General features: G+C 43.8%; 2 protein-coding genes across 7 annotated transcripts in view; both read left to right on the forward strand.

The window, feature by feature from the left end:
• The first annotated feature begins 8,785 nt into the window (after positions 1-8,785).
• Positions 8,786-43,026, forward strand: LOC118371477 (aquaporin-4-like). Of its 2 annotated transcripts, none has more exons than XM_035756922.2 (5): positions 8,786-8,933; positions 26,672-27,152; positions 27,653-27,817; positions 36,881-36,961; positions 38,824-43,026. In XM_035756922.2, exons 1-5 carry the CDS (start codon positions 8,899-8,901, stop codon positions 39,094-39,096), a joined length of 1,035 nt encoding a protein of 344 aa, XP_035612815.1. In that variant the 5' UTR covers positions 8,786-8,898; the 3' UTR covers positions 39,097-43,026. The 2 variants fall into 2 exon arrangements, with proteins under 2 accessions (XP_035612815.1, XP_035612816.1); XM_035756923.2 differs by lacking the exon at positions 8,786-8,933 and adding an exon at positions 25,521-25,581.
• Positions 43,027-59,542: 16,516 nt separating this feature from the next.
• The window catches only part of LOC118371485 (uncharacterized), a 19,846-nt gene continuing 7,299 nt past the window's right edge, over positions 59,543-72,089 (forward strand). For 4 of the 5 annotated variants that reach the window (XM_035756943.2, XM_035756944.2, XM_035756945.2 and 1 more), the window contains exons 1-4: positions 59,543-61,163; positions 63,029-63,222; positions 63,438-63,582; positions 63,766-64,071. In XM_035756943.2, the coding sequence (XP_035612836.1) occupies positions 59,607-61,163; positions 63,029-63,222; positions 63,438-63,582; positions 63,766-64,071 (2,202 nt within the window). In that variant the 5' untranslated portion in view covers positions 59,543-59,606. Of the gene's footprint in view, positions 61,164-63,028; positions 63,223-63,437; positions 63,583-63,765; positions 64,072-64,435; positions 65,930-72,089 lie in introns of those variants that run through there. The other variant, XM_052480275.1, reaches the window with a different exon arrangement.

Genomic DNA, 72,089 nt, shown 5'->3' on the forward strand with positions numbered 1-72,089 from the left:
TTGTGCTTCTAGTTCCGACAATGCAGTGATACCAACAAGTAATCTAACTAACCATTCCAAAACTACTGTCTTATACACAGTGTAAGGGGATAAATAATATGTACATAAGGATATATGAATGAGTGATGGTACAGAGCAGCATACAGTAGATGGTATCGAGTACAGTATATACATATGAGATGAGTATGTAGACAAAGTAAACAAAGTGGCATAGTTAAAGTGGCTAGTGATACATGTATTACATAAGGATGCAGTCGATGATACAGTATATACGTATGCATATGAGATGAATAATGTAGGGTAAGTAACATTATATAAGGTAGCATTGTTTAAAGTGGCTAGTGATATATTTACATCATTTCCCATCAATTCCCATTATTAAAGTGGCTGGAGTTGGGTCAGTGTCAATGACAGTGTGTTGGCAGCAGCCACTCAATGTTAGTGGTGGCTGTTTAACAGTCTGATGGCCTTGAGATAGAAGCTGTTTTTCAGTCTCTCGGTCCCAGCTTTGATGCACCTGTACTGACCTCGCCTTCTGGATGATAGCGGGGTGAACAGGCAGTGGTTCGGGTGGTTGATGTCCTTGATGATCTTTATGGCCTTCCTGTAACATCGGGTGGTGTAGGTGTCCTGGAGGGCAGGTAGTTTGCCCCCGGTGATGCGTTGTGCAGACCTCACTACCCTCTGGAGAGCCTTACGGTTGACGGCGGAGCAGTTGCCGTACCAGGCGGTGATACAGCCCGCCAGGATGCTCTCGATTGTGCATCTGTAGAAGTTTGTGAGTGCTTTTGGTGACAAGCCAAATTTCTTCAGCCTCCTAAGGTTGAAGAGGCGCTGCTGCGCCTTCTTCACGACGCTGTCAGTGTGAGTGGACCAATTCAGTTTGTCTGTGATGTGTATGCCGAGGAACTTAAAACTTGCTACCCTCTCCACTACTGTTCCATCGATGTGGATAGGGGGGTGTTCCCTCTGCTGTTTCCTGAAGTCCACAATCATCTCCTTATTTTTGTTGACGATGAGTGTGAGGTTATTTTCCTGACACCACACTCTGAGGGCCCTCACCTCCTCCCTGTAGGCCGTCACGTCATTGTTGGTAATCAAGCCTACCACTGTTGTGTCGTCCGCAAACTTGATGATTGAGTTGGAGGCGTGCGTGGCCACGCAGTCGTGGGTGAACAGGGAGTACAGGAGAGGGCTCAGAACGCACCCTTGTGGGGCCCCCGTGTTGAGGATCAGCGGGGAGGAGATGTTGTTGCCTACCCTCACCACCTGGTGAGGTGGGGTTTCAGGTGTCTCCGGAAGGTGGTGATTGACTCCGCTGTCCTGGCGTCGTGGGGGAGTTTGTTCCACCATTGGGGGGCCAGAGCAGCGAACAGTTTTGACTGGGCTGAGCGGGAACTGTACTTCCTCAGTGGTAGGGAGGCGAGCAGGCCAGAGGTGGATGAACGCAGTGCTCTTGTTTGGGTGTAGGGCCTGATCAGAGCCTGGAGGTACTGAGGTGCCGTTCCCCTCACAGCTCCGTAGGCAAGCACCATGGTCTTGTAGCGGATGCGAGCTTCAACTGGAAGCCAGTGGAGAGAGCGGAGGAGCGGGGTGACGTGAGAGAACTTGGGAAGGTTGAACACCAGACGGGCTGCGGCGTTCTGGATGAGTTGTAGGGGTTTAATGGCACAGGCAGGGAGCCCAGCCAACAGCGATTTGCAGTAATCCAGACGGGAGATGACAAGTGCTTGGATTAGGACCTACGCCGCTTCCTGTGTGAGGCAGGGTCGTACTCTGCGGATGTTGTAGAGCATGAACCTACAGGAACGGGCCACCGCCTTGATGTTAGTTGAGAACGACAGGGTGTTGTCCAGGATCACGCCAAGGTTCTTAGCGCTCTGGGAGGAGGACACAATGGAGTTGTCAACCGTGATGGCGAGATCATGGAACGGGCAGTCCTTCCCCGGGAGGAAGAGCAGCTCCGTCTTGCCGAGGTTCAGCTTGAGGTGGTGATCCGTCATCCACACTGATATGTCTGCCAGACATGCAGAGATGCGATTCGCCACCTGGTCATCAGCAGGGGGAAAGGAGAAGATTAATTGTGTGTCGTCTGCATAGCAATGATAGGAGAGACCATGTGAGGTTATGACAGAGCCAAGTGACTTGGTGTATAGTGAGAATAGGAGAGGGCCTAGAACAGAGCCCTGGGGGACACCAGTGGTGAGGAGACAGATTCTCGCCACGCCACCTGGTAGGAGCGACCTGTCAGGTAGGACGCAATCCAAAAGCACTGTTTGTTGCCAGACACCTTGCCCTGATTAAAAGCAGTGGTTCGCGCTTTCAGTTTCACGCGAATGCTGGCATCAATCCACGGTTTCTGGTTAGGGAATGTTTTTATCGTTGCTATGGGAACGACATCTTCGACGCACGTTCTAATGAACTCGCACACCGAATCAGCGTATTCGTCAATATTTTTAACTGACGCAATACGAAACATGTCCCAGTCCACGTGATGGAAGCAGTCTTGGAGTGTGGAGTCAGCTTGGTCTGACCAGCGTTGGACAGACCTCAGCGTGGGAGCCTCTTGTTTTAGTTTCTGCCTGTAGGCAGGGATCAGCAAAATGGAGTCGTGGTCAGCTTTTCCGAAAGGGGGCGGGGCAGGGCCTTATATGCGTCGCGGAAGTTAGAGTAACAATGATCCATGGTTTTGCCACCCCTGGTTGCGCAATCGATATGCTGATAAAATTTAGGGAGTCTTGTTTTCAGATTAGCTTTGTTAAAATCCCCAGCTACAATGAATGCAGCCTCCGGATAAATGGTTTCCAGTTTGCAAAGAGTTAAATAAAGTTTGTTCAGAGCCATCAATGTGTCTGCTTGGGGGGGATATATACGGCTGTGATTATAATCGAAGAGAATTCTCTTGGAAGATAATGCGGTCTACATTTGATTGTGAGAAATTCTAAATCAGGTGAACAGAAGGATTTGAGTTCCTGTATGTTTCCTTCATCACACCATGTCTCGTTAGTCATGAGGCATACGCCCCCGCCACTCTTCTTACCAGAAAGATGTTTGTTTCTGTCGGCGCGATGCGTGGAGAAACCCGTTGGCTGCACCGCATCGGATAGCGTCTTCCCAGTGAGCCATGTTTCCGTGAAGCAGAGAACGTTGCAGTCTCTGATGTCCCTCTGGAATGCCACCCTTGCTCGGACTTCGTCAACCTTGTTGTCAAGAGACTGGACATTGGCAAGAAGAATGCTGGGGAGTGGTGCGCGATGTGCCCTTGTTCGGAGTCTGACCAGAAGACCCCCTCGTTTACCTCTTTTTCGGAGTCGTTTTCTTGGGTCGCTGCATGCGATCCATTCCGTTGTCCTGTTTGTAAGGCAAAACACAGGATCCGCGTCGCGGAAAACATATTATTGGTCGTACTGATGGTGAGTTGACGTTGATCTTATATTCAGTAGTTCTTCTCGACTGTATGTAATGAAACCTAAGATGACCTGGGGTACTAATGTAAGAAATAACACGTAAAAAAACAAAAAACTGCATAGTTTCCCAGGAATGCGAAGCGAGGCGGCCATCTCTGTCGGCGCCGGACATGAGTTTGTTCGGTGAACGTACATTCTAAAGAACTCTGCTGCCCTCTATAGGTATAGCTCTTAGTCAAACTCTTTCATGTAAAGTAGAGGTCCCCAACTGGCGACCCGTGGGCCAAATGGTTTTATTTAGCTCCCCAAGTTTTCTGAGCTAAAAAAATAATTTTTATTGTTGTACATAAAAGACTGTAAAAACACCAGGAAATCATCCCCAATTGATTTTAATTTTGGAACTCTGTTCCAAAGTATTCCTGTGTATAATAGAGACGTGATCATATACACTGAACAAAAATATAAACGCAACAAGTAAAAATAAAAGATCCCAGAAATGGTCATTCAAAAATGCGCAGTTTTTCACACAACACAATGACACAGATGTCTCAACTTTTGAGGGAGTCAGCAATTGATATGCTGGCTCCAGGAATGTTCACCAGAGCTGTTGCCAGAGAATTTAATGTTAATTTCTCTACCATAAGCCACCTCCAATGTTGTTTTAGAGAATTTGGCAGTACTTCCAACCAAACAACTGCAGACCTCATGTCACCACGCCAGCCCAGGACCTCCACATCCGGCTTCTTCACTTGTGGGATCATCTGAGACCAGCCACCCAGACAGCTGATGAAACTAAGGACTATTTCTGTCTGTAATAAAGCCCTTTTTTTGGGAAAAACTGATTCTGATCGGGTTGGACCTTGATCCCCAGTCGGTGGGCCTATTGCCCTCCCAGGCCCACCCATGACTGCTCCCCTGCCCAGTCATGTGAAGTCCATAGATTAGGTCCTAATGAATTTATTTAAATGGACTGATATCCCTATACTGTAACGCAGTAAAATAAATTAAATTTTTGCATGTTGTGTTCATATTTTTGTTAAGTATATACACAAGGAAGCTAGGTTTGAAATTATTATGTTTCAGTCAAATATTATATCTCTTTGGGAGGCTTGTGGTCAGTTTTCAATTATTTTCAATTATCTTCCGGCCCCTCGGCCATCCGCTTAAGAAAATATCTGCCTGTGGATGAATCGAGTTGATGATCCCTGATGTAAATGTCTGTCGCTAGTGTCCTTTTATACTGATAAATACAGAATGCCATAGAGAGCCATATGTCCCTTGAAATTCAACCACAACACCATGGAAATACTATTCAAATAAATGTAAAACTCTTCACATTAAATAACGTGGACATCTCTGCACATATCAGTAAAGTGGGGATGACCCAACAATGTCCCCCATTTATGTGCATTAAAGAGTGTTTTTTTGTTGTTGTGTGTGTGCAAAATCTTACACTCCATTGTGTTTGCTTGGAACCAATGTACCTCCAACTCCCCTCCTCCAACCCTCACCCTTCTCTCAGCCAACCCAACTGTTTAAACACTTACCCCTAATGTGTGTACATGTCTGTGTGCATGCATTTCTTTGTGCCTGTTTCTGTGTGTGTGTGTGTACGTTTTTGCATGTGTATGTGTGTTTTGGCCCAGAGTCAGCCCCAGATTAGCTTCTCTGTAGGGGTGCAGGGAGAGAGACCGTGTGTGGTTTGATAATGAGTTAACGCTCAGACACTTCCTACACCATCAGGACAGATAAATAAAACTCAGCATGGTGGATTCCTGCAATCACTGAGTATTTGAAGACCATAATCGATGTAATGATGAAAGGCCAATGATGATGTCTGAACAGGCATAGACTACCTAACTGCAGGATCAAAGGCAGTGAACTCATAGGACTCTTTCTCTCTATGACTCTCCATGGTTATATGTGTCATGTATTGTCATATTATGTCTTGTTCCTGTTCTTTCTCTTCACTCCGTCTCCCTCTGCTGGTCGTATTAGGTTACCTTCTCTTCCTCTCCTTCCCCCAGCTGTTCCTCATCTTCTCTAACTACCTCGTTCACCCTTTTCCCACCTGTTCCCTTTTTCCCTCTGATTAGGTCTCTATTTCTCTCTCTGTTCCTGCTTCTGTCTTTGTCAGATTCTCGTTTGAGTTTCTCATGCCAGAACCAAACTATCGACTTGTTTGCTTCACCCTTGTCCTGTCGGAATCTACCTGTTCATCTGATGCTACGTGTGATCAGGTACCTCTGTCCTCTACGACCCGCGCCTACCCAGAGAGACCAGCAGTCTGTCGCCGCTCACCCTGCTATTCTCCTCTGCTGCTAAGAAGGGGACTCTAACCCAGCTATTCTCCTCTGCTGCTAAGAAGGGGACTCTTCTGTAATTATCAGAAGGACTTTATGATTCATTTGTCGCCCTCTCTGCGGGTTGTCTATTTTGCCATTATATACATCTGAAGAGGATCTATGTCTTCCCTGTGTTTTGACATTAAAGGACTCTGTATTTGTTAAACCGCTTTTGGGTCCTCACTCACGTGCATAACAATATGACTCTTTTTCGGGTCAAGGTGGACTCCAACAACCTCAGAGCATTTCGTATTATTCGGTACGCAATCCGAGACACTCAATTTAGTATGTTACGCTTCGCATGGAAAGTATTAATTTGTAGATGGCCATCACCCATTACATATGATATGTTACGAATTACAATTCGTATTACATGTTACGAATTTGCAAAACCTACAATATGTTATGAATTTACAAAACTTGCAATATGTTACAAATTTGCCAAACGTATGATACAGTATGTTACGGATTGTAGCTAGGTGGCTAATGTTATCTAGCTGGCTAACGTTAGCTAGGCAAGGGGTTAGGTTTATCGGTTAGGGTTGAGTTTAGGAGTTATTTTAAAGCGTTAACGTTAGGGGAATTGTAGCAAAAGGGGTTAAGGTTAGGGTTAGGGGAAGGTTTAGCTAAAATGCTAAGTAGTTGCAAAGTAGCTAAAAACTAGTTAGTAGTTGAAAATACTAAAGTTGTCTGTGATGAAATTCAAACTCATAACATTTGGGTTGCTAGACGTTCGCATTATATGCCTATCCATCCACCCTACTTTAGTTTTTTGTCTTAAAACCTCTCTAGGCTAGACCGGATGCTACCGTCCCACCTGACCAACATCCAGTGAAAGTGCAGGGTGCCAAATACAAACTACAGAATTGTAAATATTTACCATTCTTGAAAATACACATGCAATATGTAAAATTAAACCTTGACTTCTTGTTAATCCAGCCATGGTGTCAGATTTCGAAAAGGCTTTATGGCGAAAGCAAACCATGCGATTATCTGAGGAAAGTATCCCATCAAACAAACATAGACAATCATATTTCATCCTGCCAGGCGCGACACAAAACTCAGAAATAACTATATAATTCATGCCTTTGAAGAACTTCTTCTGTAGGCACTCCAATATGTCCCATAAACATCACAAATGGTCCTTTTGTTCGATTAATTCCATCGTTATATATCCAAAATATCCATTTATTTGGCGCGTTTGATCCAGAAAAATGCTGGTTCCAACTCATGCAACATGACTACAAAATATCTAATAAATTACCTGTAATCTATGTCCTAACATTTCAAACAACTTTCCTAATGCAACTTTAGGTATTTTTTTGCGTAAATAATCAATACAATTTAAGACGGGATAAACTGCGTTCAATACCGGACAAAAACAATGTGGAGCGTGCTTTCATGCGCCTCTAACAAACAGTACACTAGACTCAAGCCTCGTTCTGAACAGCCCTACTTCTTCATTACACGAAGGAAAAACATCAACCAATTTCTAAAGACTGTTGACATCCAGTGGAAGCGATAGGAACTGCAAGCAAGTGCCTTAGAAATCTAGATCCCCATTGAAAACCCAACTGAAATGAGAGTGACCTCAAAAAAGAAAGATCCTGGATGGTTTGTCCTCGGGGTTTCGCCTGCCAAAAAAGCTCTGTTATACTCACAGACATCATTCAAAGAGTTTTAGAAACATCAGAATGTTTTCTATCTAAATCTACTAATAATATGCATATCCTGCTTCTGGGCCTGAGTAGCAGGCAGTTTACTTTGGGCACGATTTTCATCTGGATGTGAAAATACCGCCCCCTAGCCTCGAGAGGTTAAGTAACCATCTGTGTTGTGTAACCCTACAAAACGTATTCTATCATACTTAACCGAAAGGTTGCTGGATCGAATCCCCGAGCTGACAAGGTAAAAATCTGTCATTCCGCCACTGAGGTTAGTATGATAGGTTACATTTTGCAGGGTTATGTAAGACAGGTGGTTATTTAGGACAAGAAATTAAAGTAGGGTGGTTGGCCGGGTTGGATGAGAAGACGAAATGCGGAAGACACATTTCAGTTGAAGACATTCAGTTGTACAACTGACTTAGATATCCCCCTTTCTCTTTCCCTAATTTGAGTGTCTCGGATTTACATTTACTATGTTACGTCTAGTCTGAGACAAGGCTTTCAGTTCAGATAAAGGCTGAAAGGTTTTGATTTTCTTGATTTCTTGAACAAGAAAAAGGTGTGATGAATTATCCCTTTAACTCTTTTTCTTATGTCTTCTCTCTCCCTCTTTTCCCTCTCTTGCTATGTGAGGTGTACACTAGGGCAACTGCTATTGCCAAGCTTCTCTGCAGTATGAAACAGTGGGGCTCTGTAAGGGGTTGAGGTTGGGAGAGAAGGGGAGGGAAAGAGGGAGGAGGTAAGGGGTTTGATGGGACTAGAGAGGGGTGTGAGAGAATCCTTTTCAGTTCTCTTCTCTCTCTTCTCTCCCCTCTATTCAGAACTATTGATTTGGCTGACTGGACCAGCCAGTGTTTCATTCATTCAACAAGCTATGTACACTGTGGACCCCACTTTGAAGTGAAAATACTCCTAAAACACAAACTCTCACACATATTGAACTCCTCAAACACACAAAGATGGCTCTGAAACTAGAATGAATGGATAAGTAGAGAATACGATAAACTCTTCTGTCATAAAGGACAGCATCAATGTGTATTAGAGAAGACAAAAGCAGACTAAACCTGGAAAATCTCTTCCCTCTCCCCACTACAGTATTGTTCTCTATTGGTCTCTCTCCCTCCTTCTATCTCACCCTCCCGATTTCTCCCTCACACCCTCCCTTCTCCACCTCTCTCTCTTTATTGTTCTCTATTTCTCCCTCTTTACACCCCTTGTATCTCTCTCCCTCCATCACTCTCCCTTCTCACCCTCATTCTGTCCTGTCAAAGTTGGTTCTGCTCAAACTTTCTTTGTTTGTGTCCATGGCTCCTCTAGAGGGGTGCAGCTGCACGGTGACGGGAGAAGGGGGAGGGGAGAGATGAGGGAGGGAGGTGAGAAAGATGAGAGGAGCCAAAGGGATGGGGAGAACACACAACATAGACCAACCTATAAAGTCACACACACACACACTACCGGGGGTCGGCTGCATCGCAAGGTATGACAACTGAGAGCGGGACAGCAGAGCGCCTGAGGTGAGTAGGGCGGAACGGTGCGTCATGGGAATGCTAGTGTTTGGGAACGGGTTTTTACAGGTTAACATGTTATTATTATATGATGTTTCCATGCATCGCCTTGGGTTGATTATCTTGATACTTTTTTGGTATGGTGCATTTCAGATTTTAAAAAATAGATATAATTATTTAAGTGGGCTTGTCTGGTGTGTTTGATGATTGGTCTGTCTGAGATAAAGGCCAGTGTTTGTGAAGCTTTGATTGCAACTTTGTATCACGAGTCAGAGGAATTTGACAGTGTGTTCCTTTGAATGTTTTTATTTGTATTTATTTTTACACCCGTTAGAATAGGCTACATTCCAATGAAAATATTATTTGCTTTTGGTGTAAATATAATTTTGTTATACATTTGAAGGACAATGTATGGTTGCTCAATGTTAGTCAATTATGAACAATTCTGATCTCTTGGTACAATACGGATTTCTTGAGAAGAAGCCTATGTGTCCCTCAATCGAAATAGTCTTGCAATTAAAAATAAACATTAATTATATTAATTTGATTGAAGGATTTATGGTTAATTATTTTAAAAATCTATATATGAGTACATATTGAATATGGACAAATATGCCACTTGTTGCACTCTTTATCACATATAGCCTAATGCACCTATCACTTCGAGTTATGCTTTACCTGCTGTCATCCTGCTGCCATAGCAATGGCAACCCTAATTAGCCTACCCTATAATTGTCATCTTTATTTGTTGATTCATTAGGCTTATTGTGGTGGTTTTAGGTTGTTACCTTGCGTCACAAATGGCAACCCATTGGCTGTGTTTATACAGGCAACCCAATTCTAACATTGGTTCCACTAATTGCTCTTTTGACCAATCACATCAAATCTTTTCACGTCAGCTTTTTTACAGAGCTAATCTGATTGGTCAAATGTCCTAAAGGAATGGGACTCCCTAAATCTTTCTCAAATTATTACCAATTCCACAAATTATGACTCCAAACACACAGGAAATGTTATCCTCAAAAATAATCCTCATAGGTATCAGTCTGGTGTTTTCTGTAATGACCTTAGTGATCACTGTTTTACAGCCTGTGTTCGTAATGGCTGCTCAGTGAAATGACCTGTCCTGATTTAAAACTTTCATGAGCAATCCTTCCTTCATGACCTGGCCTCTATAAATTGGTATAGAATCAGCTTGACCCCTCTGTCGAAGATGCTTGGACCTTCTTTTTTATACTTTCAGTAATATTGTTAACAAACACGCCCCATAAAGAAAATTAGAATTAGAAACAGGTTCAGCCACAGGTTCGACCGTGATCTTACAGAGTTACTCCACCTCAAATATTGCATTCGGTGAAAGGCTCGGCACACGCATACTCAGGCTGGCTGGCTCTCATTCAGGCAAATGAGAAATAAGTGCCATCAGGATATACGGAAGGCCAAAGTTAGTTACTTTAAGGAGCAGTTCTCTCTCCGTGGGTCTAACCCCAAAAAGTTCTGGGAAATGGTTAAAGACCTGGAGAATAAACCCTCCTCCTCACAGCTGCACATGTCCTTTAAAGTTGATGATGTGATTGTTACTGACAAGAAGCACATGGCTGAGCTCTTTAATCACCACTTCATAGAGTCAGGATTCCTATTTGACTCAGCCATGCCTGCTTGCCGTCCAATATTTCCTCATCTCCCACCCCTTCTAATGTGACTATCCCCAATACTTCTCCCTCTTTTTCCCTTGCCCCGCTACAAAGTTTCTCCCTGCAGGCAGTCACTGATTCCGAGGTGCTAAAGGAGCTCCTTAAACTTGACCCCCAAAAAGCATCTGGATCAGATGGCTTAGACCCTTCCTTCATCAAAGTTGCTGCCTCTATCATCACCAAGCCTATCTCAGACCTTTTCTAACCTGTATCTCCTCTCTGGGGAGGTTCCCATTGCTTGGAAGGTCCTTTCTTTAAAGGGGGAGATCAAACTGATCCTAACTGTTATAGGCCTATTTCTAACTTGCCCTGTTCATCAAAAGTGTTGGAAAAACTTGTCAATGATAAACTGACTGGCTTTCATGATGTCTATAGTATTCTCTCTGGTATGCAATCTGGTTTCCGCTCAGGTTATGGCTGTGTCACTGCAACCTTAAAGGTCTTCAATGATGTCATCATTGCCCTTGAATCTAAGCAATGTGTGCTGTTATTTTTTTTGGCTTGGCCAAAGCTTTTGATACGGTAGACCATTCCATTCTTGTGGGCCAGCTAAGGAGTAACAGTGTCTCTAAGGGGTCTTTGGCCTGGTTTGCTAACCACCTCTCTCAAGGAGTGCAGTGTATAAAGTCAAAACATCTGCTGTCTCAGCCACTGACTGTCACCAAGGGTGTACCCCGAGGCTCGATCCTAGGCCCTATGCTCTTCTCAATTTACATCAACAACATAGCTCAGGCAGTAGGAAGCTCTCTCATCCATTTATATGCAGATGATACAGTCTTATACTCAGGTGGCCTCTCCCAGATTTTGTGTTAAACCCTCTACAACAAAGATTTCTCTGCCCTTAACCTTGTTCTGAACACCTCCAAAACAAAGGTCATGCGGTTTGGTAAGAAGAATGCCCCTCTCCCCACAGGTTTGATTACTACCTCTGAGGGTTTAGAGCTTGAAGTAGTCACCTCATACAAGTACTTGGGAGTATGGTTAGACTGCTAGACTGTACTGTGCACTGTCCTTTTCTCAGCACATATCAAAGCTGCAGGCTAAAGTTAAACCTAGACTTGGTTTCCTCTATCGTAATCGCTCCTCTTTCACCCCAGCTGCCAAACTAATACTGAGTCAGATGACCATCCTACCCATGCTAGATTACGGAGATGTAATTGATAGATCAGCAGGTCAGGGTGCTCTCGAGCGGCTAGATGTTCTTTGCCATTTGGCCATCAGATTAGCCACCAATGCTCCTTATAGGACACATCACTGCACTCTATACTGGTCATCTGGTCATCTCTGTATACCCTGGATGTCATAGGTGAATGCACCAATTTGTAAGTCGCTCTGGATAAGAGCGTCTGCTAAATGACTTAAATGTAATGTTAAATGTACCCTGGTCCTCTCTGTATGCCTCTTAGGCCTCATTCCCCCCTATCTGAAAAATGTACTGCAGCCCTCATCCGCCACATACAACACCGTTCTGCCAGTCATATTCTGTTAAAGGTCCCCAAAGCACACACATCCCTGGGTCGCTCGTCTTTTCAGTTCGCTGCAGCTAGCGACTGGAACGAGCTGCAACAAACATTCAAACTGGACAGTTTTATCTCAATGTCTTAATTCAAAGACTCAATCATGGACACTCTTACTGACAGTTGTGTATGTTTGTTGTATTGCTGTCTCTACCTTCTTGCCCTTTGTGCTGTTGTCTGTGCCCAATAATGTTCGTACCCTGTTTTGTGCTGCTACCATGTTGTGCTGCTGCCATTTTGTGTTGCTACCATGTTGTTGTCATGTTGTGTTGCTACCATTCTGTGTTGCAGCCATGCTATGTTGTTGTCTTAGGTCTCTCTGTATGTAGTGTTGTGCTGTGTTTTGTCCTATATTTTTATTTAATGTATTTAGATTTTTAAACCCCCATACGCACTTTTGCCTTTTGGTAGGCTGGCATTGTAAATAAGAATTTGTTCATATCTGATTTGCCTAGTTAAATAAATGTTGTTTTTTATAAGAACAATTAGTGTTTAAAAAAATATATAAGAATTGAGCTGCTCGTGTAAAGACAGTCAAAATAGTTTACAAACATTCTAGTCCCGTTTAGCTCAGTTAAAAGAGCATGCCACTTGCAACACCAGGGCTGTGGGTTCAATTACTACAGGGAACCAGTATGAAAATATAGGCACTCACTACTGTACGTTACTCTGGATTAGAGCATCTGCTAAATGACCCAAATGTAATAGTATTTAGAAACAATTGGTGTATTGTATGGTTGTCACTGTTGTTTCATTAGGCCAGTTGTTTCTTTAGTTATAGACCACCCTCTGCCCCAGTTGTTCCCTGGACACCATATGTGAATTGATTGCCGCCCATCTATCTTCAGAGCTCGTGCAGCTAGGTGACCTAAACTGGGACATGCTTAACACCCCGGCCATCCTACAATCTAAGTTTGATGCCCTCAATCTCACACAAATTATCAATGAACCCACCAGGTACAACCCCAAATCTGTAATCACGGGCACCCTCATAGATATCATCCTTACCAACTTGCCCTCCAAATACACCTCTGCTGTTTTCAACAAAGATCTCAGCGATCACTGCCTCATTGCCTGCATCCATAACGGGTCTGCGGTCAAACGACCACCCCTCATCACTGTCATCACGCTCCCTAAAACACTTCAGCAAGCAGGTGCTTCTAATCGACCTGGCCAGGGTATCCTGTAAGGATATTGACCTCATCCCGTCAGTAGAGGATGCCTGTTCATTCTTTAAAAGTGCCTACCTCACCATCTTAAATAAGCATGCCCCACTCAAAAAATGTAGAACCAGGAACTGCTCTTGACCAGCCCAAAAACATCCTGTGGCGTTCTGCATTAGCATCGAATAGCCCCCGTGATATGCAACTTTTCAGGGAAGTTAGGAACGCTAAGGCTAGCTTTTTCAATCAGAAATTTGCATCCTGTAGCACAAACTCAAAAAAGTTCTGGGAAAGTCCATGGAGAATGAGAGCACCTCCTCACAGCTGCCCACTGCACTGAGGCTAGGAAACACTGTCACCACCGATAAATCCAAGATATTTGAGAATTTCAATAAGCTTTTTTCTACAGCTGGCCATGCTTTCCACCTGGCTACCCCTACCCCGATCAACAGCCCTCCACCCCCACAGCAACTTGCCCAAAACTCACCCAAGCCTTCCCATTTCTCCTTCACCCAAATCTAGATAGCTGATGTTCTGGAAGAGCTGCAAAATCTGGACCCCTACAAATCAGCCGGGATAGACAATCTGGACGCTCTCTTTCTAAAATAATCTGCTGAAATTGTTGCAACCCCTATTACTAACCTGTTCAGCCTCTCTTTCGTATCCTCTGAGATTCCCAAATATTGGAAAGCTGCCACAGTCATCCCCCTCTTCAAAGGAGGAGACACTCTAGACCCAAACTGCTACAGACCTATATTTATCCTACCCTACCTTTCTAAGGCCTTCGAAAACCAGGTTAACAAACAGATTACCGACCATTTCGAATCCCACCATACCTTCTCCGCTATGCAATCTGGTTTCAGAGCTGGTCATGGGTGCACCTCAGCCACGCTCAAGGTCCTAAACAATATCATAACCGCCATCGATAAGAGAAATTACTCTGCAGCCGTATTCTTCGACCTGGCCAAAGCTTTTGACTGTCAATCACCACATTCTTATCGACAGACTCAACAGCCTTGGTTTCTCAAAATATTGCCTCGCCTGGTTCACCAACTACTTCTCTGATAGAATTCAGTGTGTCAAATCGGAGGGCTTGTTGTCCAGACCTCTGGCAGTCTCTATGGGGGTGCCACAGGGTTCAATTCTCGGGCCGACTCTCTTCTCTGTATTCATCAATGATGTCGCTCTTGCTGCTGGTGATTCTCTGATCCACCTCTACGCAGACGACGCCATTCTGTATACCTCTTGCCTTCCTTGGACACTTTGTTAACTAACCTCCAGACGAGCTTCAGTGCCATACAACTCTCCTTCCGTGGCCTCCAACTGCTCTTGAATGCGAGTAAACTAAATGAATGCTCTTCAACCGATCGCTGCCCGCACCTGCCTGCCCGTCCAGCATCACTATTGTGGACAACTATAAATACCTAGGTGTCTGGTTAGACTGTAAGCTCTCCTTCCAAACTCACATTAAGCATCTCCAATCCAAAATGATATCTAGAATCGGCTTCCTATTTCACAACAAAGCATCCTTCACACATGCTGCCAAACATACCCTCGTAAAACTGACCATCCTACCGATTCTCAAATTCAGTAATGTCATTTACAACAGTGCCATCCATTTTGTCACCAAAGCCCCATATACTACCCACCACTGCGACCTGTACGCTCTCGTTGGCTGGCCCTCGCTTCACACTTGTCGTCAAACCCACTGGCTCCAGGTCATCTACAGTCTCTGCTAAGGAAAGCCCTGCCTTATCTCAGCTCACTTGTCACCATAGCAGCACCCACCCGTAGCACGCGCTCCAGCAGATATATCTCACTGGTCACCCTCAAAGCCAATTCTTCCTTTGGCCGCCTTTCCTTCCAGTTCTCTGCTGCCAATGACTGGAACGAACTGCAAAAATCACTGAAGCAGGAGACTCATATCTCCCTCACTAGATTTAAGCACCAGCTGTCAGAGGAGTTCACAGATCACTGCACCTATACATAGCTCATTTGTAAATAGCCCATCCAACTACCTCACACCCATACTGTATTTATTTATCTTGCTCCTTTGCACCCCAGTATCTCTACTTGCACATTCATCTTCTGCACATCTACCATTCCAATGTTTAATTGCTATATTGTAATTACTTCGCCACCATGGCCTTTTTATTGCCTTTACCTCCCTTATCCTACCTCATTTGCACATACTGTGTTGTGACGGCCCTGAATTTTTCTGAACCGTCTCAGTGCAGCTCCTTCCAATAGGGCGCTTTCCCTTTAATTCCCAATTAAATAGCCAGCATCAGCTGCGCGAAAGTGGGGTTGTGATGGAGACGTGCATGAGGATGTGTTCAACCCTCAGTTCCGAAGCTTCTCTATTCCGTTTGTTTTGTTGCCGTTAAACGTGTGTTTTGTAGCCTAAGAGAGTTTACCCAGGATCGGATCCACTCTTTTCGTCCCTGGACTACACCTCTCCGTTCTTCGTGGCCTTTCTCTGCTGGAGATCTATTGGCGGATTGGATTGTCTGACTGACCGACTGACTACCACCTTTTTGTATACGGTATTTCATTTGTTTGGATGTGATGTATACTGTGATTTATGTAGTTAGTTGTAGTTGAGGACTTAATTAAGAGTTGATCCGCTTTAAAGTTCTGTGGTAAAGTAATTGTTATATTGATTGTATGTTTAATACTGGGTTTACGCTACACGGAATGAACGGACAAACATTGCGTGACAAAAGTCACTTGAGTTCACTGAACTCCTTTACCGGGCTGGACTCTTTTTAGGCCCGAGGTACAGGACATTTCTGGAGGAACCAGAACTCATTGTGATATTATTATGTGTGTGTGTAATCATTGTTGTTGCTAATACAACCCACGCAACAGAATATAGTTGTTTTTGAAGTTCTTTCCAATATTTTAAGGGTTTATGAAAAGTTTATTTCCATCCTGACTTTTACATAAGTCCTTTGTATTGGTGTAGACTTGACGGACCAGATGGGACTCATTCCCACCCAAACTAAAAGGAGAAACCAATGTTTTCTCTGGTAGGCACAACCTACCTGGCACCCCTATAAATAATAACCTCAAGTCAAAACCGTTACATAAAAAATGGCACCCCAGATGGGACAGCTCAACATTGAGAACTAACCAAAGCAAATATTTTGTGTGGAATTAAAACAATGGATTCACCCCAAGATAATGTGCTCATCCATGTCATACCTGTCAATGGGAATACACAGGGCCATTCTGACCATCAAGCTGACAATACAAATCATAATGTGAATGGAGATAATGGAGTTGATTTGGGCCAGAGCCCTGGGAATCTGAATGCTCGGCCTGAGCCACAGGCCACAGGAGGTCTAACCAGTTACTCACTTATTGACATGGATCTGTGTGGAAGTACTGAGCTAGCCCTCCCTCTGACACCCAACCTTCCTCCATTGTCTGGTTTATCTCCAGAGGTTGTAGTCTTACAACTTCAAGGTGACATCCTTGATATTCGTCGGACTCAACAACATCTCCAAACTCTTATCCACCATAATTTCAAATGTCTGAGGGAAGAGCAACAACAGAGTGCCATGGAATTCAAAAACTCACTGAGCACTCTAACCCATACGCTGACCGTGAGAGTGGAAGATGGGAAATTACTGGTGCCATGGACAGGCAGTTTGACTACCAACGAAACCAAATCACTGCCACTCTCCAATGGTGCCTGCAACATCACCACACTGAGGTCCTCAAGGACGTTAATTCTGTTTTCTCTCCCATGGTTAACACTGTAGGCCACTTGCAGACAGAACTCTCTAATTGTGTTAAAATGTTGGATGACGTGTCTGTGGACATGGCCTCCATTAGGCACAACTCCTTACACAGAGTTTCTCTGGTGTCCACTTCTGTTCAGACCACTGAGGGCCAAGCTGGCACCTCTGAACAGCCAAGACCAGGCCATGCTACAGCCACCCCTTGCAGGATGCAATCCACCATGCATCCTGGGGTTAATTTTCATGGTCCGATAACTCCCTCCCCCTCTACTTCCTCAATCCCTCCTAGCTCGTTTGTTCATAGTGATTTGAGTAGACGTCATGTGGGGGCGATGCCCATTAGATTGCAATTTCCCACCTTTGGGAAAAAAGATGACAGTCCTGATCCGATAATGTATCTAGAAAGATGTCGTGACTTTCTTGCCCTCAATCCCCTGGCTGACGAAGAACTCCTTGCCACATTGAGGAATGTGTTGCATGGAACAGCTCGAGACTGGTGGGATGTGGCACGTCTCACCACTACCTCCTGGGCTGACTTTGAGGCCAAGTTTTCCTCTGCATTTCTGTCTGAGGACTACACCGATGAGCTGGCACACAGAGTCAGAAATCGAGTACAAAGAGAGAAAGAGAGTATCCGTGACTTTGCATACGGTTAACACTCCCTGTGCAGAAGGTGGAAACCTGGCATTGAGGAGGAAGAGGTCATTAAATTGATCTTGAAGAACATCAACCCACTACTAGCCAGTCAACTCCGAGAACGAGTCACCACTGTCGATGGACTGGTTCGCTTGGGACAGCAGTTTGAGAAGGACAGAGAATGCCAACAGCAATATGAACAGAGAAAGAAACAGACACCCAAACAGTTACCCAAGACAGACCATCAACAACAGCCAGAGTCTCCAGCCAAGACCCCTCTCATGTTCTGTTGGAGATGTAGCCAAAAGGGACATTCTTCAGCTACATGTCCAAGACCGTATCAAGTAAACCCTTCCAGACAGCACAAATCACAACAGGCCAACACACCTAACTCTCTTCGCAGGAATGACCATCCTTCTCTGGGTGCTTTAACCAGAGCTGAAACCCCAAGAGTCACTGCCTACGCCCCCCCATCGACATCCCCTTCCTTTCAGTTAATACCGCACCAATCAGAAGCTAAAAAGTTACATGATTGGGGTTCAAATGTGGCACTCTTCTCTGCCGTTGCTCCGGTACCACTAACCCTTGATAATCCTTCTGACGATCTCCTTTTACAGGCTGTGAGAAGAGCTCAGCTGGAACAGCCAGAGGAGTTAAGGCTGTTGGAGCAGCTGCAGAATAATGCTGATGTATGTACTTCAAAGCTAGGACGCACCGGGCTCCTGAAGCACAAAATATTCCTTACACAGGAAATGCCGATCAAGCAAAAGCCATATCGTTTGTCCCCAGCGAAGCTAATCATCCAAAAGGGACTCATAAATTATATGTTAACCCAAGATATAATAGAACGTTCCTCCTCTCCCTGGGCTGCTCCTGTTGTCCTCATCCCAAAAAAGACTGGTGGTCTTAGATTTTGTGTGGACTATAGGAAGACCAACAATGTTTCCCAGACTGATGCCTATCCTCTTCCCACCATCCATGAGATCCTGGAGTCATTGTCTGGTGCTGTTGTGTTCACTACCCTTGACCTCAATAGTGGTTATTGGCAGGTTGAGATGGACCAGGAATGCAAGGACAAGACTGCTTTTGTCTGTGCTGAGGGCTTGTTTTCCTTTAAGGTGATGCCCTTTGGATTAAAGAATGCCCCTGCCACTTTCCAAAGACTCATGGAGATTGCGTTAGGTGAGCTCAAAGGGAAGATCTGTTTCGTCTACCTGGACAATATAATTATCTACTCTCAGAACAGAGAAAGACACTTTCAAGATCTTCAAGCAGTGTTGGACAAGCTAAGAGAAGCTGGTCTGACCTTAAATATGAAGAAGAGCAACTTCTGCCAAACCTCCCTGAAGGTCCTTGGCCATATTGTTTCTTTCGATGGCATTCATGTGGATCCTGAAAAGACAAAGGCTGTACAAGACTTCCCTGTGCCAACCACACTCAAGGCCCTTCAACGGTTCCTTGGTATGGCTGGATGGTACCATCGGTTTGTGTCGAACTTCTCCCAGGTGGCAGAACCCCTCAACGCGTTGAAGCGAAAAGGAGCGAAATTCCAATGGACGGCAGAGTGCCAGACTTCCTTTGAAACCCTGAAACGACATCTCGTCACACCTCCCATTTTAGGTCATCCCAACTTTGATTGCCCTTTTGTTGTTTACACTGATGCAAGTGATGTTGACTTGGTGCTGTCCTAGTCCAACAGACTGGACTTGGCACTGAAGAAGTGCTAGCGTTCGCCAGTCGGACATTGAATGGAGCAGAACGGAACTACTCCACAACAGAGCAAGAGTGCCTTGCAGTGGTCTGGGCTTTGGAAAAGTGGAGGTACTACTTGGAGGGAAGACACTTCACTGTGGTCACTGACCATTCCTCCCTTGTGTGGGTGTTCAAGACCAACAAACCAAGCACCAGACTCATAAGATGGGCTCTACGGTTGCAAGAGTTCACCTTTGCAGTGGAATACAGGAAAGGAAAATACAACACTGTTCCAGATGCCTTGTCCAGAGCTCCTGCTTGTGATAACGGTGGCCCTCATCTTACATGTGCTACTGTCCTGTCAAGCAGTCGAGACTCGCCCAAAACGGACTTTCCCATCTCTGATGAGGCCATATGGAAAGCTCAACAGGATGATCCAGAAGTACAGGCTTTGTACCAGACTATCCTGGAAGATGGAGAAAAGATGGTCAATCCTACCACAAAGCTGACCATCATTGAAGATAAAGTCTACCGAGTCGTACAACTACCTCACAGAACACTCTACCAAATGTACATACCGGAAACTCTACGCCTACAACTGCTTCAACATTTCCATGAAGACCCATTAGCTGGTCATTTGGGCAGGTTCAAAACCTACAAGCGGTTGCAAGCGTTACTGTACTGGCCACATCTGAGCATGGATGTGAAGTCACACATCCGAAATTGTCAGGTTTGTCAAATGTACAAACCAGAAGGTAGAAAGCCTGCTGGCAAGTTGCAGCAAACGGTGGTTACCAGACCTTGGGAAATGTTAGGAGTGGATTTGATGGGTCCATTTCCTAGAAGCTCCAATCAGAATGTGTACATGCTTGTTTCTGTTGATTATTATTCAAAGTGGGTGGAGCTCTTTTCCCTGCGTCAGGCCACAGCGAGGACCGTCTCTAACATCCTTACGAAAGAGATCCTGACTCGCTGGGGAGTGCCTGATTACATCCTGTCTGATCGAGGTTCCCAATTTGTCTCTGATCTCTTTGAGGAGACCTGCCAAAGATGGAACCTGAGACAGAAGTTGACCACGGCCTATCACCCACAGACCAATCTCACTGAGAGAGTAAATCGAACCTTGAAGACAATGATTGCTTCCTATGTAGGGACCCAGCACAAACACTGGGACAAGCACCTTCACGAGTTTCGATTTGCCCTGAATTCTGCTGTGCAAGAGTCCACTGGAGTCACACCTGCAGAGCTGAACCTAAGTCGTCCTCTCCGAGGACCCTTGGATATGGTGCTACAGCCCCAGCAGCTTACTCCAGACGCTGCTTGCTATGACCAGGTAGTACATCTCCATGACTTGAGAGCTCTTGTCTCAAAGAACATGATCCAGGCTCGACTCAAGCAGAAGAGAAATTATGATAAGAACAGACGAGACATGCAGTTCCAGCTTCGTGATCGGGTGTGGCTTCGCTCTCATCCTTACTCGAAAGCTGAACAATTCTTCTCGGCCAAGCTCGCTCCTAAATGGCAAGGACCATATAGGATTGTGGAGCAGATGGGCCCTTTGAACTACAGAGTGGTGAAAGAGGACACAGGTGAAGATATGCGCGTTGTTCATGTCTCACGCCTTAAGGCCTGTTACCCTCGGCTGAGGAATTGAGGCGATTGAGCGCCGCAAGGTCCTGGATATCTTTGAAGAGGAAAGTGAGGAGACTTTTCTCGGATTCCCAGACCCAGAAGTCTCACACCTTAAGGCCTGTGATCCCTCAGCTGAGGAGCGTGAGCTCCAAAAAGTAATGAATATTTTTGTAGAGGAAAGTGATGAGGAGACCTTTCTCGGTTTCCCCGACCAAGATGTGCCTTCCAGGGCAATGGTCGGCTTTTTCCAGGGGAGGGGGTGTGTGACGGCCCTGAATTTTTCTGAACCGTCTCAGTGCAGCTCCTTCCAATAGGGCGCTTTCCCTTTAATTCCCAATTAAATAGCCAGCATCAGCTGCGCGAAAGTGGGGTTGTGATGGAGACGTGCATGAGGATGTGTTCAACCCTCAGTTCCGAAGCTTCTCTATTCCGTTTGTTTTGTTGCCGTTAAACGTGTGTTTTGTAGCCTAAGAGAGTTTACCCAAGATCGGATCCACTCTTTTCGTCCCTGGACTACACCTCTCCGTTCTTCGTGGCCTTTCTCCGCTGGAGATCTATTGGCGGATTGGATTGTCTGACTGACCGACTGACTACCACCTTTTTGTATACGGTATTTCATTTGTTTGGATGTGCTGTATACTGTGATTTATGTAGTTAGTTGTAGTTGAGGACTTAATTAAGAGTTGATCCGCTTTAAAGTTCTGTGGTAAAGTAATTGTTATATTGATTGTATGTTTAATACTGGGTTTACGCTACACGGAATGAACGGACAAACATTGCGTGACAAAAGTCACTTGAGTTCACTGAACTCCTTTACCGGGCTGGACTCTTTTTAGGCCCGAGGTACAGGACATTTCTGGAGGAACCAGAACTCATTGTGATATTATTATGTGTGTGTGTAATCATTGTTGTTGCTAATACAACCCACGCAACAGAATATAGTTGTTTTTGAAGTTCTTTCCAATGTTTTAAGGGTTTATGAAAAGTTTATTTCCATCCTGACTTTTACATAAGTCCTTTGTATTGGTGTAGACTTGACGGACCAGATGGGACTCATTCCCACCCAAACTAAAAGGAGAAACCAATGTTTTCTCTGGTAGGCACAACCTACCTGGCACCCCTATAAATAATAACCTCAAGTCAAAACCGTTACAGTGTATAGATGTGTTTTATCACAGTGGCAGCCAACAGTATTTTTATGTGACAAAACATTTCTGGGGGCATTCTGTCATTACACACAGGTGTTGGGAGCATGCAGATATCTAATGGCACAGGTGGTCCCTCTGTCTTCCCTCTGTCTTCCGTAAAAACACGCTTTAGCATGGAGATATGGCCATGTGGTAACACTAACCCTGACCCCATAAAGGTGTGTATCAATTTAACGTTTTGTTTTTTGAAAATGGTTTCTCGCTGATATGAAAGATAAAGTCCTAATGCCTCCAAAAACCGTACCGCATGACATGCGTGTTAAACCCCTGTCCAGTAGGTCTAAGCCAGGGATGGGCAAACAGTGGCCCATGGCCCAGCTTTTGAAGGCCCTCGGACTAATTTAAAATAGTTTGTTTTGTCTCAACTTACGAGGTCAAATAGTAGAATACTATTGTGCATCAACAGTTTTTCTCTTGTTATGTCAATTCACTGATAGTCACACAATTAGCCCATGCCAGCTAAAATGTTTTAGGTTGGTAAGTTAGTCTACCAGCCTGCTATCTAAACTTGTAGTTATCAAGGCCATTGATTTTTGCATGAAATTCACTCTAAAACTAAAACATTTGCATAATTTTAATTAGGTATAAAACAAATATTTGTAATTATTATTTGATGAAACATTGATTTTGGCCTCAAATGCTATAGCCCATAGAAATGCATTGAATAACACATTTGTAAACAGAGAGTCAACAACTAAATCATAAGGAACAAGGATTTTAAACTAGTTAGGTATAGGCGGGACACAAATGTCTCAACTGGCCAATTGCCAGGGAAAATGCAGAGCGCCAGATTCAAATAAAATACTATAAAATTCAAACTTTCATTAAATCACACATGTAAGATACTCAATTAAAGCTACACTCGTTGTGAATCCAGTCAACATGTCAGATTTTAAAAATGCTTTTCGGCGAAAGCAAAATAAAGTATTATCTGATAGCCTGCACCATCTGCACCAGCAGTAAACAAAGGAGTTAGCATATTTCAACCCTGTAGGCGCTACACAAAACGCTGAAATAAAATATAAACATGCATTACCATTGACGAGCTTCTTTTGTTGGCACTCAATTAATTCCGTCCATATATATCTAAAATGTCCATTTATAAAGCATGTTTGATCCAGAAAAAAACAGCTTACAAAAAACGTAACGTCACTACAAAATATTTCAAAAGTTTCCTATAAACTTTGCCAAAATATTTCAAACTACTTTTGTAATAAAACTTTAGGTATTTTTAAACGTTAATAATCGATCAAATTGTAGACGGGGCAATCTGTGTTCAATACAGGAATGAAAACAAACCAGCGCCACTTTTCACGTCTTGCGCAACTCACAAAAGTGTACCCAGTTCCTAGTTGGCCTATTTCTTCATTGCACAAAGGAATAACCTCAACCAAATTCCAAAGACTGGTGACATCCAGTGGAAGCGGTAGGAACTGAAAACAGGTTCCTAAGAAATATCCCCTGGCAATAACATGTCAGGGAACAGAGAGAGGAAGAAAAAAAATCTGAACAGTTAGTCCTCTGGGTTTTGCCTGCTACATAAGTTCTGTTATACTCACAGACATGATTCAAACAGTTTGAGAAACTTCACAGTGTTTCCTATCCAAATCTATGAATAATATGCATATATTATATTCTTGGCATGAGTAGCAGGAAGTTGAAATTGGGCACGCTATTTATCCAAAAGTGAAAATTCTGCCCCCTAGCCCCAAGAGGTTGTCTGTCCTATATCTGAGAGATATAAGAAAACTGGAGAAATATATATATTTTTAGACCCATGTCTGGTCACCATATTTATGACACATTTGACCCCTATGCACTTTTAGCAAATGTTACAGCCTGGTACTAGGTTACCTTCGGAAGCTTGTGTGCATTGTAGCGCAGTGTAACGGCGTTCGTCTGTTGAAGAAAGAGAGTCGGACCGAAATGCAGCGTGTTGGTTACTCATGACTTTAATGAAAGAAAACGCGGTACATGAAATAACCGATACTAAATACAAAAACAACAGAACGGAACGTGAAACTAATTACAGCCTATCTGGTGACTACAACACAGAGACAGGAACAAACACCCACGAAATACAAAGCGAAACTGTTCCCAATCAGAGACAACGACAAGCACCTGACTCTGATTGAGAATCGCCTCAGGCAGCCAAGCCTAACAACACCCCTAATCAGCCGCAATCCCAAATACTACAAACCCCAATACGAAAACAACATATAAACCCATGTCACACCCTGGCCAACCCAAACATATAACAAAAACACAAAATACAATGACCAAGGCGTGACACGCAGAACAACTTACAGACAGTTTCATTATAATTGTCTTGTCCGGATGCTCTTGTGTAGAAAACGCTTTAATATGCCCCATGATATGGAATAAGAGCAAACGTTATATCAGCGGAAAGAGGGCATTGAGCTGCAGCCACAACAAGAAACGGCAAGTCTCTAGCGTAAACACACAGGGAGCTATTCAATATTAAAATTAATTTACCTTATGATGTATAAGTGCATCAATCGACTCTAGGTTTTTTTTCAGACTTAGCGTCTGGGCTCGTAACATAACTCCCCCGTATAGAAGATGCCTTCGTGTGTAATGTAATGGAACAGAGTCATGACCAAGGGCTACCTCGAGGGCTGACTGGGTTGGAAATGTGTGGTTAGACCTTTATTAATATCCTTAAAGCAGTGGTGTAAAATACTTAAGTAAAAATACCATTTAAGTAGTTTTTGTGGGTATCTGTACTTTACTTTTTTATTTATATATTTTTAGTAAATTTTACTTTTACTCCGCTACATTACAAAACAAAATAATGTACTTTTTAATCCATACATTTTCTCAGACACCCAAAAATACGTGTTACATTTGGAATGCTTAACAGGACAGGTCAATTGCCAAATTTGCACTAATCAAGAGAACATCCCTGGTCATCCCTACAGAGGGGATCTGGCTGACTCACTAAACACAAATGCTTCATTGTAAATTATGTCTGAGTGTTGGAGTGTGCCCCTGGCTAACAGTAAATACAATAAATACAATTTGTGACATCTGGTTTGATTAATATAAGACATTTGAAATTATTTAGACTTTTACTTTTTTCTTTTGATACTTAAGTATATTTGTGCAATTACATTTACTTGTGATACTTAAGTAAATTTAAAACCAAATATTTTTAGACTTTTACTCAAGTAGAATTTTACTCTTTCCCTTTCAATTGAATCATTTTCTATTAAGATATATTTACTTTTTTTTCTCAAGTGTGACAATTGGGTACTTTTTCCACCACTGCCTTCAAGGTCGCTTCCAAACTTCCAAACTCACTCACACGCACTTCTCCACAGCTCCAGACAGCTCCATTCCCACGTAAGTAGTTACAATGGAGTACAAGGACGGTTTTGATTACAATAGTTATGTCTCCGACATGTGTCTGTGGCAGGTGCATGTGCTTTGAAAGTGTTTAAGTTTTAGATTGACTTGTTTTTATATGTAGCTTAGGTTATAGTTCGTGGGTAATATGCCATCACAAATAGGATTACATTTGAGTGTAGATTATACCCGCGTTAATATTTCAGAAAATGTAAAGAGTGAAAGTTGCCGGTAAGTTAGTCTTTCATGGCCTCATGGTTTATTGATAGATTTTCCGTTAAGTTTGTTTGATAGGGTAACCTATTAATTCCTTGGTGATATGGATTTATTTTCAGCCTACCTGCATTATTAGTTATTCTCACCACATACATTAATATAAAAGAATGTGTCCCTTTTGCAGCCTAATGTATAACCTTGGTTATTTTTATAATACAACAAATAATACAACGAAAATGGCGTTGTATTATTTAGTTGTTTTTTCTGTTGTGTTATCTGTCCTGCCCATTTTGGTAGGCTTTGGTCTGCACCTCTCATTCTCATTTGGTGTCGGGGTTGTTTATCATCTCTGTTGTCCCATCGTCTCTCTTCTGCCCCCTTGCTTCTCTCCCATCTTGTGCTTCCCGGAATGTTGAGTGCGCAGAGCGAGCCACTCAAATGGAACACATTTCCATAGGAATTACACGCAAATTAGAGCTAGAATGGCAGAGGAACTCGAAAGACTTCATGATGGACAGCGATGATCTGTCTGATCCCTATCCAAACTGAGCAGTGTAGCCTATATCAGCAGTGAGGGATTGTTGATGGATATTTTTAAGCCCCAAGCGAGTGAAGCAGGAGGGCACCTGATTTCTCCTTGTCTCCTTTCTCACACTGTTTTTGTTCCTCTCTCTCTCTCTCTCTCTCTCTCTCTCTCTCTCTCTCTCTCTCTCTCTCTCTCTCTCGCGCGCTCTCTCGCTCTCTCGCTCTCTCTCTCTCTCTCTCTCTCTCTCTCTCTCTCTCTCTCTCTCTCTCTCTCTCTCTCTCTCATTATCTCCCTCACTCCTCTTCATCATCTCCCTCATCCTCTTTCCTCTCTCCCTCTCTGCAGGACGTGTTGGTCCCGGTGTGTGATTCCTTTCTGTGCCGAACAGTGCCTACCCATCTCTTTTCCTTCCTGGCCTGCGTGTTGCGCTAGTGACAGGATCATGGCTGCCTTCAAGGGGATCTGGACGCAGGAGTTTTGGCGTTGCGTCGGGGCGGAGTTCCTGGCCATGATGATCTTCGTGCTCCTCAGCCTGGGTTCCACCATCAACTGGGCGGTTGAGGAGGAGCATACACCCCACCCTGACCTGGTCCTCATCTCCCTTTGCTTCGGACTCAGTATTGCCACCCTGGTCCAGTGCTTTGGACACATCAGTGGTGCCCATATTAACCCTGCGGTGACCACTGCCATGGTGGTGACCCGGAGACTCAGCCTGGCAAAGGCTGTGTTTTACCTGCTGGCCCAGTGTCTGGGGGCCGTGGTGGGGGCGGCTGTGCTCTACGGGGTTACTCCAGGCTCCGTCAGGGGCGAGTTGGGCGTCACATCAGTAAGGAGGAGGGGGAGACTAACTCTGGACTTTAAATGTCACTGAAATAGTTGTCTTAAGTGTAGAATGAATATAAGTTGAGTGTGTAGAGTCTTTTGTCTGACAGCGAATTCTGTTGACTTATTATAGGGTATATTAGCTGTTTTCATCATCATTGAAGAGAAACTACACACTTTGAAAAAAGTGTGTAGTTAGAGCTTAAATAGAGCTTAAATATGTTATTTGGCTAGCCCCATAAACTAATCCAGTTGGCACAGATGTCAATTCAACGTCTATTTCACGTTGGTTCAACGTAGTTTCATTGAAATTACCTGGAAACAACGTTGATTTAACTAGTGTGTGCCCAGTGGGAATCCTTTAACTCTTTTTGGTTCCATGTAGAAACCTTTCCACGGAAAGTTTAGGAAATAGGGTGCCATTTGGGACCTTGTCCTCATGTCTTCTGTACTGGCATTACATCCTCTCCTATTGGCTAACCAAGGTCATGTGACTCTCCCCAGGTGAACACCAGTATCTCCGTGGGTCACGCTCTGGTGATAGAATTCTTCATCACCTTTGAGCTCGTTTTCACCGTGTTCGCCACCTGTGACTCCAAACGCAGCGACCTGAAGGGCTCGGCTGCCCTGGCCATCGGCGTCTCTGTCTGCATTGGACACCTGTTTGCTGTGAGTAGTACCTCAGGTAGCCAAAATAGTTAGCAACACTTCATCAGTCAACAAGGAACACTAACCCTAACTTTACCCCTACACCTAAACCTAACTCTAGCCCTGCCCTCAACCCTAACCTGTTTTCAGCCATAGCTAGGGTTGCAAAGGGAGGGTATATTACTGATAACATTTCAAGTTTACCTGTAAACTATCAGAATTTTGGTAGTTTTCAAGGTTTAGGGGAATTTTATTGCATGACATCTAGTGGCCATTTTTGGGTAGCTACATCAGATTATCACGAAGCGTCTATCTCTGGCCCTCTGTGTGGCCTTGTTACATGTAAAATATATAAAATAATCAAGTATGATTAAAACATGTAATGACAAAGCTGTAAATCATAAATATAAAACATCAACTTAATGAATACCATTCATGAGTGTTTCAGCTTGAAATATGTTATTACACACTATATATATTTTACAATGTCAATTTGTCTTTGTAGTAAATGTTTTGGCACCAAAACAGACAGTAGTTGGAGTGTTTTCTAATTAGGCTACATTTTAAATTACATTTATTGTAATTTAGCAGACACTCTTATCCTGAGTGACTTAAAATTACTCAGCTATTAGCTATCAGCAAAGGCAGTGCTAGTAAAAAAAAGTCAAGTGAGTGTTAGTTCATGAACGGCAAGGGAGTTATTTTTATTTTTTTGCAGGGTGTGGGTGTTAGGCGGAGCAGCACAGGGGAACCCAAGAGCAGACTCAGACCAGAAAACAGGAATGAATGAACCAAGATATTTATTGTAACAGGGATGAAGATGAAGTGCAGATCCAGGGAAGTTCGGATGAATTGTAGGAAAGATGTGGAGTCCTATATGAGTTTCTAGCTATTTTTGAAGCACATGTTGTGTCATAGAAACTAATATGTAACACTGTAAATTATAAAAGCTAAAATGTTTTATTGAAATTACAAAGTCATTTGTGGAATATTAGGTTTCTATATTGTTGTCACTAGTTACCACAGCCACAAAATAAAATGGCTTTATTATGAAAATGCATGAAAACAAACGCTTTTTGGTCTTAATTTAAGGTTAGGGTTAGGTATACGGTTAGCAGTGTGGTTACGGTTAGGGTTACATTGATGGTTAAATTTAACACCGGATCTTAAGAAGAGAAATAGTAGAAATAGGCAGGGTTTAGGTATAATTATGACTTTGTGGTTGTGGTAACTAGTGACGACCCCCCTTTTTTTAAAATCTCCTTTTCATTTCTTTCTGTGCCCCCCAATGTTTAGATATACTGGTTAAAGTTACCAGGTTGTGAGCTAGCTAGCCAATGAGGTAACATGACTGAAGAAAGTATAAACAAATGGTTAACAACGTCGACGCGCGAGTAGTTTTAGAACAGACCGGGACATGGTTTTTGAAAAAAAAATGTGATCCCTGCAGATTGAGATTTCTGCTCTTCACTCTGTTGTCAGTTTTAGCCTACATTTCACTGATCTTAGTAGCAGAAAGCATTTTTGTCTGCAGTTTTCGGTTTGGCTATTTGTTTCAAGTAGATGTGGCGCCCGCCCCCGCCCGCACGGCTGGTCATGTTGCCCGTACCTAAATCCGCAACCGATTTTGTATTAGTCTATAAATAAATCTCTTTGCTAAAATTCGTCATCTCTTGTTGTTTTTCAATCAACCAACAAAACACATTGTGACAGGCTTAAAAAAAAAAAATGTAAGTCCAAAAAATAATAGTACATTTGAAAAAAATTTAAAATAAAAATACAATTAAAATGAATGATAAAGTCAAATAAAAACATGTATTTTTCTTAATCTATTTATTTTCCTTGGTGCATATATATGTACATACATACACACATATACATACATACACACATACATACACACATATACATACATACATACATACATACATACATACATACATACATACATACATACATACATACATACATACATACATACATACATACATACATAGATGGCCGCCTCGCTTCGCGTTCCTAAGAAACTATGCAGTTTTTTGTTTTTTTACGTGTTATTTCTTACATTATAGTACCCCAGGTCATCTTAGGTTTCATTACATACAGTCGAGAAGAACTACTGAATATAAGATCAGCGTCAACTCACCATCAGTACGACCAAAGAATATGTTTTTCGCGACGCGGATCCTGTGTTCTGCCTTACAAACAGGACAACGGAATGGATCGCATGCAGCGACCCAAAAAAACGACTCCGCAAAAGAGGGAAACGAGGTGGTCTTCTGGTCAGACTCCGGAGACGGGCACACCGTGCACCACTCCCTAGCATTCTTCTTGCCAATGTCCAGTCTCTAGACAACAAGGTTGATGAAATCCGAGCAAGGGTAGCATTCCAGAGGGACATCAGAGACTGTAACGTTCTGTGCTTCACGGAAACATGGCTTACTGGAGAGACGCTATCCGAAGCGGTGCAGCCAACTGGTTTCTCCACGCATCGCGCCGATAGAAACAAACACCTTTCTGGTAAGAAGAGGGGCGGGGGAGTATGCCTTATGGCTAACGAGACATGGTGTGATGAAAGAAACATACAGGAAACTCTAATCCTTCTGTTCACCTGATTTAGAATTCCTCACAATCAAATGTAGACCGCATTATCTACCAAGATAATTATCTTCGATTATAATCACAGCCGTATATATCCCCTTCCAAGCAGACACATCGATGGCTCTGAACAAACTTTATTTAACTCTTTGCAAACTGGAAACCATTTATCCGGAGGCTGCATTCATTGTAGCTGGGGATTTTAACAAGGCTAATCTGAAAACAAGACTCCCTAAATATTATCAGCATATCGATTGCGCAACCAGGGGTGGAAAAACCTTGTATCATTGTTACTCTAACTTCCGCGACGCATATAAGGCCCTGCCCCGCCCCCCTTTCGGAAAAGCTGACCACGACTCCATTTTGCTGATCCCTGCCTACAGACAGAAACTAAAACTAGAGGCTCCCACGCTGAGGTCTGTCCAACGCTGGTCCGACCAAGCTGACTCCACACTCCAAGTCTGCTTCCATCACGTGGACTGGGATATGTTTCGTATTGCGTCAGATAACAACATTGACGAATACGCTGATTCGGTGTGCGAGTTCATTAGAACATGCGTTAAAGATGTCGTTCCCATAGCAACGATTAAAACATTCCCTAACCAGAAACCATGGATTGATGGCAGCATTCGCGTGAAACTGAAAGCGCGAACCACTGCTTTTAATCAGAGCAAGGTGTCTGGTAACATGACCGAATACAAACAGTGCAGCCATTCCCTCCGCAAGGCTATCAAACAAGCTAACAAGCCAATTTGTAAGTCGCTCTGGATAAGAGCGTCTGCTAAATGACTTAAATGTAATGTAAATGTCTAAGCGTCAATACAGAGGCAAAGTAGAATCTCAATTCAACGGCTCAGACACAAGAGGCATGTGGCAGGGTCTACAGTCAATCACGGACTACAGGAAGAAATCCAGCCCAGTCACGGACCAGGATGTCTTGCTCCCAGGCAGACTAAATAACTTTTTTTGCCCGCTTTGAGGACAGTGCCACTGACACAGCCTGCAACGAAAACATGCGGTCTCTCCTTCACTGCAGCCGAGGTGAGTAAGACATTTAAACGTGTTAACCCTCGCAAGGCTGCAGGCCCAGACGGCATCCCCAGCCGCGCCCTCAGAGCATGCGCAGCCCAGCTGGCCGGTGTGTTTACGGACATATTCAATCAATCCCTATACCAGTCTGCTGTTCCCACATGCTTCAAGAGGGCCACCATTGTTCCTGTTCCCAAGAAAGCTAAGGTAACTGAGCTAAACGACTACCACCCCGTAGCACTCACTTCCGTCATCATGAAGTGCTTTGAGAGACTAGTCAAGGACCATATCACCTCCACCCTACCTGACACCCTAGACCCACTCCAATTTGCTTACCGCCCAAATAGGTCCACAGACGATGCAATCTCAACCACACTGCACAATGCCCAAACCCATCTGGACAAGAGGAATACCTATGTGAGAATGCTGTTCATCGACTACAGCTCGGCATTCAACACCATAGTACCCTCCAAGCTCGTCATCAAGCTCGAGACCCTGGGTCTTGACCCCGCCCTGTGCAACTGGGTACTGAACTTCCTGACGGGCCGCCCCCAGGTGGTGAGGGTAGGTAACAACATATCCTCCCCTCTGATCCTCAACACTGGGGCCCCACAAGGGTGCGTTCTGAGCCCTCTCCTGTACTCCCTGTTCACCCACGACTGCGTGGCCACGCACGCCTCCAACTCAATCATCAAGTTTGCGGACGACACAACAGTGGTAGGCTTGATTACCAACAACGACGAGACGGCCTACAGGGAGGAGGTGAGGGCCCTCAGAGTGTGGTGTCAGGAAAATAACCTCACACTCAACGTCAACAAAACTAAGGAGATGATTGTGGACTTCAGGAAACAGCAGAGGGAACACCCCCCTATCCACATCGATGGAACAGTAGTGGAGAGGGTAGCAAGTTTTAAGTTCCTCGGCATACACATCACAGACAAACTGAATTGGTCCACTCACACAGACAGCATCGTGAAGAAGGCGCAGCAGCGCCTCTTCAACCTCAGGACGCTGAAGAAATTCGGCTTGTCACCAAAAGCACTCACAAACTTCTACAGATGCACAATCGAGAGCATCCTGGCGGGCTGTATCACCGCCTGGTACGGCAACTGCTCCGCCCTCAACCGTAAGGCTCTCCAGAGGGTAGTGAGGTCTGCACAACGCATCACCGGGGGCAAACTACCTGCCCTCCAGGACACCTACACCACCCGATGTTACAGGAAGGCCATAAAGATCATCAAGGACATCAACCACCCGAGCCACTGCCTGTTCACCCCGCTATCATCCAGAAGGCGAGGTCAGTACAGGTGCATCAAAGCTGGGACCGAGACAGAAAAACAGCTTCTATCTCAAGGCCATCAGACTGTTAAACAGCCACCACTAACATTGAGTGGCCGCTGCCAACACACTGACACTGACTCAACTCCAGCCACTTTAATAATGGGAATTGATGGGAATGATGTAAATATATCACTAGCCACTTTAAACAATGCTACCTTATATAATGTTACTTACCCTACATTATTCATCTCACATGCATACGTATATACTGTACTCTATATCATCGACTGCATCTTGCCTATGCTGCTCTGTACCATCACTCATTCATATATCTTTATGTACATATTCTTTATCCCCTTACACTGTATATAAGACAGTAGTTTAGGAATTGTTAGTTAGATTACTTGTTGGTTATTACTGCATTGTCGGAACTAGAAGCACAAGCATTTCGCTACACTCGCATTAACATCTGCTAACCATGTGTATGTGACAAATAAAATTTGATTTGATTACATACGCACACGTACTCAAAAACACACAAAAAACATATAACACTTGCAGCAGCATTATCAAGGTTCTTATCAGCTATTTCAAGCATTCGCTGAGACGACGGGCCAATAATTCGTTTTTAGGTTTTACAGTACCTTACACAACATGTATCTGCACATTTACCTAATCACCCCGTTCACTCTGTCCAGTTTGAAATATAGTTGAATAGTGGAGACCAGAGTCTATCAAACTTGGGCTGTCTCTTGTGGAGGTCATAAGTGAGCTTTTCAAGAGGAAGAAAGTCAACAATCTGGTCAATCCACATTTTAAATGTAGGAGGGGTATTAGAGGCCCACAATAGAAGAATACATTTCTTAGCAAAGTATGTAATAGTCATAAGCTAATCTTCTCTATCAGGATCAAGAACAAAGTCCTGCTGGGCATTAAGAAGATAGATACACGAATCTGGCAATCTCCCTACAGCTCCAAAATACATGCATATGGGTTCCACTTTCAGAGGTACATCTTTTACAGCTAGGAGTCATATCTGTTTTCATTCTATGGAGTCTCAAAGGAGTATAATAACATTTGTACAAAAATTTGTAATTAGATTCTTTCATTTTTACACTGGTAGAGGAGCAAACCTCTGCCCATGTCGCAAACCTCTGCCCATAACTCATCACTGATAGTCAGACCAAGGTCCTTTTCCCAGATTATTTTCAAAGGAGTAAAGGAGGAGCTTCCTTTCTCAGAAAGGAGTCTATAGATGTAAGATATTTAGATTTATGGTGTGACAAGAAGGGTTTCAAATTCATTCAACTGAGTTCTAAACCTCCTCTTGGAGGTAGTAAATGAGGAAACTACATGTCTAATTTTTTAGATATTTAAAAAAAAATGGGATCTTGGCACATTGAATTCACTGCAGAGCTCTTGAAAGGATTTCAGTGTAGTGGTTTTCTGATGATATAGGTCTGAAAAGGTCCTGATTCCTAGAGCATGACAAAGATTAAAGTTGGCATCCCTCAGGGCTTTTGGCAAGTCTGGGGTGCCTACTATAGGCGAGTGAGAACATATTTGGGAGTAAATGCCCAGGTATTTCTTACAGTCCCTCCACGCTAGTAGGGTGCTGTAAATCACAAAGGTTTTGGCTATGTTGCCCACTTCACTAAAGTTATTAATGAATATAATTGAGCTTAAGGGCAATGAACCACAGGATTGGGGTTCTATCTGAATCCACGTTGACTCTTGTCTGTTTGTGATCCATGTTAGCATGTTGCGGATTTGGGCAGACCAGTAGTACAATTGAAGGAAGGGAAGGGCAAGACCACCCTAAGATTCAGGTTTCGATAGAGTGGAAAACTTGATCCTAGGTTTTTTATTGCCCCATATAAATTTGGTGATGCTTTGGTTAGTTGTTTTGAAGAAGGAAACTGGGAGATAGTATGGGAGCATCTGAAATAAGTAGTTCAGTCTAGGGAGGACGTTCATACGGATTACATTAGTTCTTCCTACTAAGCTAATTGGGAGGGAGATCCAGGTTTGGAGATCGTTCTTGATTCGATCCAGGAGTAGAAGATAATTTTCCTTAAAAAGGCTATTCAGATGTGGTGTTATGAAGATCCCGAGGTATTGAAAACCCTGTGTTTTCCATTGGAAAGGACAAAGTGTCTTCATAGAGCTGGTGAGTGTAATATTGAGAGGGCAGACAGTGGATTTGTTCAAATTGATCTTATAATCTGAAAACTTGCCATACTGAGCAATTGTGTCTAAAATGAGAGAGAGGGATTTCTCAGGGTTGGATATGTAGAGCAAAGACATCATCTGCGTAAAGCGAAATCTTGTGCTGCAGCCCACCTGCAGAAACACCCATAATACTTGGATTACTCCTTATCAGCTCTGCCAGAGTCTCCGCCCCCAACAAGTAGAGCATCGGGGACAGCGAGCACCCTTGTCTTGTGCCCCGTTCCAGAGGGAATCTGTCAGAGTTCAGTCCATTGGTAGTCACCATGGCATTGGGATGAGAGTATAGTGATTTGATCCATTTAATAAAATTTGGGCCCATATTGAACTTTTCTAAGACTGAAAACAGAAAGCTCCACTCCATCCTGTCAAGCGCCTTCTCGGCATCCAGTGAAGCCAGCAGGACAGGGGTCTTCTGTGCGTTTACTTGATCAATAATATCAAAAAGACGGCGAATGTTATCAGAAGAGTATCTGTCTCTAATAAATCCGGTTTGGTCCGCTTTTATTATTTTGGGAAGAAGAGTGTTTAGTCTTTTGGCGAGCAATTTGGTAATTATTTTATAGTTGAAATCCAACAAGCTAATGGGCCGGAAGGACGAGCAGGATAGGGGGTCCTTGTCCTTTTTTATCAACACTGTAATGCGAGCTGTGTGCATTGAGTCTGGGAGAACTCCGTTTTTGCAAAAATCCTCCAACATTGGCATGAAGATAGGGCTGAGCTGGGGCCAAAAAGCTTTGTAGAACTCTCTGGGGAATCCATCTGGGCCTGGGGACTTATTAGGTGGCATGGAGGTAATTGCCTCCAGGATCTCCTCAGGAGTGATAGTTTAGGTAGCGAGATTCCCTCTAGGAAAGAGTGGAGTTCTGCCTCTGTGTGTTTTCTCTCAGAGGTATATAGTTTGCAGTAAAAATCATGAAAAGTTAAATGGATCTTTTTTGGGTCATATGTGACCTCGTCCTCTGCTGTTCGGATAGCCATGATTGTACGCTCTGACTGCTCCTTTTCAACGAGCATTTTTGAAAGTGTAAGGATAATAATTCAGCCATAGTTGTTCTGAAATGTTTATTGATTGCCAGCATTTTACTCCCTCCTCTATGTTTAATATAACACACATACATGAATTATTTAATTTCGGTTGCCTAGCGAGTGCAGATTTGTTTGTGTGAAGGTTGAATCCTTACTACAGAGAAAACGGCTGACGTGAAGTGTGTTCTATAGAAAGTATTTGATTCTGATGTGTGTCACAGAAAGTATTTGACTCTAGCTACAAAATTAAGGAAATTAGAGAGGGGGGATTCTGGCAGGGGGGGAGATTTTCGGCACAACACCTGTTAAATGGGTCAGATCTTTTGACCTTGTTGGGCTAGAAGCAAGCCGTTTTCTCTGTAGTAAGGATTCAACCTTCAAACAAACAAATCTGCACTCGCTTGTTTCTTTAAAGCACTCGGAAACAACGGTACAGGGTAGCCTGATGATTACAATAATTATTATCTTGGTTATTTTTTCATTGTCCCATTGTTCCCAAAATAAAACTTCAGGTCGCATCAAAATATTTCGTCGCACTTTAGAGCCCTGCTATGGCGATTTCCCCTTGAACCATATGGTCTATCCATCCACTAGAAACTCATGGACAATATGGACACAGATATAAAACCGGAATGCTATATGAAAACATTTTGAATAACACAAGTTGTTCAAGTATAAATTCTGAAAGTTACCATAGATTGCCATAGATTACCAGTTAATTACCAAAATTACTGAATGTTCCATTGCAACCCTAGCCATAGCCAGTGTAGGAGTCTGGTCATCCGATATCCATGATGGGTTGCCAAACTGGCCATGTTGCTACATGGGGCCAAATTAACCAGGGGAACTACACTAGTCCTCGGGTTGGAATGTCTCAAATAGTGTATTTGTGTAATATCTCTATACTCTTCTGTTTAGATCCCCTTCACTGGTGCCAGTATGAACCCCGCTCGATCATTTGGACCTGCCATGGTCACCTGGAGCTGGGAGAACCACTGGGTGAGAGAGAACAAATGATACACAATGCCATACACAACCATATACAAACTACACACATGAATATACAACCACGTGCAATCACTCAAACAAAACCAAAAACATCCTGTCTCAGAACTTAACTCATATACAGTATATCACATTTTTGTAAATATTTGAGTATATCTTTTCATGTGACAACACTGGAGAAATGACACTTTGCTACAATGTAAAGTAGTGAGTGTACAGCTTGTATACCAGTGTACATTTGCTGTCCCCTCAAAATAACTCAACACACAGCCATTAATGTCTAAACCGCTGGCAACAAAAGTGAGTACACCCCTAAGTGAAAATGTCCAAATTGGGCCAAAGTGTCAATATTTTGTGTGGCCACCATCATTTTAAAGCACTGCCTTAACCCTCTTGGGCATGGAGTTCACCAGAGCTTCACAGGTTGCCACTGGAGTCCTCTTCCACTCCTCCACTCCTCCACCTTCCGTTTGAGGATGCCCCACAGATGCTCAATGGGGTTTAGGTCTGGAGACATGCTTGGCCAGTCCATCACCTTTACCCTCAGCTTCTTTAGCAAGGCAGTGGTCGTCTTGGAGGTGTGTTTGGGGTCGTTATCATGTTGGAATACTGCCCTGCAGCCCAGTCTCCGAAGGGAGGGGATCATGCTCTGCTTCAGTATGTCACAGTACATGTTGGCATTCATGGTTCCCTCTATGAACTGTAGCTCCCCAGTGCCGGCAGCACTCATGCAGCCCCAGACCATGACACTCCCACAGCCCCAGACCATGACACTCCCACCACCATGCTTGACTGTAGGTAAGACACATTTGTCTTTGTACTCCTCACCTGGTTGCCGCCACACACGCTTGACACCATCTGAACCAAATACGTTTATCTTGGTCTCATCAGACAACAGAACATGGTTCCAGTAATCCATGTCCTTCGTCTGCTTGTCTTCAGCAAACTGTTTACGGCCTTTCTTGAGCATCATCTTTAGAAGAGGCTTCCTTCTGGGACGACAGCCATGCAGACCAATTTGATGCAGTGTACGGCGTATGGTCTGAGCACTGACAGGCTGACCCCGCACCCCTTCAACCTCTGCAGCAATGCTGGCAGCACTCATACTATTTCCCAAAGACAACCTCTGGATATGACGCTGAGCACGTGCACTCAACTTCTTTGGTCGACCATGGCGAGGCCTGTTCTGAATGGAACCTGTCCAGTTAAACCGCTGTATGGTCTTGGCCACCGTGCTGCAGCTCAGTTTCAGGGTCTTGGCAATCTTCTTATAGCCCAGGCCATCTTTATGTTAGAGCAACAATTATTTTTTTCAGATCCTCAGAGATTTCTTTGCCATGAGGTGCCATGTTGAACTTCCAGTGACCAGTCAGTATGAGGGAGTGTGAGAGCGATGACACCAAATTTAACACACCTGCTCCCCATTCACACCTGAGACCTTGTAACACTAACGAGTCACATGACACCGGGGAGGGATAATGGCTAATTGGGCCCAATTTGGACATTTCCACTTAGGGGTGTACTCACTTTTGTTGCCAGCGGTTTAGACATTGTGTGTGTTGAGTAATTTTGAGGGGACAGCAAATGTACACTGTTATACAAGCTGTACACTCACTACTTTACATTGTAGCAAAGTGTCATTTCTTCAGTGTTCAGTTCAGTTCACATGAAAAGATATACTCAAATATTTACACAAATGTGAGGGGTGTACTCACTTTTGTGATATACTGTACATCATATACATCAAACACACTGCTATGCTCTCATACTGATGCACCCATAGACACACACAACGACACATACATACCCACATGGGTAAATACAGTATACTAATAGTTCTCCCTCTCTCATCTCAGGTGTACTGGGTAGGCCCAGTGCTGGGCGGTGTGACAGCCGCAACTCTGTATGAGTACTTGTTCTGTCCCGACCCTGAGCTAAAGAGACGTTATACTGAGGTCCTTTCCAAGACTGGCTTCACCTCCACCAAATATCGAGAGGTCCAGAGCAGCTTAAGGGTAGACCGTGACCAACTGGCCAAAGAACACCCCTTCACCGTGATGGATGTGGAGAGAGCTGAACAGAAGGAGAGGGAGAGGGAGACGTCAGGGGAGGTGCTCTCCTCTGTATGACTAGTGAGGTGCACTGGGAGAGAAGACCAGACCACTGTACAGTCCCTTAACCCATATCCTCCCCTCAAAGAGACTGACCTCTTATAGAGACTAATCTCTGCTGGACTGACATCTCTAATGCTGACCGACCTAAAGACTTTCTCTTTTGACTGACTTGACCTCTTATGGAGACTGACTTGCTATGCAAACTGACAGTCAAAGACTGTAGACTGACTATAGACACAACAATAGACTTGCCTTCTGTAGAGATATAGACAGACTTAACACATACAGCATACTTTATATGTAGACACTTGCAATATAGACACAAACACAGACCAACCCCTAGATAACATACAGCAGCGGTCCTCCATTCTCAGTGTACGTGTTCAAATCTGCACCCTTTCAACTGGGTGCTCCTCTCTTTCTCTTCTTATCCTTTATGGCCTGAATGATCTATATGAGATGTTTCTTTAATAGCTAAAATATATACAATACAATTTATGAGTTTATATGTATGTAACAGTGTTGCTTTCATCCCTCGCCTCACCCCAACCTGGGCTTGAACCAGGGACTCTCTGAACACATTGATGACAGTCACCTTAGAAACATCACGATCTACAGTTGAAGTCAGAAGTTTACATACACTTTGGATGGAGCCATTAGAACTCGTTTTTCAACCACTCCACTAATTTCTTGTTAACATACTATAGTTTTGCCAAGTCGGTTATGACATCTACTTTGTGCATGATACAAGTAATTTTTCCAACAATTGTTTACAGTTAGATTATTTAACTTATAATTCACTGTATCCCAATTTCAGTGTGTCAGAAGTTTACATACACTGAGTTGACTGTGCCTTTAAACAGCTTGGAAAATTCCAGAAAATGTTGTCATGGCTTTAGAAGCCTCTGATAGGCTAATTGACATAATTTGAGTCAATTGGAGGTGTACCTGTGGATGTTATTTCAATGCCTACCTTCAAACTCAGTGCCTCTTTGCTTGACATCATGGGAAAATCAAAATAAATCAGCCAAGACCTCAGAAAAAAGATTGTAGACCTCCAGAAGACTGGTTCATCATTGGGAGCAATTTCCAAAAGCCCAAAGGTACCACGTTCATCTGTACAAGCAATAGTATGCAAGTATAAACACCATGGGACCACACAGCCGTCATATCGCTCAGGAACGAGACGCGTTCTGTCTCCTAGAGATGAACATAGTTTGGTGCAAAAACTCTCAAGACATCAGCCAGGAAGTTAAAGCTTGGTCACAAATGGGTCTTCCATTTGGAAGTGGGGACAATGACCCCAAGCATACTTCTAAAGTTGTGGCAAAATGGCCTAAGGACAATAAAGTCAAGGTATTGGAGTGGCCATCACAAAGCCCTGACCTCACTCCTATAGATAATTTGTGGGTAGAACTGAAAAAGCCTGCGTGAGTAAGGAGGCCTTTACAAGCCTTACTCAGTTACACCAGCTCTGCCATGAGGAATGGGCCAAAATTCACTCAACTTATTGTGGGAAGCTTGAGGAATGCTACCCATAACGTTTGACCCAAGTTAAACAATTTAAAGGTAAATGCTACCAAATACTAATTGAGTGTATGTAAACGTTTTACCCACTGGGAAAGTAATGAAAGAAATAAACGCTGAAATAAATCATTCTCTCTACTATTATTCAGACATTTCACATTCTTAAACACTTCTTAGGGCTGCAGTCCCGTTAACGGGATCGATATGACAACAGACAGTGAAAGTGCAGGGTGCCAAATTCAAAACAACAGAAATCTCATAATTAAAATTCCTCAGACATACATGTATCTTATACCGTTTTAAAGGTAGTCTTGTTGTTAATCCCACCACAGTATCCGATTTCAAATAGGCTTTACATCGAAATCACCACAAATGATTGTTAGGTCACCACCAACTTACAGAAAAACATTTTTCCAGCCAAAGAGAGGAGTCACAAAAAGCACAAATAGAGATAAAATGAATCACTAACCTTTGATGATCTTCATCAGATGACACTCATAGGACTTCATGTTACATAATACATGTATGTTTTGTTTGATAAAGTTCATATTGATATTTTAAAAATCTCAGTATACATTGACGCGTTACGTCCACTAGTTCCAAAAACATCCGGTGATATTGCAGAGAGCCACATAATTTTACAGAAATACTCATTATAAATGTTGATAAATACAATTTTTAGACATGGAAATATAGATATACCTCTCCTTAATGCAACCGCTGTGTCAGATTTCAAAAAAACTTTACGGAAAAAGCAAACTATGCAATAATCTGAGACGGCAATCAGAAGAAAAAAAATGTATCCGCCATGTTGGAGTCAACAGAAATCAAAAATAACACTATAAATATTCCTTTACCTTTGATGATCTTCATCAGAATGCACTACCAGGAATCCTAGTTCCACAATAAATGTTTTTTTCGTTCGATAATGTCCATTATTTATGTCCAAGTAGCTACTTTTGTTAGTGCGTTTAGTACACAAATCCGAATGCTCGTGCAGGTCCAGCCGGACATCGGACAAAAACTTCAAAACGTTATGTTACAGGTCGAAGAAACTTGTTAAACTAAGCATAGAATCAATCTTTAGGATGGTGTTATCATAAATCTTCCATAACGTTCCAACCGGAGAATTCCCCATTGTCTATGGAAATACCATGGAAAGCAAGTTCACTATCATGTGAAATGCGCGTGACCAGGACCTGGCTCTCTGCCAGACCACTGACTCAAAGAGCTCTCATCCTGCCCCACAATACAGTAGAAGCCATATTCAAGTTTCTAGAGACGGTTGATATCTATTGGAAGCCTTAGGAAGTGCAACATAACCAATATCCCACTATGTATTCAATAGGGCTGGGTTGAAAACCGACCAACCTCAGATTTCCCACTTCCTGTTTGGATTTCTTCCCAGGTTTTGCCTGCCATTTGATTTATGTTATACTCACAGACATCATTCAAACAGTTTTAGATACTTCAGAGTGTTTTCTATCCAATACTAATAATAGCATGCATATGTTAGCAACTAGGACTGAGGAGCAGGCAGTTTACTCTGGGGACCTCTGGGCACATTTCATCCAAGCTTCTCAATACTGCCCCTTTAATTAAAATAAAGTGGTGATCCTAACTGACCTAAAACAGGGAATTTTTACTTGGATTAAATGTCAGGAATTGTGAAAAACTGAGTTTAAATGTATTTTGGCTAAGCTGTATGTAAACTTCCGACTTTAACTGTGTCACTCCACAAAAGCCACAGTCCTTGCAGAGCAAGGGGAACAACTACTTCAAGGTCTCAGAGCAAGTGATGTCATCGATTGAAATGCCACTAGCGTGCACCACTAACTCGCTAGCCAATTCACACTGCTTACATGCATGTATAAGATGTGGCAGGGATAAACAATGTTCATGAATAAAGATTACTGGAGGTGGGTTGGACAGATTTATTCTACTTTTACTGTATTCATTTTTACTCTTTTACTGTCTCCCTTCCTTACGATTTTTGCTTTTGTTAATATGTCCTCCCCTCCTATCCCTCTCATATTTTGGGCTCGATTCAATCCGTGGCGCAAAGAGCTGCGCTACAGGGCATAGGAATTTAAAGGCAATTTTCCCACGTTAGTGGAGACTGCATATCTGAGCTGGATCGGAAATTACCTTTAAATTGCAATCACGCTTCAGCGATATGAAAAATTCAAGCCCTTAATCACAGACACACACACTTACATACACTCACAGACTGATCTTCCTTTGTTTAAGGTAAGTCCTATAATCTATAGAGTGATTGTATAAAAAGCAGATAATGTAGCCTGTTTCATGTTGTTTTTCTACTGTTAATATGTTGGACATATCTCTTGAATTGAATATCAATTGTCTCTCCCCTGAGCTGTGCTTCAGTATACTGTACATCATAACTAATAAAGTTAAACCGATGGATTGGTTGATAAATTGATTGATTAATTGATTGGCCGATTTAGCAACATGATTTTGTTATTTTTTCCATATCCCAGCACAATGGGATACAATGTTTTCCAAAACAAATCCCCTGCATGTTTGAGGCTAGAAATGGTTAAAACGTTGGGCCAGTAACCGAAAGGTTGCTGGATTAAACCCCGGAGCTGAGAATGTAAAAATCTGTCGTTCTGCCCCTGAGCAAGGCAGTTAACCCACAGGTTCCCCGGGCGCCGAAGACGTAGATGTCAATTACGGCAGCCCCCCGCAGCTCTCTGATTCAGAGGGGTTGGGTTAAATGCATAAGACACTTTTCAGTTGAATGCATTCAGTTGTACAAATGACTTGTATTCCGCTTTCCCCAAAGTTAAACTGGTGTACTTACCGCTGTCTAACAGCAGGGGGCACTAACAACCTCAGGAAAGGCTTGAGTGGGAAGTTTTAGTTTTTGGGAAAGCGCAAGCATGTACGTGCGTGATGTTCGTTTGTGAGCGCATAGGTATGTGCCCCTTAGCGAAAAACCACATGATTTCACATGTAGAAAAGCACATGGGATTTGAAGTGCTGAGTCATTAACCAAAAAGTGTGGATTTTTGTGTGACAACTAATTGAGCGACTTTGGGTAATTTATTTGAATTCCGTTAATTATTATTTTATTTTTTGTGAACTCATTGCACACGTTGAACATTTTCTCTAGAGATAAAGCAGATCAAGCCAGAACTGTGCGATGTAGTAGGGGGATTTAGTTTCCAACAATAAGCTACAAAGTTCAGCGCAGAAAACATTGTTATTAACAACAATGACCATAATCCATTACACACCTACTTGTACGGTCTGTGTGTTTCTTATATGCGACCTCAGGTTAGTGTGGGGCAGACACGGAGAGAGAGACGAGAGAGAAGAATGCATGATCTCTGGAGGGATAGAGAGCAGTCGTGAGGTATCTCTACCTGAAAATGTTGATTGATAGTTGATATTCAGCAGTCATAAAAGTATACCTTATTTACAACGAATAAAATAGGGATTTTGTCAGGCAGCATATGAAGTAGCTCTATATAGATGAGATGGTGACTTTGAATTAAATAATAGTAATCAAATAAAACAAATGTAATATACACAACTTAAGTATTTTATTAAAGCAAAGTCATGTGAATAAATTATGGTTAATGACTGATAAGCAGTAATGGGCAGTCACTACCATCATGGGACTTTTTTTCATGGTTTTATTCTGTGTTGTTATAGCATTCAATCTGCATAATGCATAGTGCATTTTATTTTGTTGTGTTGCTTTTTTTTACTTTAGCTTATTTAGTAAATACTTTCTTAACTCTGTTTTCTTAAAACTGCATTGTTGGTTAATAAGGGCTTGTAAGTAAGTATTTCACGGTAAGGTTTTTGTATTCGGCGTCTGTGACAAATACAATTTCATTTGATTTCATGTAAAATATATATATATAATAATTGAAAACTAAAATGGAAAAAAAGTAACGTTTTTATAATCAAACCGAAACGGAACTGACCTCAAAAATAATTAATCATCCAGGACTTTTGAACTCACAATATCTTGGTTCACAGTATTACAATCTTTCTGCAACACAACCACACCTGTGCTATAATAACTAATTCCACCTGTATCTTTACACTTACACAGTGAATCTCAGCTTTGTTAAAAAATATACTCATATCATAGTGATTCAGGAGTAACATTAAAACAGAATAATATATGCCTCACCAACATTCGACAACTATACAGAAAACCCTCAAATTGCTGAACTAAGTCAATTAAATCGATAAGAGAATAGTCAGATTAACTGGTGATGAAAATAGCAGTGGAGATGGCTCTCTTTCGCTGAATGCAGAGATGTATTATAGGTAATGAATGTGTGTAAGAACACTAGAATGTGTAGCGCAGCAGAAAGATTAATGCAACTCCAATCCAAAGGTTGTGAGTTCAAACCACAGGTGGCTGATACTTATGCTGAACTGTGTACCGCTAACTTTAAAACCACCATTTCATTAAGGTCTCAGTACTGCCACCAGATCCTTACCAAAAACATATACAGTGGGGCAAAAAAGTATTTAGTCAGCCACCAATTGTGCAAGTTCTCCCACTTAAAAAGATGAGAGAGGCCTGTAATTTTCGTCATAGGTACACTTCAACTATGACAGACAAAATGAGAGAAAAAAATCCAGAAAATCACATTGTAGTATTTTTAATGAATTTATTTGCAAAATTATGGTGGAAAATAAGTATTTGGTCAATAACAAAAGTTTATCTCAATACTTTGTTATATACCCTTTGTTGGCAATGACAGAGGTCAAACGTTTTCTGTAAGTCTTCACAAGGTTTTCACACAGTGTTGCTGGTATTTTGGCCTATTCCTCCATGCAGATCTCCTCTAGAGCAGTGATGTTTTGGGGCTGTTGCTGGGCAAAACGGACTTTCAACTCCCTCCAAAGATTTTCTATGGGGTTGAGATCTGGAGACTGGCTAGGCCACTCCAGGACCTTGAAATGCTTCTTACGAAGCCACTCTTTCGTTGCCCGGGCGGTGTGTTTGGGATCATTGTCATGCTGAAAGACCCAGCCACGTTTCATCTTCAATGCCCTTGCTGATGGAAGGAGGTTTTCACTCAAAATCTCACGATACATGGCCCCATTCATTCTTCCTTTACACGGATCAGTCGTCCTGGTCCCTTTGCAGAAAAACAGCCCCAAAGCATGATGTTTCCACCCCCTTGCTTCACAGTAGGTATGGTGTTCTTTGGATGCAACTCAGCATTCTTTGTCCTCCAAACACGATGAGTTGAGTTTTTACCAAAAAGTTATATTTTGGTTTCATCTGACCATATGACATTCTCCCAATCTACTTCTGAATCATCCAAATGCTCTCTAGCAAACTTCAGACGGGCCTGGACATGTACTGGCTTAAGCAGGGGGACACGTCTGGCACTGCAGGATTTGAGTCCCTGGCGGCGTAGTGTGTTACTGATGGTAGGCTTTGTTACTTTGCTCCCAGCTCTTTGCAGGTCATTCACGAGGTCCCCCCGTGTGGTTGTGGGATTTTTGCTCACCGTTCTTGTGATCATTTTGACCCCACGGGGTGAGATCTTGCGTGGAGCCCCAGATCGAGGGAGATTATCAGTGGTCTTGTATGTCTTCCATTACCTACTAATTGCTCCGCTCCCACAGATGATTTATTCAAACCAAGCTGCTTACCTATTGCAGATTCAGTCTTCCCATCTGGTGCAGGTCTACAATTTTGTTTCTGGTGTCCTTTGACAGCTCTTTGGTCTTGGCCATAGTGGATTTTGGAGTGTGAATGTTTGAGGTTGAGGACAGGTGTCTTTTAATAAGTTCATCAAGTTCAAACAGTTGCCATTAATACAGGTAATGAGTGGAGGACAGAGGAACCTCTTAAAGAAGACGTTTCAGGTCTGTGAGAGCCAGAAATCTTGCTTGTTTGTAGGTGATCAAATACTTATTTTCCACCATAATTTGCAAATAAATTCGTTAAAAATCCTACAATGTGATTTTCTGGATTTTTTCTCTCTCATTTTGTCTGTCATAGTTGAAGTGTACCTATGATGAAAATTACAGGCCTCTAATCTTTTTAAGTGGGAGAACTTGCACAATTGGTGGCTGACTAAATACTTTTTTGCCCCACTGTATCCACACACTCTCAAAAATAAGAGCATGGTTACGGTACAATGTGGTTCCCTGGTTTTAAAAAAGGCCAAATGTACACAAAAGGTACATTCAGAGATACACATAGGAATTCACATGGTCCTTTTAGGGGACATGTGTGGATAATCTAGCATAATGGTACATTTTTGTACACAATGTATTCAATATAAGGTACACTCATTAACACACTTTGAAATGTAGGTGGTGGCAATGTGCTGGCTCGGGCTCATGTTGTATTTGTGCCAACTGTCAATAGAAATAGTGTACGAGTTGAAGTGGTTTATCATTATGTTGATGACGGTTGAGCACCTTTTTTGACACTGAGTTCTGCGATCTTGGTAAGAGCTTGTGGCAATCAAGAGCTGCGCTGTGAAGAAATTACTGTGCATTTAACAGCAGTTTAATGACAGCTGTTTCATGAAGTTCATTTTAAACTTTCAATAAGTCACTGACAACTAGCTGCATGTCAGTTACTGTACATATCAAAGGAACTTAGTGTAGCTTATGTGCCACACTCACTGACCTGATGGTATGACAGGAAAGTTAGCATTACAATGACCTGTAGTATCACGTGCACTTATGCCAGGTATTCACAAGGCTGGAAAACGGACAATTTTCAAGCTTATTGTCTCAGTACAGAATTCAACAGAGCTAATTAATTGGGATGGCATTACCTCTCATGGGAGACCAAAAAGAGCTAATTGCAAGGCGCCTCCAATAAGCCACACCTGCAATATTCTGAGAGGCTGCCACTGCTACAGTATGCTGCCAATTAGCAAGTAATGTTTATCAACAGAAGAGTCAGTTAAGGCACAGTAGGTTACTGGTGCATGTTATTGCGAGTCTCACAATAATTTACTGACAACTTGTTGCCACTTAAACTACTGGAAAATGCACCATAACCTTTTTACAGAGCAGCTCATTAGTGACACTTGCTTTTACAAAGTTTGCAGAACAGACACTGTTGAAGAAGGTGCTCAACTTGCATCAGCATAACCATTGTCATGACTCTCTCTCTCTTGGGTGAGGATCATAGGACCCAGATCAGCTTGGCACAGGGCAAACAGATAGCCCCCCAAATGATGAAGACAATTTGTGTATCGCTGGATCATCATTTTTCGGCTAGGGTTTGTGTGATTTACGATGTCAGTGACTTTCAGAATGAGACTGATATGAGCAAATTATTAATGGATGACTGGTATGATAAAGATATATTCAGATATATTCTTGAGTTAATTCAGGAAACGTTAACTCTTAAAACAACCTTTTTCCATGGTGCCCCAAGTTACTTATGAGTTAATTGTTACATGATTAATGTACATACTTATTAGACCTTATCATGAGCCCACCTGTATTTTGCCCCCACCTAAATCATATGTGATCACATGTGAAAGTAATGTGTTTTTTCTATAAGGGGTTATAGAGCGTGTGTGTGTGTGTGTGTGTGTGTGTGTGTGTGTGTGTGTGTGTGTGTGTGTGTGTGTGTGTGTGTGTGTGTGTGTGTGTGTGTGTGTGTGTGTGTGTGTGTGTGTGTGTGTGTGTGTGTGTGTGTGTGCGTGCGCGCGCGTGCGTGCGTGCGTGCGTGCGTGTGTGTGTGTGTGTATAGTAGGCCATTCCCAGGAAAGTGCTTAGTAAACTGTGCTGTTGGTACAGTGAAGCCCCTCTCTCCTCACAGAGCTGTGTTATATCATGTGGCAATTTCTATTTATTAAATGTGTTTATATAATTGCTCTGTTTACATGAATTGGAGGGAGAAAAAACACATTCTCATTAAAAGTTAAATGACCAGAGAAGCAAGACACAGACATACTGTAGTTGCACATAAATGCCATGAGGACTAGAGACAGGGACACACAGAAAGGGCTATGTCAATACCTTGTTATTTTGCTGGCAATGGAGATATTGGGAGTTGTTGTGTCTGAAATCAGACAGCCTCCTTGTACAGTGAATGGAAGGCACCGGAATGAAACAAGACCGAAGGAGAATGAAAGAGGGCAGGAGGATGGATGATTACAAAAAAATGTGAGATTAAAACTCACTTAGTTACAGGCAAAACAAAACACTGAGCACACACACACACACACGCACGCACATAACCAGCCATGTGCAGCCATTGTAATTCCACTGAGGAAGTATACAATTTAAATATTAAAAGATGTCTGACTGACTGACTGGTGTTTAATATTAACCACCATGGTGGATATCACAGGAGACCAATCAAAGGAGACATGCCTGAAGGGTGGCTCTGCCCACATGCCATCTGTCTCCCTGACTGTCTGTGGCACAATATTCAACACATCACCACAAGACTGCTATGGTATCACAAAGTCAACACTATCCATTTGGTCAATAGGGACCATATCCTTCTGGGTGGGAAAAAACAGCAAGTGGACCACCTGCGGTACATCGTCGGCATGGTAACCTGTAGGGACGCAGAAGAGTGAACGCTAGAGTGAACAAGGCAACCTCCAAAAGGACCAGGAGAGGATGCCAACTGGATATTCTAACTCTGGATGGATTCCAATAGTAATTACACATCACTTTGCAAGCCAGCATACTGTTACTTGCAGGTAGGGTTGAAAAATTCTGGTAGAGTTCACAGGTTTTCCAGAAACCCCAGTTGGAAGATTCCAGGTAATGCTACAATCAGAATTTTGGGAAAGTTGGCAGGATTTAGTAACTCTACTTGTAAGCCTGATGTGGCCTCTAAACCATGAGTTTCAGCCCACTGTATTAGAATTAAGCTAGTCCTCAGAACAAGGCCTTACGAGATATGTAATGTATTAAAATAAAGAGTTTATTTATAATGATAATGTTTACCAAGGAACTCACTTGGTGATGGCCAAAGGACTGAAAATGAATAAATTCAACAACCATATCTATATCACTTACAAACACAGTCATGAGTGGTAACTCTACAATTCACTCGAAAAGGCAAAGCACACTGGGAAATTATATTGGAGGCGTGGCTTACTGAAGGCGTTACTCAACATTTTCAAGCTGATGCAACTCAAATATGGACCCCCTACAGCAGTGGTGACACAAACTCATTCCATGGAGGGCCTAGTGTCTGCAGGTTTTTGGTTTGTCCTTTCAATTAAGACCGAGACAACCAAATAAGAAGCGTTATTTACAAATGAGTGACCTTAATTGATTAATTAAGTACAAGGGAGGAGTGAAAACCCGCAGAGACTAATCCCTCCGTGGAACGAGTGTGCCCTACAGGGTCACAGTTACTCTATGGGTTTGAGTAATAACTACAAAATCACTTTTTCCTCAAAAGTTTTGAGCCAGCATAATGTGCAAACATTGGGGTTTACAGTGCAGCTGCCCAAAGGGCAAACATGAGTCAGGTCAGCATCATCTCTTCTCTATAGATACAGGTCAGCATACACAATAATGAAATTAGAGATGTTGATACATACTTTATCCATTCCTTCCTGAATAGTCAACACAGTCTGACTCCTATCTCTTCCTCTTGATTGAGATGCACACTGTTGATTGGTCAAATAGTGTCCAAGAGGTCTCTTTTCTCCAATGTGCAGTAGGCCTACACATTTGCTCGTATCAAACGCTTTGGATAAATACTTGCGGTTGACACAAGCTACAGTTTACATAACCACCGTCAGCAGTAGCTCTCCATCCATTAGAAGAAACCCACCTGCTGAGGGTCTCCGTCAAAACCACACAGCACGATTAACATCAAGGCCGAGATCCTTTTCATTCCTAGCCTCTCCCGCGACATGGAGAGCACTGGAGGCAAGCTAAAAGGCAGGAGAGCGAAAGAGACAGGACTCTATGGTGAGGAACCTATCCAAACAAACCCCTTTACTTTTTCCAGATGTTGTTACGTTACAGCTTTATTCTAAAACTGATTAAATTGATGTTTTTCTTCATTCATCTATACACAATACCCCAAAATGACAAAACAAAAACAGGTACATACATTATTTCAAATTTTAAATAAAACAAATACTGAAATATTCCATTTACTTATGTATTCAGACCATTTACTCAGTACTTTGTTGAAGCACCTTTGGTAGTCTTCCTGGGTATGGTGCTACAATATTGGCACACCTGTATTTGGGGAGTTTCTCCCATTCCTCTCTGCCGGTCCTCTCAAGCTCTGTCAGGTTGGATGGGGAGCGTCGCTGCACAGCTATTTTCAGGTCTCTCCAGAGATGTTCGATCGGGTTAATCTCCGGGCTCTGACTGGGCCACTCAAGTAAATTCAGAGACTTGTCTCAAATTCACTTCTGCATTGTTTTGGCTGTGTGGTTAGGGTTGTTGTCCTGTTGGAAGGTGAACCTTCGACCCCAGTCCATTCCTGAGCAATATGGAGCAGGTTTTCATCAAGGATCTCTCTGTACTTTGCTCCGTTCATCTTTCCCTCGATCCTGACTAGTCTCCCAGTCCCTGCTGCTGAAAAACATCCACAGAGCATGATGCTGCCAGTACCTTGCTTTACTGTAGGGACGGTGCCAGGTTTCCTCCAGAGGTGATGCTTGGCATTCAGGCCAAAGAGTTCAATCTTTGTTTCATCAGATCAGAGAATCTTGTTTCTCATGGTCTGAGAGTACTTTTGGCAAACTCCAAGCAGGCTGTCATGTGCCTTTTACTGAGGAGTGGCTGCCGTCTGGTCACTCTACCATAAAGGACTGATTGGTGGAGTGTTGCAGAGATAGTTATCCCATCTCCACAGAGTAACTCTGGAGCTCTGTCAGAGTGACCACCGGGTTCTTGGTCAACTCCCTGACTAAGGCCCTTCTCCCCTGATTGCTCAGTTTGGCCAGGCGGCCAGCTCTAGGAAGAGTCTTGGTGGTTCCAAACGTCTTCCATTTAAGAATGATGGAGGCCACTGTGTTCTTGGGGACCTTCAATGCTGCAGAAATGTTTTGGTACCCTTCCCCAGATCTGTGCATCGACACAATCCTGTCTCGGAGCTCTACGAATAATTCCTTTGACCTCCTGGCTTGGTTTTTGCGCTGACATGCACCAAAACATTATATAGACAGGTGTCTGCCTTTCCAAATCATGCCCAATCAATTGAATTTACCACTGGTGGACTCCTATCAAGTTGTAGAAACATCTGAAGGATGATCAATGGAAACAGGATGCACCTGAGCTCAATTTGAGCTTCATAGCAAAGGTTCTGAATACTTATGTAAATAAGGTATTTCTGTTTTTTATTTTTAATACATTTGCAAAAATTGGTAAAAAGCATGTTTTCATTTTGTCATTATGGGGTATTGTGTGTAGATTGATGAGGGAAAAATTAGGAATTAGGCTGAAACTCAATAAAATGTGGAAAAGGGAAGGGGTCTGAATACTTCCCGGATGCACTGTGATATAACTATTATTGTATAGGGTTGATTATTATGAAAGCTATAAATGGAAGCCAGTAATATTGATTTGATAGAAGTTGTAGTCTCTCTTGTGTGTGTGTACAGAGATTGGAGGAATATCCTACATTTGTTTTCTGATCTTTGCCTGAGGGTCTAGCGGAGCCTCGGAGCGCCTGTTCACTGTATGTGGTTGTCTTCCCTCCCTCGCTAGCCTTTTCTCTCTGGCGCGCCGGGGAAGCAGCATATCGCCTGGATTCAGATCAGGAAGCCAAGGATTGATGTTGGATGTTTCAGGTAAGAACTGTCTGAGACTGGGTTAGTTTTTCATTTCCTCGTACAGGTTGTGGAGTTGGTTAGGCAAGCAGCAGTGTTTTACAGATGTGCTCGGGTAGTGGACAAGCACTACAATTTGCTGCCCAAATTATTCATCACCCTTGGTGAGGAAATTCTAAGCTCTGTAGCCTTGTTATGTGTCGCTGTCCATGGTCCTGCACATGTAGAGGGTGCTGATGGCTTGTCTAGGGTTGCTGTCCGGGTCAATTTTATGCTGAAATAACAGCTCCCTGGTGTGTCCCATGTGGGAATGCCTTATCACGACACGTTATTCAAATGTAAAGTTAAATATGGAAATAGAATAATGACAATATTTTGTTGTTAAACTGCAGTTGTATTGTTCCAGTTAGCATCTCATCATACTTTGATTCATTGTGTGTGTGTGTGTGTGTGTGTGTGTGTGTGTGTGTGTGTGTGTGTGTGTGTGTGTGTGTGTGTGTGTGTGTGTGTGTGTGTGTGTGTGTGTGTGTGTGTGTGTGTGTGTGTGTGTGTGTGTGTCAATTCAGGGAGTGATTTCAATTTTTAAAAATCAGAAATTATGTTTTTGGAAATAAATAACTTGTACTTTTCCATTTATTGAGAAGTCATTGAAAATAAATGCCCAGATTAATGATCAATTATTGAATTGTCATTTTAGTTTTCTTCCAGAAATGATTGCTTTCAAATTAAGTTGAGCCCAACCCTGGTGTGTGTGTAGGTGTTTGTGGTGTACGTGTGTGTATGTGTGGTTCCTTGCACTTGTGCATGTGTGTGCATGCACATTTGTGTGCTTGTGTGTAGAGGTAGTGGAGCAGACAATGTGTACCGTATAGGATATGCAGTCACCCCTGAGCCATCCAGTTGTTTGGCATGTCATTAATAATGGATCCTGGAACTCATTAAAGCTGAAGTGACAGCTTGCTATTTACACCGGCTGGCAGGGAGAGAAATATGCTTATAGATGCTTATTCCGAAAACATTCTGTACTCCAGCTGTTTAGACCTCTTCAGGATAATGGCATGTTTCAGAAGGATAGAATACCAAATATATGATCAGAAAGTATATTTGATAGAGAGTAGGCAATGTGGTTATTACACTGTTGTAAAGTCTTTTCAATAATAATGATTGTGCAGTTGTGTAGGTATTTTGTGTATTAATGTTCATTATAAACTTGGTGGGTCGAGCCCTGAATGCTGATTGGCTGAAGGCGGGGGTATATCAGACCGTATACCACTGGTATGACAAAACATTTATTTTTACTGCTCTAATTATGTTTGTAAACAGTTTATAATAGCAATAAGGCAACTTGGGTGTTTGTTGTATATGGCCAATATACCACGGTTAAGGGCTGTTCTTAACCACGACGCAATGTGGAGTACCTGGATATACAGCCCTTAGCTGTGGTATATTGGCCATATACCGCACCGCCTCACACCTTATTACTTAATTATTTGGGGTATGTAAGGGATGGTGTCCTACTGGCTGTGTAATCTAGTCTTCAAAGTTTTCCCTTCATTCTTTGTTGTGACAAGTATTGCTTTAATAGACTTTGTATGGGTGCAAATAGTTTCTGAATTAGTGTGTATGTGTACCTGTTGTTTGATTTGGTGTATCTGTACATAATGTTGCAGGTCTCTCCTATGGGACAGACAGATAAACAGAGTGTTTGTTCCTGACTGTGTTCTCGTTACAAACTACTACTGGGAAGATTGGCTGTTTTAGACAATAATGAGTGTAATACTATGCCCAAACCAGACATGTGAGTCAGTCTGCCGTTGTGCGGAAATAGATTTTACCCCCCACACACCAGTCGCGATCACGACACACAGGTTGAAATAGCAAAGCAAACTCTGAACCAATTATATTAATTTGGGGACAGGTCGAAAAGCATTAAACATTTATGGCAATTTAGCTAGCTAGCTTGCAGTTGCTAGCTAATTTGCCCTATTTTGCTAGCTAGCTTGCTGTTGCTAGCTAATTTGTCCTGGGATATAAACATTGAGTTGTTATTTTACCTGAAATACACCTCTACTCTAACAATTAATCCACACATAAAATGGTCAACCAAAATATGTCTAGTCATCTCTCCTACTTCCAGGCTTTTTCTTCTTTGGACTTTATATGGCGATTGGCAACTAACTCATAATAAGGTGTATTACCACAACCAACCTCAGTTCATCTTTCATTCACCCACGTGGGTATATCCAATGAGGAGATGGCACGTGGGTATATGCTTCTAAAAGACAATGAGGAGATGGGAGAGGCAGGACTTGCATCGAGTTCGGCGTCACAAATAGAAGCAACTTCTATTTTAGTGCCTGACGCTCGTTGGCGCGCACAAGCAGTGTGGGTGCTGTAACTGAATAACATGTATGTGTAAATTAATTTTGCAACGCTCGCACACACAACACGTCCGGTTTGGGCAGTGTGTAAAGGGCAGGTGTAGAGTGAGGGCTTTTTGTTTATAAGAGAGTGCACGCACGCACACACACACACACACACACACACACACACACACACACACACACACACACACACACACACACACACACACACACACACACACACACACACACACACACACACACACACACATATGCACACACCGAAGAAATTGATATGCTCACACACTCTTCTACACACCCACAAACATACCCCCACAAACTAACACATCTCTCTACTCTTTCATGCCAGCCCTAGGCTACGGGAGCAGGTCTAGCTATCACACCTTGGTGTTAATTTCCCAAGGTTTTTGACAAGGAGCCTCAGAGCAAGAGAGAGCCTTGTTCTTTGTGTAAGTGCTTTTTCTTCTACAGCTTCTCCCTATCTCTGCAGATTAGTCAGGGAGTAAATTACCTGCCTGCACACAAAAAAGCGCAATCCTACACACTTTGCTGCCACGCGGCGCATAGATCTTCTTTTGAAGAGCGGCCATGTTATTTCCTCAAACCCCGAAGGCTCTCCTGGCATGCAAATCATCATAAAATGAAATGTAAAACTCCATATTCCGGGGCCCTCTTCTTATCATCAACTGCACAAGCAGCATACAAATCAGGTTGGGATCAGACACCACGGCAAAGGTCTCAACTTAAAGAGCTAGCTAATTGCTAATTGGGTATGGAGTTGCGAAACGAGGTGCTGCGAACAAGAATTAAAACGTGGGTATTTTTTCTTATTTTTCAAATGTCTCAGCCGTCCTTCCTGGTGACATGCCTGGGAGCTGGAACACAAGTCAGAGAGAAAAGGGGTTTCAGGAAGGAAGGATTCATAACAACTGTTTCTGTAGGGCAGTGTTTACTTGTTGGTTGCTTCTCCCCATCCCCTGACCCCTTCCCATAATGGACCCAGATTAAAATGAATCATTGACTAAATACCATTCTACATGAAAAATGTCCATTAAAAGTGATTTCAGTCCAGAACCAGGCTTAATGTGGGTTGGGAAAAGGCCTTCAATGTGTGCTCATATTAATTTCCTCACATACTGTACATAACATTTTGACACAATCCCATCACAACACATTCACTCAGGAAATATGTTTATATTGCTCTGTTCTATTCTCTGCACTACTGTGATTGATTGAAGTGGATCACGCTGCTTTTTCAATTGTAATAAATGCCATTAACACACTGTCGAGGCTGTCTGCCTGACAATATCCATTACTGCCCCCTCTCACACACAACAACAAATCCCCCGCGACATCCAGCACTGTCATGGAGCAGCAGAGATAGTCTAAGATTTGTTAACTGTCATATTATACTTGAATTTAACTAACATCTTTGTTAGGCACTTGGCTTCTCACAGGTCTTCCTGTGTTGTTACTCTGGGTATAGTTGGCGAAGAGGGTCATTAACAACTCTTTACTCCATCTCATTAGGGGACAGTAAGGGAAACTTTTAGTGTATGTCTATATGGAACCCTAAGTTGGCAGCATAAGAAGTCTATGAACCTTCACAAGGGTAAAAGAGTTAACCTATTAACCTTAGTAGGAACAGCTCATACTGTCCTCATAAGCTGTAATAGCAGCAGCGTATGGAGGACATATGAACCTAAGGTAGCAGCATAACAATTAACCTACACAAGAGCAGCATCAGAAGTATGTACAGTTGAAGTCGGAAGTTTACATATACTTAGGTTGGAGTCATTAAAACTTGTTTTTCAAACACTTCACAAATTTCTTGTTAACAAACTATAGTTTTGCCAAGTCGGTTAGGACATCTACTTTGTGAATGACACAAGTCATTTTTCCAACAATTGATTACAGACATTATTCCAGTGGGTCTGAAGTTTACATACAACTAACTTGACTGTGCCTTTGAACAGCTTGGAAAATTCAAGAAAATTATGTCCTGGCTTTAGAAGCTTTTAATAGGCTAATTGACATCATTTGAGTCAATTGGAGGTGTACCTGTGGATGTATCAAATGAAATCAGCCAAGACCTCAAAAAAGAAATTGTAGACCTCCACTAGTCTGGTTCATCCTTGGGAGCAATTTCCAAATGCCTGAAGGTACCACGTTCACCTGTACAAACAATAGTAGACAAGTATAAACACCATGGAACCACGCAGCCGTCATACCACTCAGGAAGGAGACGCATTCTGTCTCCTAGAAATTAACGTACTTTAGTGCGAAAAGTGCAAATCAATCCCAGAACAACAGCAAAGGACCTCATGAAGATGCTGGAGGAAACAGGTACAAAAGTATCTATATCCACAGTAAAATGAGTCCTATATCGACATAACCTGAAAGGCCGCTGAGCAAGGAAGAAGCCACTGCTCCAAAACCGCCATAAAAAGCCAGACTACGGTTTGCAACTGCACATGGGGATAAAGATCGTACTTTTTGGAGAAATGTCCTCTGGTCTGATAGAACTGTTTGGCCATAACGACCATCATTATGTTTGGAGGAGAAAGGGGGAGGCTTGCAAGCCAAAGAACACCATCCCAACCTTAAAGCACAGGAGTAGCAGCATCATGTTGTGGGGGTGCTTTGCTGCAGGTGGGACTGGTGCACTTCACAAAATAGATGGCATCATAAGGATGGAAAATGTTGTGGATTTATTGAAGCAACATCTCAGGACATCATTCAGGAAGTTAAAGCTTAGTCGCAAAATGGGTTTTCCAAATGGACAATGACCCCAAGCAAACTTCCAAGTTGTGGCAAAATGGCTTAAGGACAACAAAATCAAGGTATTTGAGTGGCCATCACAAAGTCCTGACCTCAATCCTATAGAAAATGTGTGGGTAGAACTGGAAAAGCGTGTGTGAGTAAGGACGCCTACAAACCTGACTCAGTTACACCAGCTCTGTCAGGAGGAGTGGGCCAACGTTTACCCAACTTATTATGTAAAGCTTGTGGAAGTCTACCCGAAGCGTTTGACCCAAGTTAATGAATTTAAAGGCAATGCTACCAAATACTAATTTAGTGTATGTAAACTTCTGACCCACTGGGAATGTGATGAAAGAAATAAAAGCTAAAATAAATAATTCTCTGTACTATTTTTCTGACATTTCACATTCTTAAAATAAAGTGTTGACTTAAGACAAGGAATTTTCACAAGGATTAAATGTCAGGAATTGTGAAAAACTGAGTTTAAAAGTATTTGCCTAAGGTGAATGTAAAATTCTGACTTCAACTGTACCTTCAGAAGGGCAACAGAGCTAACCTATGACCCTTTATAAAGAGCTCATATAGCCTTTATAAGTTGTAAAAGGAGCATCGCATGGAGAACACCATGGATGAGGCTGTATTAAGGTCATGTGTGCCCAGGGGAGAAGCAGTGCTCTTAGCCTGGAGGTACAGCAGGGTGATGATGTTCTACATTAAAAATAATATAATATAATTGCTTTGCACTTCTGAGGAATTGGCATTCATTCTCAAATCAATGCACAAGTCTAACAACACATCTCACATAGCACTGAGATGGAGTACTGTACACGACAACCAGGAAAGCGTGTCCGATAAAGAGTTGATGTATATTTTCTCCAGTGACCTGCGCATCTCTCATGTCCCTGCACAGCAAGGATTATGTGAACATGCTGCATGGTTATTATCTTATGGGAGATGAGAGAGAACGCATATCAGTGCAGTTACACAACATCAAATCAAATGAATTTGTCACATAGGTGTAGCGAAAATGCTTGCCGCTATGAGTGTCGCGAAATGCTTGTGCTTCTACTTCCGACCATGCAGTAATATCTAACAAGTAATATAACCTAACAATTCCACAACAACTACCTTATACACACAAGTTTAAAGGAATTAATACGAATATGTACATAAAAATATATGAATGATTGATGCCCGAACGGCATAGGCAAGATGCAGTAGATGGTATAGAGTACAGTATATACATATGAGAAGAGTAATGTTGGGTTTGAAAACACTATAAAGTGGCATTAAAGTGGCTAGTGATACAGTACATCAAGATGGCAAGATGCAGTAGATGGTATCGAGTACAGTATATACATATGAGACGAGTAATGTAGGGTATGAAAACACTATATGAAGTGGCATTGTTTAAAGTGGCTAGTGATACATTTAATTACATCAAGATGGCAAGATGCAGTAGATGGTCTAGCGTACAGATGAGTAATGTAGCATTATATAAAGTGACTAGTGATAAATGGATTACATCCATTTTTTCCATTATTAAAGTGGCTGGAGTTGAGTCAGTATGTTGGCAGCAGCCACTCAATGTTAGTGATGGCTGTTTAAGTCTGATGGCCTTGAGATAGAAGCTGCGGCTCTTTAAAGCTGCATCCTCTCAAATCAAGCTGTTGGAGCTGGCAACACTGTTCTAATAGGCAGGTGTGTGTGTGTGTGTGTGTGTGTGTGTGTGTGTGTGTGTGTGTGTGTGTGTGTGTGTGTGTGTGTGTGTGTGTGTGTGTGTGTGTGTGTGTGTGTGTGTGTGTGTGTGTGTGTGTGTGTGTGTGTGTGTGTGTGTTAGTCAGATATTGCAGTAGTTACTTCCAATAAAACGAGATCTGAAACCTTGTTAGATAAATCCCATGGTGCTTGGAGTGGTCCAATATGCAGTCCAATACTGCAGCGTTTTTTCGGAGCGCGCTCCCTTTACCCACTAGCAGCGCTCGCTCCCTGCACCTTTAAGAGTGCGTGCCTAGCTGAAGGTCACTAAACACAAAGCTCTCCCATCTCTGTGGTCCAATATAGCGCATGCGCTCTGCCTGAGGACTGCTACACAGACTGCAATATGGCGAGAATGCCTGGCAGCGCAGACTGCTCTAGTGACACAGCGGGGACAGAGCGGGAGGAGCACATGAGTTGCCCGGAGACTGAGAGGAGCGGAGATGAGGAGGATGATGAGATCCAGGAGGTACAGATCACCGGGGTGGAGTTCGGGGAGGATGAACTGGAGTGGGAGGGAGAGTGCGCAGACCCCAGCAGCTGCTCCGCTATGGAGACAGAAGCGGTCCTTATGCGTAGTACGGACCAGTGCAGCGGGTTGGGACCGGGATCGGACCCTGGACTGTTTCACATCCCCGAACTGGACTCGGATCCGGAGGGAGACCTGCAGCCGTCTGACCGCTCCAGACTGAGCGAAAACACCCGCCTGGCTACCAGGTATGCGGTACGGATCTTCCGGGAGTACCTGAGCGAGAAATCCCAAAGTCCTGACTTTGAAACTCTGGACAAGGAGGCGCTGTGCGCGGTCCTGCAGTCCTTCTACGCGGAGGCACGCTCTAAGAGCGGCCAGCTCTACAGCAAGTCTTCCCTCATTAGCATTCGTAGTTCTCTGAACCGCTACCTGAATGAGCCACCGTACTGTCGCACCCTGGATCTCACTAAAGACCCGGAGCTACGCAGCGCCAACCTGACCCTGGCCGCGGTCATCAGAAAGCTGGAGGAGCAGGGTGCTGGTCCCGTGGTGCAAAAACAGGCAATCACGCGGGCGGACCTGAGAAAACTCTACACCTCCAGTGTATTTAACATCGATACGCCGTTCGGGCTGCTCAACAAAGTGTGGTTCGAGACATGCATGTATTTCTGTACGAGGGGGCGAGAGAATCAGCGCGAGCTGGAGGAGGATTCATTCGGCCTGGCCATAGACGAGAATGGGAGAAAGTTTATCTATTTCAAAGCACTGGGGCCGTATCACAAGTCTCGCTCCGCGTGTTGGAATAAAAAGAGACCAGACCCGGATGAAGATACTTTGCCGCGCATGTATGAGACTGGAACTGAGTTTTGTCCATATGCCAGCTTTGTTAGGTATGTCTCGAAACGGAACCCAGTGTGCAAAGCATTCTTCCAACGACCACGAGACCACTGCTGCGCAAGCGACATAACATGGTATGAGAACAAAGCCATTGGTAAAAACCTGCTTGGTACGAGGATGCAGATGCTGTCGCGTGCTGCCAAACTGTCAAAGACCTACACCAACCACTGCATCGGCGCCGTCTCCATAGCAACGCTCAACAGCATTGCCGGTATAGGGTCAAAGTTGGTGTCGCTTCAGATTGCCTCGGAAATAGTTAATGGTGGCGTGCAGTCTCATCTCCAGCTCGTGATCCCGTACATCCAACAGGTCACAGACACAGTGGAACTGAAGCCTCAGAGAACAACAAGGAAAGCTCGTGCTCTCTGCGGTTTTTCGGGACCTCCTTCTCCTAAGAAGCTCTGTGTGCGTCCCGGAGAACGCGCAATGTCCCCTGTGGTCATAGTGGACTGTACAGAGCCCGTGGACACCCGACCCCAGGAGCCCCACGGTCAGCAATCCGCTCCTTTACTGACTGACGTGGTATCCGCGCAGGTAATAGCGTTTCATACAGTGCACCGACAGAGATTATGCTTTAGCATTTTTAAATGTAATGCAAGATAACCTTACTTATAGACAGCCTCTCAAAAACGTCCTCAGATTTAATGCAGAAATTAAATGAGTGCGTAATAGGTTATGTCGCCATTTGTTCACGCACCATTTTCTGTGTTAATGAAGTGTTTAAGTGTATAGAGTCTTACATCATTTCCAATTTACTGTGAAAGCATTGATCTGTAGGATGTGTGTGGGTTTGTATTGTGTAGGAGTGAGTTTTGTATTCTCTTTGGGTGTTCTAGGTGCTTTAGTAAAGAGGTCATGAATATTGTGCTTGCATTCCAAATGGCACCGTATTCCCGGTTGTAATGCAACTGCATCTTGTTTCAGTTTAGGAATCTAATATTGAATTTGTTAAAGGAGAATTGCATTTGTTTTGATTAAATGTACACATTTATTGTGGTGTTGAAATGGTCGTCTTTGAAATTGTAACCTGTAGTTGTAGATTTTTTTTTTTTTTTTTTGGGGGGTCCATGTTGAAATTGTTGTCCTCAGAGCACCATTGACAATGAGACATTGGTCTCAATGGGCTCCCCTGATTAAATAAAAGCTCAATAAAAAATAGGGACTAGGGTGCCATTTGGGACGCACCCTGTGAGTGCAGAAGAGAGGACAGTAGTGAGTTTTCTTTGGGACTTGTCTGTTGCCATGGGTTACTGCACCACAGGCCCACAGTTATTAACCATGCACCACAGTGGAGCCGGCAGGGGTAGAGCCAGAGCGTGCAACCTCTTTCTCTCTCTCTCTCTCACACACACACACACACACACACACACACACACACACACACACACACACACACACACACACACACACACACACACACACACACACACACACACACACACACACACACACACACACACACACACACACACACACACACACACACACACACACACGCACATACACACACACATCTATTATACCCATTCGCCTAAAGCTCACATTTTCCTGAGACAGGCACTATAATGAAAAAAAGTATGGCAGGCTGTCTCTAGTAAGTATCTTTCTTCCAATGACAAAATGAGTGTGTGTGTGTGTCCAGTCTCTTACGAGTTTTATGTTTTTGAGCCATTCCTCTAATGAGCCTGCCTGTTATGTGGTCCCGGGGAGATGGACATGTCTGCTGCATTACCAACAGCTCTGCTCATCTGATTTCTGCTTTATAAGCTATCTCTCTCTCTCCCTTTATCCCCCTCTATCTCTGTATACCTACAGTATCTTACTATTTACTGTGTTCTCAGCTTTAAGAGGCAGACTCTGTCCTGCGGGCCATGGCTGTCTTTCTCCCTTACTGCACTTACCACAGTAAATGCTGACCAGTAGACTTTATAGCTTGTTCGTTTTTCTGAAGTGCAGATATTCATGAAGCATTTACAAGGGTTTTTAAACCCTCCTCGATAAGGTAATGTCCTCACCTGTCTCAAAACCTCACCTGTATAGCAGAGGAGCAGAGGAGGCAGACTCCTATCTGTCTCTGAGCTCCTTTAACTACACTCAGATCTCTCTTCGCAACCAAAAGCTACCCCTGATATACACACAGACTCTGAAAAGGGTAAATACACTCTTCATCATGCAGTGCAGTGCATCATGAGTTCTGTGCTCAAAGCGTTGACGCAGTATGAATGAAGTCTCAGTCTACTACTCCTTACTAGTGTCCTGTCTCTACTTGGTCGCTCATGGAAGAACTCTGTAATGCCTTGTGTGTTTAACAGTTTACAGTATGTGTGACAAATTTTCGTTGGACATTTGTGTACGTTGGACAATAAAGTATTCTTCTTATTTTTCTTCTTGTCTCCCAGGATAGCCGTAATAGCAGCATGGCCAGTAGGCCGCTGGTCTCCCAGTCCCCTGCCTCGCCACTGGGCTCTGGGGGTATCGGGGGCATCCCCACCCCCGCCCAGCTCACAAAGACCAACGCCCCTGTACACATAGATGTAGGAGGACACATGTACACCAGCAGCCTGGCTACACTCACCAAGTACCCAGAGTCACGGTAAGACACACACACACACATAGGGTGTTTGAGATCAACTACATTGAAGTGGATTGAACAGTCACTGATCTACAAATGATATTGCATTCCAAATAACTACTCATTATGTGATCAACATTAGTGATTCTGCGCCTTGCCTTTCTCAAACTGATCCCCTCAAACATGAACATGCACACTCTGATGACAATCACAATTATGATATCACCTTCCACCAGGATTGGTCGTCTATTCAACGGGACAGAGCCCATAGTGTTAGATAGTCTGAAGCAGCACTACTTCATAGACCGAGACGGCCATATATTCCGCTATATCCTCAACTTCCTGCGGACGGCCAAACTGCTCCTCCCTGACGACTTCAAAGTGAGTATCTCTGACACTGAGTGAGAGGTACTGGAAAACCTCGTCCATAATTCATTTCTGACAACATAGTGTGTGTGAAACTTTGTGGGTTCACTTTTTAAAAGAATCTGATGTATCATTCTGTGTGTGTGTGTGTGTGTGCGTGTGCTTGCGTGTGTGCTTGCGTGTGTGTGTGTGTTCCAGGAGTACTATCTACTCTATGAGGAGGCCAGGTTCTTCAAGCTATCCCCACTACAAGCAGAATTAGAACGCTGGAGGAGTGAGCGTGAGGCCAGGAGTGTGTGGCGTGTGTGTGAGTGTGTGGTGGTGCGTGTAGCTCCAGAGCTGGGGGAGAGGATCACTCTGAGTGGAGACAGGGCTTTGATCGAGGACGTGTTTCCAGAGGTTGGGGACGTCATGTGCAACTCCATGAACGCAGGCTGGAATCATGACTCTACTCACGTCATACGCTTTCCACTCAATGGATACTGTCACCTCAACTCTGTACAGGTAACAAGACAGACACTACCCTATCAATACCACTGCTTACCATGAAAATAACTACCCAACATCCTATAATAACAGATTACGTCACCTCAACTCACAACGAATAAGGTCACCTCAACTCATATCACATTAACCCACCTCAAACTTTGTGTATGTAGCCTTATAAAGACAGGCTCCAGAACTTTGGCGACTACAAAGTATTTTTTATCTGCTCTGGATGTGTCAATGTGTAGTTCATACATGCATAATCTATGAGCAGAGTTACTGTTTTGCCTCAATTAGCCATGAAATCCCTAGTTTGAAAACAACTGTTTTTCTGGAAGCTGTGCTACGCCATTTTTTCTACATTTTCTCCCACGTGGGCCAGCCCCCTAGCAATTTGAGTTCAACCAATGAGCTTCAGCCCCTCGCCATTTGAGTGACAGCTAGCAAGAGGCACATCATGCACACACAGCAGAACGAGAGAGAGCACAATGACGCGGTGTACATATCTTCACCATACGGTATGTGACATAGTACGTAACCTTTTGGCTTGTGAGTGGTACTTTCAGAACTACTGGCTAAAAAGTATACAAAATCTCTTTAACTCCGTACACGTAACATCACACTATCCGGCACCCATGGCATAAGCATAGTACAACCTTAAATAACATCATATACAGGGCCATACCAGCCAGGGGAAAGAGAGATTAATCCTGTTTAGATATGAAAAATGTAGCCATCGGCAACCGGGTCTGCTGGAATGGTAGGAAAGTACAACAGTCACAGCGAGAGGGAGGGAGAGTGAGAGTGAGAAAGAGACCGACAGAAGGAGGCAGAGAGAGAGAAAAACAGAGAGAGAGAGAGAGAGAGATGGAGGCAAACAAAGGTTTCTATTGTACTGCCTGTGACAGTCACACAGAAAGAGAAGGAGAGAGCGACAGAGTAAGAGAGAGAGAGAGACAGGGATGGAGGCAGACAGAGAGGACAGAGTAACAGCTGCTCCTTCAGGGCATGCTAATGGAATGTCATTTTGCAGCTATAGAGAGAATGTCTGCCTACCAAATGGCACATTATTACCTATTTAGTACACTACTTTTGTAGTAGGGCCTATAGTGCACTACATAGGATGCCATTTGGGACACACCCAATATTAATATATATATATATATTTTTTGCGTCTGTGTCTGCATCTGTTTGTCTGTGTTGTATGTGTGAGTTGTCATGGGAGAGGGGATGCGTGTTTTTAGATCAGGGAAGGACACAGTGAGATGGCTGGCTTCTGCCTGCTCAGAAACAAACTGTGACCCCATAGGGAAAAATAATATATTGGACTATATTTCAATAAAATATTTTAATATATTGGGAAAATGTATTTAGCAATTATATAACTAAATAAAATATACAGTATGTACGTATTTGTAAAATATATGTGTAAAATACACACCCACACCTCACAACATTCTCTATATGATGATAAATGTTGAGTCTATATGTTACAATGGCTTGCGAAAGTATTCACCCCCCTTGGCATTTTCCCGATTTTGTTGCCTTACAACCTGGAATTAAAATAGATTGTTGGGGGGTTTGTATAATGTTATTTACACAACATGCCAACCACATTGATGATTCAAAATATTTTCTCTTGTGAAACAAACAAGAAATAAGACACACAAAAAACAGAAAACTTGAGCGTGCATAACCCTAGGTCAATACTTTGTAGAGCCACCTTTGCACCAATTACAGCTGCAAGTCTCTTGGGGTATGTCTCTATAAGCGTGGCACATCTAGCCCCTGGGATTTTTGCCCATTCTTCAAGGCAAAACTGCTCCAGCTCCTTCAAGATGGATGGGTTCCACTGTGTGTACAGCAATCTTTAAGTCATACCACAGATTCTCAATTGGATTGAGATCTGGGCTTTGACTAGGCCATTCCAAGACATTTCATTGTTTCCCCTTAAACCACTCCAGTGTTGCATTAGCAGTATGCTTAGGGTCATTATACTGCTGGAAGGTGAACCTCTGGGCCAGTCTCAAATCTCTTGAAGACTTAAACAGGTTTCCCTCAAGAATTTCCCTGTATTTAGTGCCATCCATCATTCTTTAAATTCTGACCAGTCACTGCTGATGAAAAACATACCCACAGCATGATGCTGCCACCACCATGCTTCACTGTGGGGATGGTGTTCTCGGGTGATGAGAGGTGTTGGGTTTGCGTCAGACATAGCATTTTCCTTGATGGCCAAAAAGCTCAATTTTAGTCTAATCTAACCAGAGTACCGTCTTCCATATCTTTGGGGAATCTCCCATATGCCTTTTGGCGTTCACCAAATGTGTTTGTTTATTTTTTTTCTTTAAGCAATGGCTTTTTTCTTGACACTCTTCCGTAAAGCCTAGCTCTGTGCAGTGTACAGCTTAAAGTGGTCCTATGGATGGATATTCCAATCTCTGCTGTGGAGCTTTGCAGCTCCTTCAGGGTTATCTTTGGTCTCTTTGTTGCCTCTCTGATTAATGCCCTCCTTGCCTGGTCCGTGAGTTTTGGTGGGCGGTCCTCTCTTGGCAGGGTTGTTGTGGTGCCATATTAATTCTTCTTTTTTTTTATAATGGATTTAATGGTGGTCCATGGGATGTTCCCAACTCTAATCTGTACTTCTCCACAACTTTGTCCCTGACCTGTTTGGAGAGCTCATTGGTCTTCATAGTGCGGCTTGCTTGCTGGTGCCCCTTGCTCAGTGGTGTTGCAGACTCTGGGGCCTTTCAGAACAGGTGTATATATACTGAGATCATGTGACAGATCATTTGGCACTTAGAATGCACACAGGGGGACTTTTTTAAACTAATTATGTTACTTCTGAAAATAATTGGTTGCACCAGATCTTATTTAGGTGGAGCGTGCATATGTAATTCACCCCCTTTTGCTATCAAGCGATAGCAAAAGGGGGTGAATTACATATGCACGCTCCACTTTTCAATTTGTTTATTTTTTTTATTTAGATTTTTTTTCACTTCACCAATTTGGACTATTTTGTGTATGTCCATTACATGAAATCCAATTAAAAAATCTATTTAAATTACAGGTTGTAATGCAACAAAATAGGACAAATGCCAAGGGGGTGAATACTTTTGCAAGGCACTGTACCTTAAATAAGGTGTTTATTTCGAAAAGTCACTTGAACGTAGAACATATCTGTAAATATATTTTAAGATTCCCTGAGCTGTCAATCACAATTTGAAATGTTCCCAAGCCCACCTCCAACTGACAGAGCAGCCATTGCAATTTAGAATTTTCTCTAGAAGAAGGAAAAGAGCAGGTGCCACCATCAAAAAGCTTTCTCGTTGATAATGGCCTTTTATTTGATTATACATTCATAACATTGAATTAAAATATGTTTTTAACCGGGTGGGTAACAGAGGAAGAATATAATTTCTTCAACTGCAAGCAAGAGTTTTCATAAATTTGCTAACAAAGCTACCTAGCTCCTTTTTTAGCTTGCCACCAACGTGCAGTGTGACTGCCCAAGGTAAGAATTGTTTTGAAAATTAAAGTTGATAAGAATTGTCTTGGAATAGAGCCAAGTAGAGTTAATGTCATGTACAGTGCCTTCAGAAAGTATTCAGACCCCTTGACTTTTTCCATATTTTGTTACATTACAGCTTTATTCTAAAATGTATTTAATTGTTTTTCTTCCTCATCGATCTACACACAACACCCCATAATGACAAAGCAAAAATAGGTTATTAGACATTTTTGCATATTTGGGGAATTTCTACCATTCTTGTCTGCAGATCCTCTCACACTCGGTCAGGTTGGATGGGGAGCTTTGCTGCACAGCTATTTTCAGATCTCTCCAGAGATGTTTGATCGGGTTCAAATCCGGGCTCTGGCTGGGCCACTCAAAGACATTCAGAGACTTGTCCCAAGGCCACTCCTGCATTGTCTTGGCTGTGTGTTTAGTGTCGTTCTCCTGTTGGAAGGTGAATCTTCACCCCAGTCTGAGGTCCTGAGTGCTCTGGAGCAGGTTTTCATCAAGGATCTTGCTTCTGAGGCTCCGTGTGGCGCAGTGGTCTAAGACACTGTGTAATGAATTTCCTCCTCCTCCTCCGAAGAGGAGAGGCGAAACGGATCAGAGGACCAATACGCGGCGTGGTAATTGTCCATGGTACTTTTTTTAATGCGTAAAGGTACACATGAACAAACAAACAAAAAAAAACAAGAAATGTGAAAACTCAAAACAGTCCTATCTGGTGCACACACAGAGACAGGAACAATCACCCACAAACACACAGTGAAAACCAGGCCACCTAAGTATGATTCTCAATCAGAGACAACTAATGACACCTGCCTCTGATTGAGAACCATACTAGGCCGAAACATAGAAATTCCCAAAACCTAGACAAACAAACATAGACTGCCCACCCAACTCACGCCCTGACCATACTAACTAAATACAAAACACAGAAAATAAAGGTCAGAACGTGACAGTACCCCCCAAAGGTGCGGACTCCGGCCGCAAAACCTTGACCTATAGGGGAGGGTCTGGGTGGGCGTCTGTCCGCGGTGGCGGTTCTGGCGCGGGACGCGGACCCCACTTCACTATTGTCTTAGTCCGCTTTATTGTCCGCCTCCGTGGCTTTCTCACCATGGCAACCCCTCTCAATGACCCCACTGGACAGAGGGGCAGCTCGGGACAGAGGGTAGAAGCTCTGGACAGAGGGGCAGGGGCTCTGGCGCCTCTGGGCTGAGGGGCTCTGGCGCCTCTGGGCTGAGGGGCTCTGGCGCCTCTGGGCTGAGGGCTCTGGCGCCTCTGGGCTGAGGGGCTCCGGCAGCGGCGCCGGACAGGCGGGAGGCTCCGGCAGCGGCGCCGGACAGGCGGGAGGCTCCGGCAGCGGCGCCGGACAGGCGGGAGGCTCCGGCAGCGGCGCCGGACAGGCGGGACGCTCCGGCAGCGGCGCCGGACAGGCGGGACGCTCCGGCAGCGGCGCCGGACAGGCGGGAGCACCTGCAGGGAGGAGACAGAGAGACAGCCTGGTGCGTGGAGCTGCCACAGGAGGCAGCGGCGCCGGACAGGCGGGACGCTCCAGCAGCGGCGCCGGACAGGCGGGAGGCTCCGGCAGCGGCGCCGGACAGGCGGGAGGCTCCGGCAGTGGCGCCGGACAGGCGGGACGCTCCGGCAGCGGCGCCGGACAGGCGGGAGGCTCCAGCAGCGGCGCCGGACAGGCGGGAGGCTCCGGCAGCGGCGCCGGACAGGCGGGAGGCTCCGGCAGTGGCGCCGGACAGGCGGGACGCTCCCGGCAGCGGCGCTGGACAGGCGGGAGGCTCCGGCAGTGGCGCCGGACAGGCGGGACGCTCCGGCAGCGGCGCCGGACAGGCGGGAGGCTCCGGCAGCGGCGCCGGGCAGGCGGGACGCTCCGGCAGCGGCGCCGGACAGGCGGGAGGCTCCGGCAGCGGCGCCGGACAGGCGGGACGCTCCGGCAGTGGCGCCGGACAGGCGGGACGCTCCGGCAACGGCGCCGTACAGGCGGGAGGCTCCGGCAGCGGCGCCGGACAGGCGGGACGCTCCGGCAGCGGCGCCGGACAGGCGGGACGCTCCGGCAGCGGCGCAGGACAGGCGGGACGCTCCGGCAGCGGCGCCGGACAGGCGGGACGCTCCGGCAGCGGCGCCGGACAGGCGGGAGCACCTGCAGGGAGGAGACTGAGAGACAGCCTGGTGCGTGGGGCTGCCACAGGAACCACCAGGCTGGGGAGACTTTCAGGAGGCTTGGTGTTAGGAGGAGCCTGAAAGACCGGGCTGTGGGGGAGCACTGGAGCTCTGGTGCGCAACCTTGGCACCACTTCCCCAGGCTGGACAACTACTCGAGCCCGGACCCTCCAGAGTGCAGGCACAGGTTGAACCGGGCTGTGGGTAAGCACGGGAGATCTAGTGCTTACTACACGCACCTCTCCCCTAGGCTCCACTCCCACAGTTGCCCGGTACGAGCGGAGCGCAGGCAGAGGACGCACTGCACCCTCCCAGCGCCCCGGAGACACAGCACGCAGAGCCGGCGCAGGATAACCTGGACCAAGACTGCGTACCGGCGACCAGACCCGCTGAGCAGGCACCATACGCCCTGGCTCAATGCCCACACTCGCATGGCATTTTCGGGGGGCTGCCCTATAGCGCACCGGGCTATGGACACGCACTGGCGACACCGTGCGCTCAACCGCATAACACGGTGCCTGACCAGTAATGCGCTGCTTATCATAAGCACGAGGAGTGAGCTCAGGTCTGCTACCTGGCTTAGTACCACACCTCGTGTGCCCCCCCCCAAAAAAAATGTTGGGGCTGCCTCTCGTACCTGTCGCACTGCCGTGCTGGCTTCGCCAACCTCATTCTCCTGTAACCTTCCTTGCATTGCTCCATCGAATCCCAGGCGGGCTCCGGCACTCTCCCTGGGTCGACCGCCCACCTATCTATCTCCTCCCAAGTTGTGTAGTCCAGATTCTGCTCTGATGCTGGCCGCTGTTGTTGCTGCTGCTGCTGCTGTCGTCGCTGTCCTTTACCACGCCGCTTGGTCCGATTTTGGTGGGTGATTCTGTAATGAATTTCCTCCTCCTCCTCCGAAGAGGAGAGGCGAAACGGATCAGAGGACCAATACGCGGCGTGGTAATTGTCCATGGTACTTTTTTTAATGCGTAAAGGTACACATGAACAAACAAACAAAAAAACAAGAAATGTGAAAACTCAAAACAGTCCTATCTGGTGCACACACAGAGACAGGAACAATCACCCACAAACACACAGTGAAAACCAGGCCACCTAAGTATGATTCTCAATCAGAGACAACTAATGACACCTGCCTCTGATTGAGAACCATACTAGGCCGAAACATAGAAATTCCCAAAACCTAGACAAACAAACATAGACTGCCCACCCAACTCACGCCCTGACCATACTAACTAAATACAAAACACAGAAAATAAAGGTCAGAACGTGACACACTGCATCTCAGTGCAGGAGGCTTCACTGCAGTACCTGGTTTGAATCCAGGCTGCATCACATCTGGCCATGATTGGGAGTCCCATAGGGTGCACACAATTGGCCCAGCATCATCTGGGCTTGGCTGAGGTAGGCCATCATTGTAAATAAGAATTTGTTCTTAACTGACTTGCCTGGTTAAATAAAAAAATGTAAATTGCTGTACTTTGTTCCGTTAATTTTTGCCTCGATCCTGACTAGTCCCTGCTGCTGAAAATTTTTCCCACAGCATGATGCTGCCACCACCATGCTTCACCGTAGGGATGATGCCAGGTTTCCTCCAGGCGTGATGCTTGGCATTCAGGCCAAAGAGTTCAATTTTGTTTTCATCAGACCAGAGATTATTTTTTTATCATGGTCAGAGAGTCTTTAGGTGCTTTTTGGCAAACTACAAGTGGGCTGTCATGTGCCTTTTACTGAGGAGTGGTTTTCATTTGGCCACTCTACCATAACGGCCTGATTGATGGAGTGCTGCAGAGATGGTTGTCCTTCTGGAAGGTTCTCCCATTTCCACAGAGGTACTCTGGAGCTCTGTCAGAGTGACCGTCTGGTTCTTGGTCACCTCCTTGACCAAGGCCTTTCTCCGCCGAATGCTCAGTTAGGAAGAGCCTTGGTGGTTACAAACTTCTTCCATTTAAGAATGATGGAGGCCACTGTGTTCTTGGTGACCTTCAATCCTGCAGACATTATTTTGTACCATTCCCCAGATCTGTGCTTCAACACAGTCCTGTCAACTGTGGGACCTTATATAGACAGGTCTGTGCCTTTCCAAATAATGTCCAATTAATTGAATTTACCACAGGTGGACTCCAATCAAGTTGTATGAACATCTAAATGATGATCAATGGAAACAGCTCAATTTCGAGTCTCATATTTTGAGTCTCAAAGGGTCTGAATACTTTGTTTTTTATTTGTAAAACATTTGCACAAAAAAAAGTTTGCACTTTGCTATTGTGTGTAGATAGCTGAGTTTGAAAAAAATCTATTTTAGAATAAGGCTGTAATTTAACAAAATGTTGAAAAAGTC

The sequence above is a fragment of the Oncorhynchus keta genome, chromosome 26 (genome assembly GCF_023373465.1).
Source record: "Oncorhynchus keta strain PuntledgeMale-10-30-2019 chromosome 26, Oket_V2, whole genome shotgun sequence".
NCBI classification, from domain to species: domain Eukaryota; kingdom Metazoa; phylum Chordata; class Actinopteri; order Salmoniformes; family Salmonidae; genus Oncorhynchus; species Oncorhynchus keta.

What these genes read in the sequence shown, in the direction of transcription:
- LOC118371477 (XM_035756922.2), top strand. Translation starts at nt 8,899, where the DNA reads ATGACAACTGAGAGCGGGACAGCAGAGCGCCTGAG. An exon ending in GCATTGGACACCTGTTTGCT is followed by an intron (nt 27,818 to 36,880) that starts GTGAGTAGTACC and finishes TCTTCTGTTTAG; the next exon opens with ATCCCCTTCACTGGTGCCAG. An exon ending in GGAGCTGGGAGAACCACTGG is followed by an intron (nt 36,962 to 38,823) that starts GTGAGAGAGAAC and finishes CTCTCATCTCAG; the next exon opens with GTGTACTGGGTAGGCCCAGT.